Source organism: Pungitius pungitius, chromosome 4, assembly GCF_949316345.1.
Source record: "Pungitius pungitius chromosome 4, fPunPun2.1, whole genome shotgun sequence".
Taxonomy (NCBI): domain Eukaryota; kingdom Metazoa; phylum Chordata; class Actinopteri; order Perciformes; family Gasterosteidae; genus Pungitius; species Pungitius pungitius.
The window spans coordinates 16,912,337-16,973,284 of record NC_084903.1 but is presented as its reverse complement, the minus strand read 5'-3'; the positions used below and the strand labels follow the sequence as shown (position 1 = coordinate 16,973,284).

General features: G+C 42.4%; 2 protein-coding genes across 7 annotated transcripts; both read right to left on the bottom strand.

The window, feature by feature from the left end:
- Window positions 1-232: 232 nt before the first annotated feature.
- lpin1a (lipin 1a) lies at window positions 233-17,633 on the bottom strand. 4 transcript variants are annotated; one of them, XM_037487222.2, is made up of 24 exons: window positions 17,453-17,633; window positions 10,509-10,709; window positions 9,866-9,961; window positions 8,411-8,507; window positions 8,094-8,322; window positions 7,776-7,835; window positions 7,481-7,573; window positions 7,192-7,306; window positions 6,403-6,631; window positions 6,142-6,294; window positions 5,776-5,869; window positions 5,295-5,497; window positions 5,069-5,162; window positions 4,685-4,754; window positions 3,954-4,040; window positions 3,495-3,587; window positions 3,215-3,288; window positions 2,971-3,100; window positions 2,749-2,897; window positions 2,514-2,600; window positions 2,190-2,342; window positions 1,958-2,072; window positions 1,748-1,851; window positions 233-1,618 (listed from the first exon to the last, which is right to left on the bottom strand). In XM_037487222.2, exons 1-24 carry the CDS (start codon window positions 17,534-17,536, stop codon window positions 1,462-1,464), a joined length of 2,967 nt encoding a protein of 988 aa, XP_037343119.2. In that variant the 5' UTR covers window positions 17,537-17,633; the 3' UTR covers window positions 233-1,461. The 4 variants fall into 4 exon arrangements, with proteins under 4 accessions (XP_037343119.2, XP_037343134.2, XP_037343127.2 ...); XM_037487237.2 differs by lacking the exon at window positions 17,453-17,633 and adding an exon at window positions 13,172-14,721; XM_037487230.2 differs by lacking the exon at window positions 3,954-4,040 and having other exon boundaries at window positions 17,453-17,632.
- Window positions 17,634-18,090: 457 nt separating this feature from the next.
- On the bottom strand, window positions 18,091-33,400 carry greb1 (growth regulating estrogen receptor binding 1). Of its 3 annotated transcripts, XM_037456458.2 has the most exons (33): window positions 33,244-33,400; window positions 33,031-33,138; window positions 32,359-32,535; window positions 31,863-32,045; window positions 30,831-30,944; window positions 30,514-30,651; window positions 29,360-29,521; window positions 29,087-29,212; window positions 28,154-28,339; window positions 27,760-27,896; window positions 27,213-27,489; window positions 26,970-27,095; window positions 26,658-26,870; window positions 26,330-26,527; window positions 25,989-26,172; window positions 25,698-25,881; window positions 25,449-25,585; window positions 24,973-25,324; window positions 24,739-24,854; window positions 24,286-24,491; window positions 23,565-24,177; window positions 22,866-23,022; window positions 22,671-22,773; window positions 22,346-22,501; window positions 22,051-22,187; window positions 21,794-21,955; window positions 20,939-21,143; window positions 20,664-20,826; window positions 20,425-20,543; window positions 19,776-20,008; window positions 19,444-19,644; window positions 19,182-19,320; window positions 18,091-18,942 (listed from the first exon to the last, which is right to left on the bottom strand). In XM_037456458.2, exons 1-33 carry the CDS (start codon window positions 33,395-33,397, stop codon window positions 18,779-18,781), a joined length of 6,030 nt encoding a protein of 2,009 aa, XP_037312355.2. In that variant the 5' UTR covers window positions 33,398-33,400; the 3' UTR covers window positions 18,091-18,778. The 3 variants fall into 3 exon arrangements, with proteins under 3 accessions (XP_037312355.2, XP_062417796.1, XP_062417797.1); XM_062561812.1 differs by having other exon boundaries at window positions 33,031-33,400; XM_062561813.1 differs by having other exon boundaries at window positions 30,514-30,648; window positions 33,031-33,400.
- Between the last annotated feature and the right edge of the window lie 27,548 nt (window positions 33,401-60,948).

Sequence of the window (60,948 nt, the reverse complement as noted above, 5' to 3'; positions counted from 1 at the left end):
AACAGGACAGAAAAACTGGATCAAGATCCATATCAACACAAACACACTCTGCATAACTGGTCAAGAGTTTCTATACATCTTTCACAGAAAGAATAAAATAACAGATGATTTAATTTAAATGTTTGGGAATCCTTGGGTCCCTTAACAGACAATACCAAAGCGATGCGCTTCACTACAAAGATCAGGTGACAGTGATCTTTACATCTAAATCATTTTGCATCGTATTTTTACATCAGCATGCGCCCTACACATCTCTTCTGTTAAAACAATTCACACAGGTCTACCCAACGGCATATGAACATCAACAGTTCAAAAGGTTAATTCCCCATTAGTTTTCTTTTAGCTTCTATAGTAATTTCATTGATTGATTTACGTTATAAATAATTAAATGTAATAACATACATGCTAAGTCAATTATATTCTACATTGCAGGGTTTTCACTGGTAGTCATTTGCATTCATCTTGTGCTTCTTCACTGAGCATCTTTCCCCTTTCACAGCACAGTCAGCAGGCCACGCACATTTAGCTGGACCTGCAAAGTAGTTTGCCTTAGAAATATTAATGGATACAGTAGCTGTGCTCTTTTTTGCATGTTCTGGATGGCTTAATGTTATGTTATGTTGTCAAATGTTATGTTATAGGGTGTTTAAGTAGCAACTTGTTGTGCTGTATTGTACTAGAGGTCAGAAAAGATTACAACAGCTACATACCTGGGCCAGGTGTAACCAAGGCTATCTATCTCTTCTTACTATTTGGTGTATATATTGCATATGATAAGTAAAATGTATAATTTGCTTCCTTAAAATGAACGATGCACCAACAGGTTAGAGGTTCTAAAAGCTGAACGGTACATGTCTTTAATGTTTTATTATGGATTGTTGAAGCTTGTCCGGCGTAGAATCTGCGAATCGGTAAATATCGTAAATATCTGTGTTGTTATCTAATTTGTAAGGTGGGTCCTTACATTTCAGTAAGATTATTAGTTACTATTTAAAGAGCTTTTTCAGGGTGATACAAGAAAGAAGGGATGGCCAGGGATCCCAGGTTCAGTGCAGTGTGAGTCTGTGCACGTTAAAATGAATGTCATGTGACTGTTTGACAGCATTGAGCAATTTGTCACTTAGCCCTCTCACAAGCAAGTGTCAAAATTCAGCCACGATTTCTTTTCTTTATAAAAAGAAATCCGTAGTCTTATTTTCAATGAACCCTGAAATCTGCTTGTATGCTGCCTGTTCACTGGTGGCAAGGTGGTTGGTCCAAGTGGCATATTGAATATCAGTAGTCGCAGTAACTTATCTGAAATCCTTAATCCTTGAGTGAGCTGGCGGTTCAGTAGTTTATCAGAAAAGGTTCTTTGATTTTAAAATAACCAACACCTTCACTCGGAAACTGGGCTGTCGACTTTACGTTGAATTAAGAAACCAACGCCGCCCCCAGCCCCGCACTCAAGGACCTATTTTCTCAGCGTGTCTCAAGGGTCTGCGGGTCTTCTTCTTGCTCGTTGGTGGCGTCAGGAATTTGTTCACGCCAGTAGTTGACCTGGTCGAAAGTGTCAGCTTCCCCTTCCAGAGCCAGGACCGGGAAGTCATGGTCAACCATCTCGCACAGACGCTCGAAGCTGAGGGGGACACACCGGAAATGATTTCATGAGTTCAAGCATAATTTAGACGTCAAACATCTGCAAACACGTGGGTCCAGAGTCAGATCACATGGATGTGAATCCAGCGAAAGAGACGATATATCTTACGAAGAGATATTGGTTTTGGCGTGCTCCTGTATCAGCTCTCCCTTGGGATTGACAGTGAATATCCGGTTCAGCGGAACGCCCACCTCCTTGTAGGAATACACATCCTGAAATCATACATCAAACAATTAGTATCACTACCAAAAAGGAAGAAGTACCAACCAAATGATTAGGAAATACATGCATGTACATGTTCACGTGCAGCCGTCTCACCGTCGCTCTGTTGCCGAAAGCAGCGTAGAAAGGCTCAGTGTTGGGTAAGAACAGATGCTTTATGTCTCCGAGACATTCAATCTTAAACTTCTCTGGTTTCTTCTCAATCACCTCCCTGAACAACACAAAATATAACAAATATAACATCTACTGGAAAAAAGGGTTTTCCTTGATTAATACCAAATTCTTACTACTTGAGAGTAGCATTTTGTATTGGGAGTGTGTACCTGACCTGTGTAAGGCAGAAAAAAGGCTGCTGGGACTGAGCAGCACGGGGCCTATTGGCAGCATGGTACCCCTCTCGTTGACCCAGTGCAGATATCCGCGTGTCATGTCAGCCATGCCGATGGCCCTCGCTGAGCAGTACATGAATTTATATCCATTCCTATGACACAAAAGACAGTGCTTATACTAAGACGTGCACCCATATTTCAATTAGGAATGATTAGACTTCCATTTGTAGTGAAAAACTAAATGATTCAACTTTGTTATCATTTTTTTATTGATTGCTTTAAATTGACAAATTACACCGCACAAATGAAAAAGTAGCACTCACAGGCTGACTTTGTGGTAGAGCCGTGCAATGCCCTGGTGGGTCCAGTCTTTACCTAGTGTGGGGAGGATGTGACCAAGGGTGTCTGACCTAAAGTGTGACAAACGAAAGGCAACATCGCACAATAAATACAGGTACACTTAAAGAGGCAAAGCACCCACGAGTTGAACAACCTTCTGTTGTATTGGGTTTGTAGATCTCTTACAGCTGGACTATCTCTATGAACGGCCCTCCTCACCTGGTAATGGTACCATCAATATCCGAGATGACTATCTTGTCATCCCAGCTCCAAAGATAGATCGTGCCGCGGCAACGGCAGGTGCCCTGATACTGAGTGGTCACGCTGAACACCACGTCATTAGGACCTTCCTTCAGCTGCAGGCCTGCCTGTAAACACACGACCATCCTTCATTCCAGTGTCCGTTCCAGCGCAGCGGAATAAAACAGCAGTGACACATACCAGTTGCTCCGAGGTTAGCCGAAGAGTCTTCTTAAAACAGACGCTGCCAGGGAGCTCCGATTGGCAGGATCCTGACGCCTGGATGGACAATGCGTGGTCCTCATCACTGGAGGACGACTCGTCCTTCATCCTGAAAAAGACAAACAACTTGGTGGAACTTGGTTGAAGAACGGTAGCAATGAGAAAGAAATATTTTGTTTTAAAGAGAAAAAAGAAAAGAAGCAAAAACGTGGTCTGAAGTTACCTGTTTCCTGCGGGCAGAGCGAGTGAGCCCTCTCCACCTTCTCCACCTTCTCCACCTGCTTCAGTCACGGATTCCTGAAGTGCACAAATGTTCCAAAAGTTCCAAACTGGTTCAATCAACCGAAAACCTTGTTTGGCGTGTTATTGTGAGTCTAGCAACCTTTGGCTTTCTCATTTGTCCTATTTGACACTCTTTACAGTGTAAATAGTAAAAAGGCTTAACACGAATCACATTTCATTTTTTAGGAGCTCACTTATAATACGTGTACATCTGCACTTACTGATTTGGAGTCGCTATTCCGGCTCCTCCACGAGAACCACCAGCGTCCTCCTTTCTTTGGCATCTTCTCCTTCATGATGTTCTCCACTGACGCCTGAAGACAACCATGCACAACTCAAAACTGACTGAAAATTCAACACAAAACTGGTATAGAAATAACTCAAAACAAAGTGATGCACAAAACACAGGCACACCCATGATCAAATGACGAGAAATCACAAAAAAGTATGATAGTAAAACAAAGATCCTGGAGAAAATCCACACAAAACTCCAACTAAATCCGCAAAATGAAGAGGTGTACAGGTGGATTTTCAATGATACAAACAAAAAGAAGGCAGTGACTGGAGCAGCGGGGAAAGCAAACAAAGACACACCACAAGAAAGGAGAGAGAGACATGGTGGCCAGGGGTGAACACACATGCTGTGACCAACACTTGAGCAAAGCAAGAAAACGGCGTACAGGCCGGGAGGCGCCAGAGCCAAACAGGCCGGGGAGGCAGTACGAGAAGAGCCCGAAAGCAGAAAACACGTAGCTCAGACACGAACACTTGGTACACACAAAGATGGCAGGGATGTTGGGACACAGAAAAATAAGGCGGGGGATAAAGACATGACATTATTAGTATCAGTAACAATACTGTCAGCTTTGTCCATTGCAGTTGGTGCCGCAGATAAAATACAATTTTTACAATAACTAAAAAGTTTGAATTTGGATTATTTTGAGAGCCAGAAACAAATGTGCACACATCACCTAGTAGAATCGGGTTGGCTTTTTGATGAAATTATCAGAGGACACTGGCAGTTGACAAAACTGCAGTGACACGTCAGACTAGAGAGAATTACTACTAATTAATGATTGCAAAATGCTGGCAGTATACAGGAGAAAGTGTTGGGGGAGGTTGTGCAATACTACAAAAAATACGACACAAAGCACCACACACAAATTAATTATAGTATAATCAAATTAAAGTAATCAGATAACATAATAATTGTAATTTATTATGGGTAGTCCAAGCATTCATTCTATACTGTGCAGATTTACCTGTAAGGACAGGAATGTGTAGCCCCACGTGTTTTATTTATTTTTCTCAAGTTAAATAAATACTGAATCCATAATATCATGTCATAAAACATACAGTGAACTGGGAACAAATGAATGTGAATATTGAGGTATTGCTGTGGCGGTCTTACCTGTGGCAGCGGTTTCTGATAGACCTGCATGGCCAACATGACAGGAGCTGCTGTGCTCCAGTTGTAGTACCTACAAAAGATGAGAGAGGGAGCTAGAAGCACTTTTTTACACCTCAGTTCTATTTGACGAAAGACAACTGTCATACATACACATAAATATATATGTCCTCTCCAGTCTTTCTGCTAACAATTCTCCTCGGCTGCTTTGGCTAACTTCACGTTTAAAGTAAACACAAGACAGTTGTATTCATCTTTTTATCTTCCATCAGGCAAATAAGCAGATTTCCCCGTATGAGTAACTATTCTGTTTAGCTCAATAGGCATTACCATGTCTAGTGTGAACAGCACTTAGGTAGTGTGTAGCTTCGGTGTAGCTGTACATACTTGCTTCCTATCTTGACCACCAGGTTTGGATCGTCGATTATAGAAGGATTTTCAGAGAACTTCTGGAAGGAAATTGCCCTCTCCTGGAACTGCTCTGTGGCGTTAAATACACAGAAACACGGTACATATGGAGGCAAGAACATTCACACGTAGACAGACTTTAATCTTTAATCACAGGGGTTGAGCAAAAATGTAACCTTATTTTTTGCACATTCCTTTTTCCTACCTCTTGTGATCTCGCTGTTGTCAGTGAGTCCTCCGCACAGAGATATGGCCACGTGAGGCAGGTCCCCGACTTGGTCGGACAAACTGTCCACGCCGCTGTCCACCCCACTGCTGCCCACTGACTGTGGGGACTGATTTGCACTCCGCACTCCCATCGCCATCATCAGCTCGGAGTCCCCTCTCATTGAGCTGCCGCCTGCGTCACTGAGGAAAGGGTTTGTTAGTAAAGTAGCTTTAAACAGCTTACCCGGTTATTTAACTGTAATAATAAATGTTCAGAATACAACTTGGCCCATATCTCTGATTATTTCAAAATGAGCATATTTGTTTCATGGATCCTGCACTTTTTTTCTCGTATGTAAAATAGATGCAATGTACAAGCACATGAAAGATCTTTATGAAGTAGGTACGTGTATTTGAATGGAATATATTTAGTAAAAAGCATGCAAACATTTTGCACATGTAAATGTAGCTTACAGAACCTTTTGGGGAAGTACAGAGCAGCTACTTCAGGCTCCAGCTCTGTAATATCGTCCAGGTAAACGCCATCAGAACCGAGGTGTTGGCTTCTCTTTTCTAATAAAGGACAACATTACACATAGTCAGTATCAGTAGCATGATAATGCTAAGGAGTTTTTAAGCAGTTCTTGCAGCACTATGGATGGCATTGACCCAAAATGAAATCTCCAATTCATGCAAACCATGTTTTCCCTTTTTCTGTGGGTTAGTGTGTTTTACATTGGCAGAATTTGTGCAATAAAATAACATTATAAACAGACTTTTGGCTTCATAATTTCTGATTCCATGAGCACACTGTTGTTGTTTAGTGCCTGAGATGGAGCACATACCTTTCCTCTTGGATGGAGAATCTGTACTTCTAATGGGACTTCTTCTATTCTCAAATTCATCAAGACGATCAAGGAGAATCCTGGGAGACACTGAACAGGCCGTGAAGCCCTCCAGCTCCGGACATAATGGACCGACACATTCCACCTCTCTCGCTACAGCAAGAAAACAGAGTTTAGAATGAATCGATGCATTAAAACCAGCTCATGGGTCAACAAAATATACTGGATCATTTTTCTCTCCTATAAAGCTAGAGTGCTCACCTTCAGCCGTGCCCTCAGTCTTGGTGGGCAGTTCCACCACGGCTCCATCGTTGCTCTCCTCGGTGTCCTTGGCCCCATCGTGAGCAGCGGTCTCCCCTGGCCGGGGAGCCTGGAGAGCAAAGGAGGGCGACTCCGTGTCACTGACGGCTCTGAAATGAGTGGCGGCTGACACTGGGATGGAGAGCGCTCCGGCCGGGTTCTTCTTCTGGAGGGAAGTCAAGAAGGGTGGCTGTGAAGGAGAAAGAGATCCAACTTGTTACACAATATGTTTGTCTTCTGTTCAAATATACCTCATCTCCATGTAGCTTTTCTAATAAAAAAAAATGCACTTAATTGCATCTTTTAGAAGATCACTACCAGTGAATGTTTCTAGAGCCAGCGACCTGTTAGCTTAGCTTAGCATAAAGAAATAGGAAATTCTGTCCCTCGTTAACAGTTTCCACTCAAATGAAACTCTAAATCTCACTTATAAACACATTATATTTAATTTCTTTAATTCGTACAAGCAGCACGGCATAATAACTTGCAGATAGACACATCCCTTTTTCACTTAATGTTTGGTGACTTTCTTAAATCATTGTTTGCCTGGCAACTGCTGAACTGTTAAACAATGAGCTTCATAGGGTCAAGAAGGCTGGCAAGCTGTTCCTTGTTTTCGTGCTAAGCTAATTCACTAAGACATGTCAAACTTCTCTTTTAATGAAAACCAATACAAGTCACATATGGTTTTGAAACGTGAATACAATATGTAAGTGTGATGAGGTGCTGAATGCGTGTGTGAGTAAATACCTGAGCCGCTTGTGGAAGTTCCCCCCAAGTCCACAACATCTCAGGGTTGTCTTTGCTCCCATTGGTCAGCTCTGAGTCGCTCTTTGGTGTTGAAGACCTAGAATTGCCGGGGCTGCTGGGAAAGTGAAAGATACTTAATTATATCTATTTTTACAGATAAAGTACCTTTGACATACATGATCAAGTTCAAAATATAAATAAATATAAATAATTCCAAAATGTCAGATCCAAATTTTTCCTTCATCAACTCATTTCCAGCATTTAGTGAGGGACAAATTGTAGATGATACCTAAGAGGGGTGGAAAAGTGAGAAGTCGTCTGCGGACAAGAGATGGACAGACCACAGGTTGGAGGGATTGAGAGATTTTCCTTAATCGTCTGACTAAAGAAAGATAGAAAGACACAGAAAAAATGAGTAGACAGAAAGAGTGAGTGAGAAACAGTAAATAATCTTTACTTAAAATAAATGGAAAATGCTCTGTACAAGATAAATGGAATTAGAAAAGCAATAGGGGATAGTAAGAGTACATGAAACAGTTAACAGTTAAGTGTAAGACTTCAGATGATTAGTTTGAAAGGAATACCTCTTTGAACACATCCAATCGCTGCTGTGCTTTGTCGCCCCCTGATCTCCATACGCAGGTCTGAACACAGACACACACATGCAGGGACATGTCACTTACATGCATACACACATTACTTTACAGCGTGCGCACATCATAGTATTTAAATACTGTTGAAGTACACATTACAGTAATTCTCATCCACATGAATTGTTAATAATCATTTAATTTGAGCCATCAAAATGATCATTATAATATCTTACACACCATCAACAACAACAACAACAATAACAGCATATCAACAATGTGAATCTGTCACTTGCACGCACACATACACACCTGTTGTCTCCGTCTCTCTCCTCATCCGAGCTCAAGTCAATAGTAAACATGTCCTGGTCCTCAGAGAACTCTCCCCCGCTCTCCTCTCTCCTCCCTCCTCCTCCTCCTCCTCCCCCGCCTGCCTCTGGCCGTGTCTTCTTCCTCCTCTTCCTCCTCTTCTTGATGATCCCTCCATCACTTTGCTGCTGTCCTAGGCTCTGGATAGCAAGTGAGCTGCAGAGGATGGCGTCTATGTGGCGTGATAAGGTAAACTGTTAGGAAAGCACACACACACGTTTTCACAAGTTCCTACATTCATTATTTTTAACAGGGGTTACCATGGTGACGAGAACTGCGCCTTCCAAAATGGGACTCCATTAACTCTGCCCCGGTTGACATGATGGGCGATGTTGCTAGGTAGGACGGAACGATTTCCTGTCAACATAGAGAGGACACATCATTTCAGCAAGTTGACATACACATTGTTGATCTTTTTCCATTCCAAACGGAGCTGTTTGCCTGTTTCAGCCCAGTCTGTGTGCAGCTCAATGTAGGGAAAGGGAATTTGGCAAACCTATAAATAGCCCCCTGCTAATTTTCCACTGCGGAGGAAACGTTAGGAGAAGGGTTTTGACCGAGGGCCCAGACAGTGAGACGGACGCGGTTTAGAGAATTTATAAATAATTCTCTGTGTTTGTTTGAGTTTGATAAACTTTGATAAACTGATTAAATGTTTTCCCATTCATTGAGAACTGAGTCTTTATAATATTCTTGCAGGACACACTCAAAAGAGAAGCCACGGAACGACTGTTGGAGAAACTCTCCCAATCAGACAGTAAGTCATCAAAGGAGGATTAGTGCAATGTATTTCTTCAGATTACAAATTAGATCCTTCAGATTAAGAAATATTCCTCTTAACTCCTAACTGTGAATCGTAGCCAACTCGATTCCTGCTCCCCACTGATCCTTCTTTCCTTCCTTGCCCATCGTGCCCCTGACCCCCCAGCTTCCCATGAAGCCTTTGCCTAGCATTTTACAAATGATTCTACTACTAACTCCTACTCTGATAAATTGGAGTAAAAAGTGTCCAAAGACATCCATCTTGCTGCCAGTATCTGTTTCTCTATGTGATCACATCATTTGATCTGCTTCTTGATGATTCCGATTTTTTTATTTGTTGACTTTCTCTCTTTTCTTTCTCTCTTTTCCATCCTTACACCTCCTCCCCATCGTTTACTTGTCCCACTGTACTGCGTTGCTTACAGTAGAATGAATTTGTTGCTCCTAACCTGCAGTGCCTCTGCAGGTTTTTAAAGGATCAAGCTTATTTGTTTATGGAATACAAGGAAACATGTTTGTGGCATCCTGATGAATTCAATTATTAGTGCTGCAAGGCAGTATAAATGACTGTGTGGTGTTAGTATTTTATATTTCAAACTAGATTTGCCCGTTCATTCATATAATTTTTTACCTTTCAAAGTATAAACCTTATTAAATCAAACCAGGCCATTGGAAATTGTCCAGGCTGCTGTTGACTAAGATTATGACTTCCTTTTAATCACAAGAGAAGCTCTCATTTACTTAACATCTTTAAATGGTTCCATTAAGGTGATGTTGATTTACAAGAGAAATAAATAAACTCTAACTTTATTTTGTAAAATGTGTAACGATGTGTATTTGTAGCAATCCAATCAAGCACTTTCTAGTTTATTTTTGCAGCACATCAGATCTATGTGTTGCTGAGCTATGATCCAACCTGTGTGTGTTTGGGTTTACTGAGAGTGATGACTTACCATTGTGTTCTCAGCCTCTTCAACGAAGAAGGCCTCTCCGTTCTCCCCCAGCTTCATGTGCAAACTCACTGGCTCTCCGTTAATTTCTATGTCCACCTGCGGGAGAGGATAGCAGTTCTTAAAATATATACGTGTTCTCAACCTCAATGACACTGTCGATTTTGGATTTTGAGTCAACATAGTTGATGTTATGATAAAGTTATGTTACAGTCAAAAAATGTGTATAGTCTGTCTTATCATAGAAATGACTGTAGTTATGTGCGTGCCACTTTTAAAATGAAGAAAAATGCTTACATACAGAGTTGATGTGCTGTCATCCACTTGTATTGTAATTCCACATGTAATGAATTGCTGTTGGATTTTCAGCTATTACAACATGGTTTCTGGCTTGTTAAAATACTATACTACACATACAAGCTAATCTGGATTTTCCTGTTAAGTGTAAATTTGAAATGATAGGTATGTCCACATATTTGAATGCCAAATATTTTGTTTGTAAAACTTTTCTTTTCATTTGCTTTTCCTTTCATGCTGTTGTTACATTAGAAGTGCGAGCAACAGCAAAACTACACTGTACGTGCAGATTAAATAGAAAAAAGAGGATGAGTCAAAGTGCGAGGGAGGCAGCGAACCGTCATCTCACCACTTTCTCGCGGGAGCGCAGCACTCCCATCTTGCCGAAGCGTACGTGGAAGGGGGAGCAATGCAGGGAGCCGTCGGGCTGCCGGACCACGATGACGTCTATGCATCCAGACAGCGTCGCAGGGTTGAGCCCCCTGTAAAGCTCCTTGACCTGCACAAATACCTGGCCCGCCAACTGACCCACGTAGTTCATGGTCTCTAGCTGGAGACAGATTGGGAAAGAAAGAGGAAAGGTAGAGTTTTGCTTTACCTGATAAGCACCCCACTCAGGCAGGACAAATGCCCCTCAGTGGACCTGTTAACTGTCGGGGGGTCAAACTCTGGACGGATGAGATGTTTGTGTAAGGCCTTCTAGCCACATTGAAACACATTATTGATCCACTGAGTCCAATCACTGCCCACACGTGCCAGCCCGAGCACCATAAACAATGACTTTATTCTTCTGGCGTTGCTCAGCGTGTTGTCTTTTGATTGGTGTGTGGTTGCGTTGGTGTGAAAACATCCAGCTTTTTCGGAAAAAAAGAAGAAGAAGATGGTTTATTTATTTTTGGAAGGCAGATACACTCCATCTGGGACTAAAGTAATCACATGTTGCTGTGCCAGTCCCTGATCCAGAGCCTCTAAGGCTCTCTTTCTAGAATGCCAAACACGGCCCTGCAGAGAGGCACAGGCAGGGAGCCGCATTCACTGGGCTGTGAGATGAGAGGTTGTTGATTTGGTGTTCAGAGAAACACTGAGAATAATAAGAAAATATATTTAGAAGAGAAGTTAAAATAAATGAATAAATAAGTAGATATTTCATTATTTCATACAAATGTGTAATTATTTACAATACACATGTCAGACTACATTCTACACCAGCCAATAGGATTACTGCAGTTAGGACATCGATCAGCGTATTGGTCAAACTGATTTATTTTTTGTACATTGCAAAATTTCAAAAGATACTTTAAAGTCTTTCGCAATGCAAAAATAATTAATTATGTGCTTCAAACAGGTAGGTAAGGCATTGCTAGGCTGACACCTCAGAATCTGCTAAATGAGTTGGACGGAACCCACTCATAAGAAAAGGAAACAAAACCCTATGATTAAGAACAAAAGAATAAAGACAGAGGCAGATACAAAGGCAGAAAGAGAGGCCTGAAAAGGTAAGAGAAAAAGATTGCATTGACCGCCCCTTTTTATCTCCACCTGCCAACTGTTTGGGTCTCAGATACTATTCTCAGATACAACCCCCCCCCACATACTCACTTATCCTCACAGCGTGCCTATGGGACAGATGGCTCTATATTTTGGCAGACCATGTGAGAACATTAATATGAAGAGAGTGATTTGTTAACACCCATCAATTATTGTTAATCTCACAACAAGCCTCTTTCGCTCTAATGACCCAGCATTTTGAGGGAGGGTAAACTTAATCTTAACATCAGACTAGTTCAGACCTGTTCGCTATAGCTGCACAAGACACTACCACACTGTGTTCAGACTGAGCTTCCTGCCTCCTCTGCTAATATATTATATAAATGTATATTTAAATGTATTTACTGTGCACATAAATGTGAATCGATCGCATGTCCTTAAAAATAAACAGCAGTGCCGCTTCGATTTGTGAGACTTGAAGGTGAGACAATCCAAATCAGGGTTTCTAATCCAAATCACATTTGTCTAATTGAAGTGATACATAGCTTTGCATTTGCCTTGCTTGGCATTTAAAATGTTTTATGTTTTATGAATGAAAAACTCTGCAGTTCCCACCGTTTGCTGTTTTGACATTTGGACCCGTTCTTTCCTTATTCACTTTGACTTATTGCTTAATAACTGGGAGTGGGACTTTTAACATACAATTGCATAACCTTTTGACCCCTTCAGTCTTTTTCTAAATGTGTCTCACAAACACACATGCACGTGAACACATTAGTAGACATGCCACAAATCTGATATCACTGTCAACATCGACCATGTGCAAACCGACGGGTCTCTTAACACACACACACACACACATGCGCGCACACACACATTTCGGCAGAGCCTTGCCCAGTCGTCCAGCCAATCACGATGCTACTCCGTTATGTAATAGCCAATGACGGGACAATGCACAGGCTCATTCAATGTAATGCAGTACCATTTCAGTACTGCATTACAACAATAAAAGGCACCTTATAACGGCTGTTATTTCTGAGGCAAGAAAGCAACAACCCATGTGATGCCATCACATAAACAGCGAGGCGGACAGAGGGGACAGAATAGCTAAGAGATTTACAGACAGATCATGTGAACATGTATCCAATTACATCTATGAAATGAGTCTGTAGCCGCAGTTGGACTGACACCACAACCAAAAAGCTTCAAGGACAATCGAAGATCTTTGTTACTATGTATTTAGGTTTGACCGTACCCTCAATAAATAGGCAACGCACTTAGAAGGACGTGTGTTTTTGTGGACATGAAGCTGAATGGTAGATGAGAGGGCTCTGAGGTTGTGATTGTAGGTTCATGTAAACATCTGCACGCGGGGTGAGGCTCTGCAGTCTGCAGCCGAGCGTCACTCAAACAGCCGCAACCGACGTCCAAGCCAATGCTTACAAATACCGAATATATAGACTATTACGATGTTTAATATGCAACTAACGGCCGGAATCTCCACGATCCCACAAGACTACTTACATTAATTATCGATCTCGCGTTTCGCTCGGAAATCCTTGCGCCAGTCGAACGCTCCAACACACGTCCTCCCGTGGGTTAGTCCGTCACGTCTTCAGATGCAAACATGGTGCGTGACGCTTTTCTCGCATCTAATGTTGACATCTCCCCTCGAGCCTGCTTCGCTATTTAAACCACCGATAGAATATTCCTCCCACACTGCCTCCGACTACGAGCACCGAGCGATCTGGTTGGCTGAGGCGGCGATGACGTAACGCAATGTTGACAAAAAGATGTTGTCTTTTTTTTCTATTTATCAAGCAACTTTGATTCTAAGTGAAGATCTACTATTTCCGTATTTCCTAAACCTTGGGTGCAATTATTAACTTATGAAATCTATTATTGTCTATTAAGGTTTTGTACAGGATTTACATGTTGTAATTATGGCTTTATTAATGGATAGTAAATCAATTATTTATATGTTTTGGATCAGCTCTAACCCCTTTTACAGGACTAGTGTAGGGTTGCCATGTTGTGGCAGTGTTCATTCCTCAGTCAGTTTGCCACCTGGTTTGTTGTTTAAGCTTTAACCAACCCGACCCCTCGTGGGAATATTTGACCTCTACCTTTCTGGAAAAAAGCTGCAGAATATTTCGACCAAAGGTTCATATTAACGTTCTAACATTTACACCTGTAGATCTGACCATTAAAACTACCTTTATATGCGTTATCTGTAGTTGTGAGATGAATCGACTGTGTCTCAGTTTTCAAAATATAAATCTGTACTGTTGTCCTGACACATTGAAGCTATGTGAATATATTGTCCAACATATAGGGTTTTATTCTAAAATAGCATAGAATTAATTTACGCAAATTAATAATGGTCAAATTAAGCTGTTGAAATGGTCATGAAACTGTTTTAATGTGGAAATCTAATTCATCACAGAATACTGCAACATTTTACCCAATCTTTGTGTAATACGGTAATTATTCAAGAAGCTCCACTTAAGCCACAATTAAAAGATCTTAGGGAATCAACTTGTTTGATGATGTTGGAAGAGAAGATTGATTAGACACTGATTTTAAATTGGCATTGATCATATCATCTGACACTCAAGCTCAAACTATCAAACTATCAAAATATCAAACAGATTTAAGGAAAATTGAAAATTACAGTGTGTTTTTTTTCTGCAGCTGTTACTTCTGTATCTCTTTCCAGGAGGCAGCAGGGAGAACAGTCTGTTGTAGAGGTGGTTACTGTCTTTAAATATCTCCTTATCTATTCAGAGGCTCCTCAGCGTTGCTCTTTACACGGGTGCCAACAATGTTCTGAGCGGTTTAATCACAACCCTCTCGTCTCATTCCTCCTGTGCCCGTTTCTAATGTTTACAGTCAGTCTTTCTTCTCTGTAAAAGGTGACGAGAGCTTCTCTGTGTTCGATTTATCACTCCGTTTCATTGGGAAGGTTCTTTTGAAGGCTGAGCAACAATCAACAAACAACATGAAGCACCCCATCAGAATGTGGGCGAATGCCACAGGGAGGTCGTTTAAGGTAGTAGAACGACGTTGGCTAACTCAACGAATGTGAGCACACTACACTGGGACAGTGATACTTTAAAAACATCAGTGTTGACATCAGTTAGCACATGTTCTTAGTACATTATGTTATGAGGGCCAGCACTTTTCTTTATTCACTTTTATCAGGGTTCTTCGTACATGTACATATTTGAATATGCTCTTTAGAAAAATACAATAAGGCTGCAGACTGATACCAATGCATGTCCTAGTAAATAAAAGAAGACGATGCAAATGTGTTTCTGTAGAAAAAATAGATTGACGCAGAGAGGGAAGTTGCAGCAGAGAGCAATCACAAATATGAGGGCAAAATCAATAATAGAATCATTTCTACCGTGTCAATGACACTTTCGATCTGCATAAATAGGCATGCAAATGTTCTATTCTTATTCAACAGCGACGATGCTGCCAGACCAAAATATACTCCTGAGAATAGTCTGAGCAGTTAAGCCTGCCATATGTGTTTTGCTGTTATGTAAAGCTTTAATGCATGACAGAAAATAGAAATTCCTTCAGCAAAACAAAAACATTACAGTTAAAAAGATGCTGCACAAACACACACAACTGAATCAGTTCTACTGGACATGATATCTAATCCTGAAAAGGTTTAGTTTTCTTTTTATCTTCTAATGTACGTTGCTGACTTCTGTAATCAGATCATAGGGCGATTATGTAAGGTGCTATTCCCTGACCTCAGAGTCGAGTCCGAACGCATAGTTCCAACTTTAGAGGAATAAAAAAGAACCCCTGGCTGGGTCTCATTGCTTTTGTTGTTGTTGTTGTTGATGTTGCGCAATGATTGTGAGAAGCAGCGACCCCACCTTTACACTCCCAACATGGTAATGTGATACACACAGCACACACGGTTACTCACACAGTAAAAGAGAAAAAGTTGGGAGTTTCAAGCAATGTAATGTTTATGACTCGTTAAAGGCATTTCCGCTGCCAATCCATATTTGTATATACGTTTGCAGTGTAACAGTTAAACATTAAACATGAAACACACACACAGACACACACACACAATCAGCAGCAGGCAGCTGGAGTGGGAACAAGGAAACACGTGTTGGGTTTTCTAAGAACTGAGCTATTCAACAGGGAGCAACCAGTGGCCAACTAGAGGGGGAAAGGGGGGGTGGGGGGGGGTCTGCACAGAGAGAATATGGAGATAGGACAGAAGCAGAGAGAGATAATTTGCAGAATGTTCTTGTTGGTGGGAATGTGTGAACAACAAAGTTATAGAGCTGTGAGAGTAAAGAAAACTAGTTTATTTACTCACACTGTGGAGAACTACTGTATGCCTAAGTAAAAACAGTTTTATCTATAATTAAAATATTTCCTTGATTACAGTTTATGTACTTCTTTATTTATGTGAGTATATATGAATTCAATAAAGGATTATCTTATATTAAGCATGGAACTGTATGTGTCCATATATGTGCATGTTAGCGTGTGTGTCTGTTTCAGTTAGTGCATGTGTGTGTTGTGAGATATATGTGTTCCTGGTACCGCCATGCGGGGTCGACTAATGCCAGACACGTGACAGGGAGAGAGAGAGAGAGAGAGAGAGAGAGAGAGAGGGAGAGAGAGAGAGAGAGAGAGAGAGAGGGGGAGAAAAGGTGGTTTGCTGTTTCAGGGGTTGTCGGATCTCTAGTGTGAGGAATGCAGTCTTGTCATTGGCACACAAGGGGGGAGTTAATGGAGGTGGGGGAGAGGGGAGGATGGGGCAGGGGGAATGGCTGTATGAGCCAATCAGAAGGCTGCCTGGGCCCCACTTCACAACTAAACAACTGCACCCACTCCTAGAAGAAGAAGAAGTCCCAACAGACATGCAAAAAAACCCGACTTACCAGTGTTTCCTGTCTTTCCTCACTGAGCCACTCACTACCTCCGCATTTTGGGACTGTTATGTAATAACCTCGTTGTGGTGTCATATGCCTTTATAGGAACCAGTGTGGGCTTGAGGTCATGCGGGGAGAAATGAGATGTTGATCTAGCACATGGTTATGTTGTAAACACACGCAAATGGTCGGATGTTGACGTGTTGTTTGATAACAGTCTTTAAAAGGAGGTTCGCTTTAAGATGTTTATCTTGATCTGCCACGTCAGTAAGTGCTCACAAAAGCACAATTCCACTGTTTTCGCTGAAGTAGAAATTCTAAATCAGAACTTCCAAGTGAAGGACTCAGCCTCGCTTTCTAGGAAAGCAAGTGAAGGACCTCTGACCAGGAGGCAGGGGGGGCGGGGGGGGCTCCCTCATGTCCCTCACGTCTTTCTCCATTTCATACTGGCCTTTCAGTCACATTAGTACGACGAATGGTTGTTTTTCTTTTACGTTTCAATCAATGTTCTTAACTGGTCGTAAATCTCTGTGCTTTTTGTTTGGATGTTTTTAATGGTTTTATGTGAAGAACGTTGAATTGCCTTGTTGTTGAAATAGTGCTTAACAAATAAAATTGCCTTGCCTTGACTTACTACAGTTTGTGCTGCACTTTATGGAACAAATCTCCTTTACATATGAAAGCGATTGCATCTCTTCTTTCAAACTTTCTATATAGTTGTTATCAAGCTCAACTTAGCTCAAGATCCCTCCCCCCCCCCCATACACCTTGCTTTGAGATTGTCTTTCACCATTTCTATAGCCTTTCAAGAAACTCTTTCTTAAAATGAACAAATTGTAGCATATCATCATAGATGCTGATTAAAGAAATAAGGCTTGAGGATTGTTACCAGGGACCAGCTGTTGAAGGGGCTGCCATCCTCTCGGTGTCTGCTGAAGTCCAGCTCTTTTTCTTCCATGGCCCATCGCTCCATATCTCTTAATTTTTTTTTTATCGTCCAGGTGGTACGAAAGCTCCTCCGGGTGGTCCTGGATGGGTCCTTTGACTAAATGTGAGTAGTTGATGCTTGTGGGACATACTGGCTGTGTTTAAGACTAAATTTATCTGCGAGTGTGTTCTGAGAAGGGAGTGCTTGGAGGAAATCCGAGAGGGTTTAGAGCTGCTGGGACATCTTCTGCTTACAGTGTCCTCTGATGTGTCCAACCAACACCTGCATCTGTGCCAAAGGAAATATCACTGCAGCATTCTGAATTACACTACATTAGCATATATTATGTCTTTATAAGTCCTTTCAGTTCAACATACCCTTATCATTAACCCTAACCAGGGAGGCAGCGCTATCATTTCAGAGGGATGGAATAGTAATAGTGTGGAAGAAACTGACTTCAGCCCAACTCCTGCTACACCCTCTCATATGCAGTGAATGTGCTCACCTTTGTGGTCACACCGGATCCTAGTCGAAGACATTTAGAAGACACAAAGTCCTCAGCTTTCACAACCCAGACACCTAACTGCGTGTTGTCTGAACTACGGTTTATTAAGTAATGTGGAGGGTAACTGAAATCTCTGAACACATATGGGCAATCTCATATTCAGAATGGTACGGTACTTTTCTGGTCACGCTTTATGCTTGTTTATTATCTCTGGAACCTGAAAATTCCACCATTTCGAAAGCACAGAATGAAGATGATGCATGCCAAAACATGTCAATTGTTCCACCAACAACAGAGTTACTACAAGGGAATACAAGGCACAAACAAACACACAAAGGAAATTTAAAATATCTGTACATTTATACAATGAAGCCATACAAAACTGTACATGACATGCTTAAAACACATGGTGGATTTGTGTCTTCAGTTACAAATAAAATCACCACACAGTCTATTGAGCATTAAGCAAAACAAAAGTTCTACATCTAAACACAAAACTATTTAATGTACACACTGGATAAGTACTTTTTTTTACAAAATACAAATTTGACAAAATATATTTAAAATATACAGTAATATCCAAAATAGCACGCTAAAAATGTCTGTTGCCAAAGGTAGGCCACCAATTCACACAAATGATTGTGTCCTCATTCTTTCTTTGGCCATAACACGATTTCTCTTCGATGCAGAACCTTTGTCAGTGCTCGCTGTCATGCTGTCAACTCCACTACATTTCTTCCCCTCAGCAAATAAAGTGGAAATCTGGACCATTTGTGTTTCACTCATATGTGTTTTCCAGTCAGGAAGAAGAGCGGGCGGTCCTCCTTGGCGTTGGCAGTCTGGAATTCATCGCTGAGCCTGAACCTCCACTCCTCCTCCAGCTCCAGCCTGCCCACTGTCTGCCTCAAAGAGCTACGATCGGCACTGATGACACACAGAGTCGCACCTACATGGAAGCACACACAAGAGAGGGGATAGATCAGTTAAATGTAAAATGGATACAATCACCTTTTCTGACTTTATATAGTGGATAGTAGGGGGGGGGGGGGGCAGGGTTATGATCTACGCAGAGGTCCTTGGCTGCCATTGAACCGGTGGTATTGCAGATATGTGGATTGTTTTATATGTGTTTTATTGTGACTAAAATGCTAAAAGTAGCACATTCAGGTATTCAGAAAGACTAACCTTTCAGGAAGGTGAACTTCTTGAGGAAGCCGGGTGTCACAAACGAGTCGGCGAAACAGAGGAGAAGGCCACTGAACAGCATCCCTGTGGTGCTGATGTTGACAGAGTGAGGTCTGGAACTCACAAAACACACCGTCACCTGCAGAAAGAAAGAATGGTGTGAGCTTTAAACAATGTGTGGGGAAATGTATGGGTGACGGGACCTATCCATCTGTTCAGAAGTCGATATTTTACCCCAAAGAAGGAGGCTGCGTTTCTATACCTCAGGTCCCAGGTTGAGGTAACAGTCCACAGACAGTACGGGGTGTGTGTAGTTCTTGGTACTCAGTGGAAACAGCTTCTGCCTGGTGTGTTGAAGGTATTTTTCCAGGAGCAGCTGAGCTGGTGTAGCCAGAAAAAGGTGCTTGCTGTCTGGGGCACAGATGTACTGCGAGGGCCCCACTGCGGTGGGAACATCTGTCGTCTGGGGAAATGTGAAACTTGTTTGATGACCTTTGATGCGGTTGTTTGATGGTTAAGATCAACAATGCTCGAATTAAACATTTAGAATTTTGTGGACGTGTAGATGTGTTGTCACGTGTCTCCAGCATCTACCTTGGTCTTGATAATAAATGTCCTGTATCCTCCAATGGCGATCTGCTTCTTCATGACGCTGAAGCTGTTGAACCGGCAGACGAGCAGTCCGGCACTGTGTAGCCTCAGGGTGAAGTCCACATCGTGACAGGTGAAGCGGTTCTGGTTGTACTGGACATTCTGGCTCCGGTCGACATTGAGGAGAAGGAAGTCATGAAGGTGACCTCTGGAGAAGGGCTCCCTCTGTTTATTACCTGGAGGAAACAAAATAAATGCAACCTGAAATTGATCATAGTCAAAAAGCACAAAAGTTGTTGTTATATATGTTATACGTTCGACTATTATTTATTTCGTAAAGTAGCTAAGACAGTCATACACTTTTGTGACCACTTCAAATGTAATATTTTAAAAGACAATGCCTAAGCATTACATCTTGAGGCTCTATGTGGCAGGTTATCTGAAGATGCACACTGGCTAATAGGAGTTTGTTAAAAAGATCTGAGGTAAAGTTTGGATACAGACATTCAACACACCTGCAATAATTAGTTAGCGAGCTAAGTTACACTTTGTGAATGTGGACATAAGTTAATTTGTGTAGTATTTAAAAAGACTGAGATGCTGTTTTTATACTTTAAATTAGTATGATCTTTTCTAAATCATGAACCCTGACCTGTTAATCCACGGCTGCTCCACTTCCTGATCCCGCACAGTCCGTAGTGGGCCAGCTCCGGACAGGCCTCCATGTGCTGTAAGATCTGCTTCAGTGACACAGCGTGCTCCACTGAACCACTAACCTCCGCAGAAGTGAGAAATGAGTCATAACATGATCAGCATATTCTTTTTTCCAAAGCAAGCAGCCGCTATTTTGTCCAACATTGTAATTCTTATCAATAATGTGCTCGCATATACCTGTGTGCGTCGAGGTCCACTGCGTTCCACATAACGCAGGAGTCATCGGCCAGGATGATGAAGGGCCAGACGTCATCTGTTGGGCCCCCTCCCTCCAAACGCCGACTGCGCTCAAGCTCCAAGTTGTGATACGAGAGCTCTTTAATCAGGAAGTGAGCTGCACCTGCAGGAGAATAGAAGTACTATATGAAGATTGAGTAGTGTATCTGCGCCTGCCATGGATGCCTTAAGTATCTAGAGATGTTCATTATAATACTGTAGTAGAAATAAGATACCTATTCCAGCTCCGTTGAAGACAGTGGGCAGTACCAGCATTATGTGGTTGGGCCAGTATTTCTTATACACTGCCATCTCATACTCTTTGACCACCAGTATATGTAGATGTGAAGCTCCATCCATAGCATGGTACAGGTTAAACAGACCGTGCTCGTGGCGACCTGTGGTTGGGGTGAAGATTGGACTTTTGATGCAGTCTGGGCTCTGCGGGAGAAGAAAATAATACAGATCAAACTATCATATCGATGTGATGTGATCAACAATATTATCTAGCGTTCCTCTTAATCTACATAATCCTCTTAAACAGAAAACCACTCTGTACTTAGGGATATAATAGGGAATAAATAGGGAATAAATAAAATAGGAACTACTGGGATACAGTGATCGATTTTCCCATGAGGACGGTTGTTGTCGTGGTTTAGTCTGGCCTGTACCACCACCTAGTGGAGCCCAAGGGTGTTGCACTATGCTCAACCAACAGTGTTTTGGTACGCGTGTATTAAGATATATCAATGCAAAGGCTGGCCGCTAATGTTTCTAAACAGAAATATGAATGAATAAAATCACAAAGAAGAGACCGGCATCAGACATTAGGTCTGTATCATAATAGGTCCTTCCTTATACACCCCAAACACAGTAATTCACAGTAAAAGTAGATCAACAGGGAGGGTGACTCTAACCCTCCCAATCTACTGATATCATAACTAATAGCTGTTATCTCTAGTCGAAGATAGCATCAGTGTGCTAAACAATTGAACAACTTCAGGCGTTACTCAGCTGCTTTATAGTGGTAGCCAGAAAAAGGAAATGCAAGTATTTTAGATTGAGTTTCTCTGGTTTCCCCGAGGACTCACCCAATCAGAGGTGAGAGGCAGACGCATGCTCTCCAGCTGGCCACCTGGCTGGCTGAAGCTAAAGTAGTGCTCTTTAGACTTTGGGATGATGAAGTAGAGCTGGATCTCTTCCCCAAGCAGTAGATGGGTGAATGTGAAGGCACGAAGTGATGACTCATACATCTAATTGCACGATTAGAGAGGACAAACATTATCAGTGGGGAAAAAAAGGCATCAGAGTGTCAGTTATTATATAGTGCTGTTTGTGTTCTGCTGACCTGGTATCTGGGGTTGAAGCCCAAGTACTGATGACACTGTTCACAGTGGTGGTATGTGTTGTACGCTGCATATTTAGACAGCTTGATCCTAGACGTCCGCCTCCGTAGGTACACATCCTCCTGCCGCACGGGGTGTCCTTGACAATTTAACAGGGGCAAAGACAGATTAGGACAATGGAACATATAACAACTTCTTGGGAATTACAAGCAACAAACACTAGAGAAGATCTTTTTTTGTGAATATAGTTTTGGTTGTGTGTAAACATGTTGACTAGTGTTTTTTGACTGTGCCTACCCTCAAAGCTGGGTGTGAATCCAGGGCAATAGACAGAGCTGATGTCATCATATTTAGGGTCGTGGATGGTGTAGTCAAAGGGCATCGTCTTCATGATGCCGGGGTTTGGCCAGGATGAATTGGACGGGTGGTACAACACGCCCTGCTCCTTTTCATCTGAATAAACACAAACAGCATGATGAATATTGAAGATCGGGAGCTATTTTTTGCACATACTGAAATAAATATTTGTGATAATAGGATTTTAGCAGCAAGGCTAGCAAAAAAAATGAAACAGTAGAACAGTTTTGATGTTGATGGTTCCTACTGCATCAAATGTACTGACTGTAGTAGATGTCTTCTTCATCATAGATATCCACCTCCATCAACCTGATCAGCATCCGAGACAGAATACCCAGGAAGTGCAGGTACGCTCCTGTCTTACCCACCTAAGGGTGGAAGGAAAATAGGCAAATAATATAAGTATACAGCCAAGCATGAGCTAGACACGAACAACAGAAAAAATGAAGAGAAAAATAACCTGTGGGGGGCCGCTGAGCAGCAGTCTGCGAGGGTGAAAGTTGTCACTTCGTCCTTCAGTGCGATTGCTGCTGTCCATGTGGTAGGACCGGGGGACCGTCCACTGTCGATAGTACAGTGACTGTTCTGTACATGTCATCATCTTACTCAGCAAGGGCCTGAACATGAGCAACTGAGTTAATTGTCCATTCTGGTTATACTGGAACAAGGCAAGATCAACTAATACAGCAAAGACCCCTCAAGCCTGAGTGACTTGATTTGTATGATATGATATTTATTGAAGCCTCTTTTAGAGCTTTTTATTTCTAAACAGCTAATGCACTTTTAAACCTTTAGCTAGATTAGCCTTGTGGGATCTACCTAAATTGAAACAAATCAACTATCTATTCATATCTTAACCATTGCATCAAATATGATCAGAAAGTTTCTAAGTATTTATAACATTGTTGGACTTCTAGATTGCTTAAAAGGTGCAGTAGAAAGAAACTGCACCTACATTTTTACAAATTGATTACCAAACCACTAAAAAAATCTTTTTAATATGCTGTGTATAGACTGTGTATTTAGTACAATACTAACTTGGCATCAAGCAGTCAATGAAACATAGCATATCATTAGTGTCCTAAGAGCAGAAGAGTGGCTGATAAAATGTTTAGCCAGCTTTTACACCTCTTATATGATCCGATATTGCTTGTTTTACCTGAAGCTGCTTGCCCATGCAACAGACATGTGAGGCAGGAATGACGTACATCGTGGCAGCCCGCTGCTGTCGCTGGCTGTGATGATGTCATAGAGGGCACGAGGGAGGAGCACAGAAGGCGGACGACTCACTCCCCTCGCCCAGGAGCAGGTGTGATTGGGAGAGGAGGCTCGCGGGGACAAGGAGCCAGGGGAGGTGGATTTGGAGTGTTGGAGGCGAGACTGGGCCGCGGGGAGCGGTTGGGACTGCGGTTGGGGTATTGGCATCTGAGAGAGGGACTGTTGCTGGGGAAGCGTTTGAGCGCAAGGTTGGGAATTTGTTTGAGATAATGGCTGGTTTTGAATCTGAAATTGGGGCTGCGGCTGAAGCTGGGAGATGGGTAGAGCCGGAGAATGACTCTGCACTTGAGTTTGGTGTATTGTAGCTTGAGTATTCTGCAAAGACTGGGTCAGGGGTTGAAGTTGAGACTGTGAATGCAAGGGAGGCTGAATGGTATCCACGGTCCCTTTTTTTGGGACATTTGGAGAGGTGGTGCTTTGGGTGGAGAAGGGATCAGAAGCTCCACCGTCTGGACACGACTGGAGCTGCTGGCTGAATGACAGAGGGGATTCTCCTTAAAGGGTTAGGGGAAAAGAAGAGAGTAAAACAAAATGTATCTTCAAAAAAGCAAGTTAGCATTTCACACACCTAAAATATCAAAGAACAGTGCAAGCCTTCTCACCGTTCTCTTGTCCTTCCTCCTCCTCATTGTCAGTGCTGCTGAGCTTCTCTGCATCGCTCTCCAGCAGGTCACTTCCAGGTCCGAGGTTGTTCGGGGGTCGAGCCTCTGCTCTCACAAGATAAGCAGCTAGTCCCAGCTCTTGTTCGAGTGTGGTTCGCTGAAGGTAGGAGTAGCTTATCACTCGAAGATCACAATACTTCAATGACCTGTGGGCAGAGGGAATTCCCTGATTAACAATGGCCTTAATAACAATAACAGATTTAGATGTAGAAAATATGGTACAACACTTAAGTAGTGGGAACGTGATCATTTTGGTCTACACATGAAACCTCTTCTCGCTTTCATAAAGTTAACCTTTGGTGATAGAACTACAGTGGGTGGAGCCTTGGGCACAAAGCGGTACGTTTTTAGGCCATAGATTGGGGTGTTTTTTAATCAAAGCACTCCGTGTACCTTGGCAGTGATTCTCCCAGCGGCTCAGCTCCTGACAGGATCAGGATGCAGGGCAGGGCCTCCAGCTCCAAATAGGTCCGAGGAACCCAGTCTGCATCCTGGATCTTCAGCCATGTCTGCAGGACACAGACAAGTACAGTCATTCAGTGTCTTTTTTTATTTGACTACCTTTAAGATAATTTATGCATGAAATAATTCATCCTGTATTACATGATATTATAGCCTGCTAACAACCTTGATCTGATCAGTGAAGCTTTGTCCAATATTCAGAGCTTGGTTTGGATTCCCCAGTATGATTTCAAAACTCTCCTCCAGACCCAGCTGCCTCCTGACTCTGGACAGCCGTCGGTGGGCCCATGCTGCCAGAGCCAAAGAGGGGATCCGCAGGAGGACCATGTGACCATGGTGGGCGGGACATTGCTGGGAAGCGGTGAGCAGGGATTGCACAATCTCCAGGGTTTCCACGGAGGTGTGTTTGTGGAGATTGTGGGCGCTGCCAACTCTGCCGGATGCAGCCATCAGAGCTATGCAGTACTGTTGGATCAAAACTGTCGTCCGGATCACAGCGCTGTGCAGCTTGGGGAACCTAGGGATTAGAGAGAGATTGTAAAAGGGTTCTTGCTTTGCTTTTGTGTAGGCCTTCATGTAATTCAACCCGGCTAGTGAGGAATACGGTATTTGTGTGGATGAAGCGTGTGTGTTTGTGCTACCTTTCTTCCAGGGCAGACGCCATGCTTTCAAAGGAGGAATCATGACGCATCAGAGGCAGGCTGCTCCCTGAACGGGTCGACTCTAAGAGCTCCGACACACCAAAGTAGCGTGTCTTCTCATGATACAGGTCCACATCCTACACACACACAAACACAAAATGTCATGGGTGTAAAATCAACCTCCAGATATGTGCCACAAGTGCATGTTGAGTACAGTGTGTGTATATCACACACAGACTTCCATCTTACGTTACTGAATGCAGAGGGCCAGTGGATCTCATTGTAGGGGCTGATGCGGGTATACTGTGTCTGCAGGGCGAAGGGGAAGGAGGTGACGTGAAGAATCAAGATGTTCGGAGTATCTGTGACCTGACGGGAGTTTAACAGCTGGTCCACCAGACCCAAACCACTGTCCGAGCTACTGTGGGATGCACTGAATAGGAGACAGAGACAAATACTCACAGAAGGAGAAAACACACGTCACTCTGAATCGTCTCTGGTCTCTTTCTCATTTCTCAAGCACAGACACCCAACACACACCTTTTAACGTCACAGTGGGCATGGTCATGGACAAGGATGTAGAGTGTGTAGGAGTTGCTTTGTGCTTCCTGTGTGAGGCTGTCAATTCGTGCCCGAGCGCTCTGGTCCAACTTGACCACGTAACGCTCAGCCTCCCGTTGAGACACACATTCCTGGTCTGAACCCCCAAGCTCCTGAAGGACACCTTCGAGATGCAGACAAAGAGAACGACGGCCATTGAAAACACATCTTGTCAAAGCCACACACGCCAATTACAATAATTCTTCTTGTCACTCCTTTTTAAAGATGTGAACGAATAAACCCAACTGGGGAGAGGAAAACATAATGTATCATTTCCATACCAGAATTCCAGAGGTGAAGAACGGTCTGCTGGAACGTGACCTCTGAGGACGGCACCAGGATGAGGAAGCTGACCCTGTCGAAGGAGCCGAGATCCAGGTTCTGTGTGCTGGAGTCTGCTATGGCACAAACGTGGGACAGCAGCTTCCTGGCCACTGCCAGCTGAATGGGACGAACCTCACGCCACTCCACAGAGTATTCTGCACACATATAAAGACGAATAAATACATCTCTGCCTACTTCAAATGAATCCAAAGGAAAAGTCGCCAAACGGCAAATTAGAGAAAAATACAACACTTTCCACAGACAGTGTATGCTACAACCTCTCACCTGAACAAGTGTCTTTGGGACTTGACGCTCTCTCTTGAGGGCTTGGTAAGTCTTTTGAACTCTGTGCGTGTGAACCCGTGGGACTGTTTGTGTCTTTGGGACTGTGTGTGGTCTTAAGACACCTTTCCTCAGTTGATTCTTGACTGCTGGATAAGGGAGATGGCTCACTGTTGTCCACAGTGGCACCATCAAGCAGGGAATCTAAGTCACCATCTGGAAAACAAAACAAAAGTCACACATGATGTTGGTAACTCAAACACGCATTGATATGTCTGCACTACACACACATGTGCATGTAAAAAAAACACGCACCTTCTTGGGAATTGCAGTATTGGATGAGTTCCTGGGAGACACCAGTGGAGAGCTGGTGGTTGATTTCTGTCAGACCCTCTTTGGGGGAGAACATACTCTCTGCCAAGGCCCGACACTGATGTCTACCTGCAAATCACACACACACACACACACACACAAAACATCTCAATTAAAATCTGTTTATTTCTCAGAACAAAAAAACATCAAGTACACTATAGACACACATTAAAAAGCGATTCCCACCTGTGACGACCACACAGGACTGTGTTTCCTGTCCCGCTGCAGTGACAATTATCACCACATAGTTGGTGTTTTCAAGCCGTCCCTCCATTAATCTGCTAAACATTTGCTGGAGGCCATGTGCCAAAGATCCAATATTTTCCTCTAACACCACAACGCTCTCTCCACAGGAGGATGCAGCCAGCTGGGCAAGCCAAGGGAGCTGGCTGGGGGTCAGAGGTTGTTGGCTCTGGGGAGGTAAGGAGAGATGTAGGGGGAGCCCAGGCAGCGTGGATGTAGTCTGCAGACAGAGCAGAAAAAAGAAGGGCCGTTTGTTCATTTATTGAGTCTTACCCGGCTGACTTGTCATCAATATTTTGGTTGCGCAATATCCTGCATGACAAGGACAGCATGATAAGCTTGAGAGGCGGAGAAAGAGGTACTAAATGGCAGAAATCTGGGAATGTGTACATCCGTAGATGAGTCACTTTTGTAAATGGGTTTACATTCATTTCAAAAGGTCTGCCTTTAGTTATTTTTTCTCAAACTTTACTTTTTAACAAAAAGTCACCTCTATGCCATAGTGCCTCCCTTGGCTGCCTGGTGTCTGAGGCTGCTGGTACTGTCTGATCTCGCTGAGATGAGACTCCCTCCATGACCTCATGAATATCTGTTCCAAGTCTTCTACCAGTGGCACCTGGTCAGGTCCTTGGATGAATAAAGGTGAGAGACAAAGAAAAGATTACGTGTGGTAATGAATAACTCAAAATATCGTGGACTTCGTAGAGAACTAACAAAAAGCAGGCAGAATACTTCAACTTAATTTGGTTATAGCTGCCTGCCTCCTAGTGGGCATTATGAAACACAGCAGCCACATCATCAAGGGTCAACTACTTTCCTCCTTTGAGTCGCACTGAACTCTGTATGATTCCAGATTTTGTTCTGTAAGAAGGCTTAACACTGACCGAGCTGAACGAGGTAGTAGACTGTGAGTAGAATCTGCATCTCAGCTGACAGTGGCTGAATGGGTGATGGTCCATAGTGCTGGTAGACCCTGGGGAGGTTCTGAGAGCTCAGATAACAACTCTGAAGCAGAGAACTGAGGAGCACTTCGTCTGCATTTCCAGTCAGCTGAGGGAGTGAACCATGACCTGCATTAGGGAGAGTTAGACAGATCAGAAAAACTGGACTTGGGGCTGTGGGTTTGGTCATTAACGGCAGGATCCTTCATTGTGTCCACCCCCCTCTCCTCATTGATCAAATTGCACATTCTTGTTTCTTGTTCTTCTGGGTTTGTATTCTTATGGTTAAAATGCACTTATAGCAAGTTGCTTTGGATAAAAACATCAGCTAAATGACATGTAATCTAATTATGTAATTCCACATATTGACATATTGAAATGTCTATGGGCAATATGTAAAACCCGCAATTGCTCCAAATGTACATAGAAGGGAAAGTTCTTTCGGACAAAGGAATATGCCAAATGAATGTGGTTATACGTTATCTTGTGTCAATTAAAACGAACAGACAAGTTTTGTGTGAAGAAACCCAATTTCAAATGCAGCATATTTGAAAACGGAAATAAAATAACAGAATGAAAGCGAACACACCAGATACCAGAAGCAGATGAAGGCAGAAAGGAGGGCGGCGGTGAATGAGTTGATAGGTGATACTAAAGGGTGAAAAGGTTGAAAGGGGAGGGGGGAAAGGCTTCAGGAGGTGGATGACCTCTAATCTGAGGTCGAGGGCGAGCTAAACTGGCCATCTGTTGGGTGGTTACCACGAAACCTCAACCGATCACCTGCTTGAGCAGGTCCAGTACTGATCACCACACCAAATCGTATGTCTACTTTTATATCACTCATCATAAACCACTGATGTAGTTGATGTATCGCACCTTTAAAGATGACAGGTCGCAGTCTGCAGGTGTGTAGCAGTTGATCGGGGATTGTCACAGACAACCCTGGTGGAGAAAGTGATGTCAGGGAGGATCCTTGCAGCAAACTCAACGGGGCTGCGTTCTCTGGAGAAAGCAGAGAAATATAAACGGAATTTACACAACAGACAACTACTGCAACTCACAACACAAATACATAACCACATAATGGTCCCATATGTCCCTTTGTTTAGGATTTTATTTATCTACAAATGTAGCTTGTCCCCTTTTTACCTGATCTGGCTCCATTTGTAAGGACAGAAGACACTGGCACTGTGGATAAGGCTGATGACGAGGTCGGTGTCTTCGCTGTGCTCTCCGACTGACCGTTGGCAGACGACTCGGGCGACCAGCCCTTGTGTCTCTTCTTTGGAGGTCCTGCATTGGCAAGGGAGCCTGCAGAAAGAAGGATGAAATCACAAAGCATTTAAAAAGATAACTGTTCACACATTTGAATACATTTCCAACACATTGTTGTTAGTCCCATGACATTGTATTTTTCGGCTTTGTAGATATTTTGTTGTTGCAAATTCATTCACTGAGATATTTTTTACGCTTTATTCTGCTTCAGGAATTACAAAAATACAAAAATGTATCTTTTGCTTGGATACAAATCAACATTTATTATGTTTAAGAAGGAACGTGCATTATTAAAGTAATGTAAAACAGTACTTCAGTCATATATTAACCTGTCTCATCCTCTTCCTCTCAACCTCTGTTGAAATGCAACAACAGGGAGACATATAAAAGGTCTGCTTGTTAAAAGGGCCATGAAAAAAACATTGACAGGAAGGAAGCTTTTCTTTCAGCACCAAAAAAAACAGAGACAGAGAGAATTTTACAACTTTGTTAAATAGAGGTGACAGACACAGGGAGAGAGACAGAAAGACAAAGGACAACCCCCGACACACAATGCCCTGCTCCTGTAAGGCAGGGGTGTTACAACACACACACACACACACACACACATAAAGATACAGACAGTTAGGGCGGCTGGAGGTAGGAGAGAAGGAGAGAGAGCTCCTATTCAGAGGTGTGAAGAAAACTCTGGTTTAATTACAAAAGACACAAACTGACAAGAAGCCAGATGGTGGTGAAAAATCAGAAAAATATATTTGACATTAGATAACTTATCATGTCCTGATAACTAGTTGGTGAGTTATCAGATATCAGATATTTAATGACCATATTAGTTTGGCCATATTTCTGTAATATATACGCGTATATATATATATATATATATATATATATATATATATATATATATATATATATTGTTAATGTTTTAAATCTTTGCGTTGCGCTATTTATGTTAATCAAATATAATTCTCTCTGTGTATGAGGAGTGATACTGATATTATCATTTGATTGGTTTGCCCAGTCTGTACCTTTAGCTGAGGGTCTTCCAGGTCTTGACTGGTTTAAAACGGGCTGGGCGTTGGGGGGAACCACGTGGTTGCCATTTGTCTGCGAGTGTGGGACGCCAGCTATTTGTGGCAGACCATTCGGGTCCACATTTGATCCTGCTGTTACCAAAGAGAAAAAAAATTAATTTCTGTCATTATTACATACTATATATCTATATTAACGCTAGTTTGAAAGGGACATCTGTGTCTGTCAACGACTTTTAGAGAACCTTAGTTTCCACGAATCATTCTTGGATTTGATGTTCACATTTCTGTGTGTTTGCGTCCGGATGTGTCACCTGTGTAGCTGGCAGGTGTGTGTGGTGGGTGTGTCAGTGCCATGTTTGGTAGCTGTTGATCGGATGTCATGTGGGCTTCTGAGAGACTGGACCCCGTCTGTCTCATCCTGCCATCTGAAAAACACACACAAATGCACACAAAGGAGTCATCTGACATCCAGGGAGACAGAACCGCTCCAGTAGCTAATGTCAGAGCGTGTTTGTCTGAGCACATAACAGGAGCCGTTTTATGACGATTTGAAAAAGATAGAGGACTTTTCTGATTAAAGCCAGGAACACACAGATTTACAATCATGACCCCGATGTAAAAGGACCCATTTATCCATATTAAATGTGATGGCCGCGCAGCACAGGAGAATAAACTTAATGATTGGAGGATATTTCAAAATTAAAGCATGTGGTAGATAGACACTGGCTGTTTTAATCTGCAGGAAATAACAATATATGCTCTGCACTTCCATCTTTTAGACGCCTTTCAACGGTCCAGGAAAGTTTTCCTATTCCTATGTTTTCCTATTGCGAGGAGTGAGTCAAACCTATTGCCCTGATGGTTAAGCTGCACTATATTCCACCCAGGTCTGACGCTGCTCAGCTATGGTATCGAAAACAGTTCGCCATCGCTGCGTAGCAACGGACTTCTTCCAGGAAAAGGGCCTAATCAGTAAGTATGTTGCATAATCCGGGCTCCTCAATATCAGAGCTTTTGCACGTTTTGATCGCTTGTAGAATAATTCCTATTTATTGTAACCACCCAAACACGCAGAAGCTAAAACAAAGACCTTTTAACTCTTAACTAAGCTTTCTTTCCTTGGGATATTTCTCACAGAAGGCTTCAGGAGGTGATGTCCTTTACGACCCTTTTAATGTGATGGGTTAGCTCCAGGCTGTCTCCTCTGTGTACACGCTTCATTTTCTGCTTCACTTTGTCCACTTCTACATTGAACCCCCTCCACTGGTGAGCCATCAGTGTGTCTTTTGATAAACATTCATGGAAAAATCCCAAATCCCGAAAAAAGGACCCTCCTTTTTTACCGTGTCCCCTCCAGCAGATGGGAGCTCCTTTGACCAGCACGTTCTGGTTGTTCCGACACAGATGGTACTTCAGGTGCTTCTGTTTTTTGGGCTGGGTGCTGAGCTTCAGGTTAATGTGGTTCGAGAACTCTGTGAAATAACGAAAGCCCTTCTCTCCACAGCCAATACAGTTCCCTAAAAAGCCTGGAGGGAGCATACGTACATCAGGATTACAACAGGCTGCATTCACACATGTTACCATTGCAATCTTGTCCCGAACTTAAAAGGAATAGGAGTAATACCATTGGTTTAGTAATGTTTTTGGTTTAGGGTTAGGATGTTTACCTTTGTCTACAGTGTAGATGCTAAAATAGGCTGAACACATCTTTGTATATCTGTATATCTGTAAGCTTCATTTTCTCCTCTCGGTCAAATGCAAACTAAGGTTTTCCTAAAACGGTGAAATGTCCTAGTCATTGACATTTTGAGACATTTTTCCTGTGTCTTTGTGCCTCACCCAGCAGTGCGTCGTGCCCCCGTTCATCTGGCAGGAAGCGACGGTCCACAGCACACACCAGCAGGGTCTCAGGGAGGGAGGGGCACTTCACCCCAACCAACATGAACCCAGCCGGCACGTCCAAGGGATCTGATCCCACCGAGGACAGACGCAGGTCTTTGGCTGCCTGGCAGAAGCCTGTGGAGAGAAAAACACTAAATCTGGAAGCTTTTCTTTGATTTATATATTGCTCTGTTGAATGAGAAATGATACACACTATGCAAATAGCATGCCTGTGCGCTTTCTGATGCTAATTCGCCTTTTACTTAATGTCGGTTGAGATTTCTAGTACAGCAAATTACTTTTTTTTTCTGTCTCACTAAGCCATGACCAACCACACCCACAAAACAGACTCTCTCACACTGTGCGACTTTACATCCAACAGAACACACCAGCCTAACTAACTAATTATATCTCCCGTTCACCATTTGCATGATTTCTGTGATAACGTGAACATTTAATAAATGCAAGGTGTGGCAATACTATATTAAAGGGAAACTGCAAATCTGGGTCTAGCTTTTTGTATGAAAATGCAAATTGACTGGTGCCAATTGTGACTTTAATGCAGTTGACGTTCGCAGTAGGCCCTGAGTGTGATTTCTTTTTTAAATGAGTACATATAGATGTACAAACCAGTTACTGTGCAGCATCCCTCAGGTGGGGGCTTCATCTGATAGGGTATTGGGGGGCTGTTAGACTCTGAGCCAACTTCCTCATCTTCATCATCATTTTCAGTACGGCCTGTTGGAGACACGCACACCAAAAAAACACAACATTTTAAAAAAAAGGAGAGGAAATATACTCTTTGGCTTATCACACCTTCTCCTTTGCATCCATGCAACCCACCATCATGTGCCAGCGGCTGCTCCGTCTCAAGGAATAGCTGTGAGAAGACAGGTCGAGGCACTACCGTGTTTGACCTCAGCGACGCCTCAATGGAGTTATGGAGGACCTCCTCAAAGCGTGTGGTCCGCAGCTGGCCTGCATAGGAGTTCCCCATCGGTGTCCTGCAGAAAGAAAGTGACCTTGTGTTGGATACTCAAGAGATATTCGGAAGCTGAGAGTAAAAAAAATCTGTTTGAATTTTGTGTTTTTGTACTGAGAGTCAAGGTTTGCTACTTTCAGGTCCTGTGAGAACAGACGTACCAGTCGTTTCAATATAGTGTAGGATTTACTATTACAGTAGTGTCATTTGTAGCTTTAGAAGGAAACAAGAAAAACTGAATGAATCTTAGTGATATTTGAGCAACGTGGTCCTTTAGAGAAAAGAGAGGGAAAGAAAGTAGTATGACAAAAAAAAGACTTGTATATCCTACATATCCTTGTATCCATGTATATAGACACACACACATACACACATTGTCCAACGATGAACAGACACAAGCACTCCACACACAGAAACACACACTGACCCATACAAGCATAAACAGTGGATGGCATCCGTCCAGATAGCATGCCATAAAATCAGCTGCTCTGACAGAGTCAGGACACCCTGACCTAGACGCTGCACACTGCTTTATGCTTTCTCTCTTTCTCTCTCTGGTTTTCTCTACGGCTTGCCTCTCTCATCTGCTCTCCAACAGATGGAAAACACTCACAAAAAAAGATACCATAAGCCAATCTTTGCATGTGCTTTTCCAAAATGCCCGCAGAATACGGTTGCTCTAGTTCAACAAATCACCATGAAAACATTTACCTTGAATGATTTGGTCCTATTTAATTTCCACGCTAAAAGAATGTAAGACTCTTTAAAGCTGGCTTATTGTATAAATTATTATATTAGTTCATCTAAATGCAATGTTCTTATTGTTCTTAAAACATCCTCAAAAGCGATGGCAATACGAGAAGAACTGACGCATCTTCAAACATTTTGAACGAAAAAGAGTGATATGTCATTTGTAAATGTTTAAAGACACCTAAATCACAGCTTGTGAGATTTTTAGAATGGTATAAAGTGTGGTATCACTTTGATTAATGACATGTACCACATGTGCGCACACACACACACACATACACACACTACATATAACCGACAGATATACCCCGTAGCATGAGACTCACTGACGAGTGAGCAACCTGCAGGTCATCTGGATGAAAAGACCAGCCTATCAGATTACAGAACTAAAGCCAATTGTGTCCTAAGCTAAGGTTAACAGGACTGCAGCTTCCTGTCAGATGGAGGGTGTCGTCCCCTTCGAGACCACCAGTGAGCGTGAAAGACCAGATTAGTCAAACCACGGCCCTGTGATTTAAATATAAATGCATTTGGAGTCTCCAAAGGGACACAACTATGTATCTCTTCCCAGAATGAAAAGGACACTGATTCTTTATGTAGTCTGGAACACATCGTTCAGTAAGAAGTGTATAAAAACACCCGGATGCACTAACTAAGAGTTTCTATAGACATCTGCATTTTATAAAATAACAATGCACATGATGATGCCATCAGATCCAAGTTGTGTGTTTCATATTCTCTGCCTGAGGAAATGAACACACACACACACACGCACACACACACACACACACACACACACACACACACACACACACACACACACACACACACACACACTCATTCTCTGTCTCTCTCTTTCATGCACGACCCACACACACCATACCAGCCTCCTTCTGCTACCACACTTTCATATGTAAAGAGGCAATGAGACTTTAATGCCTTGCACCACTTTGTAGAGAGAGACAGAGGACGGGAGACAAAAAGCCCCGACAGAACACAGCCGGCAGTGAGAGGAAGTAATCACACCTTCTACCAAAGAGCAGACGGATCTTTTTACAACCAGAGGAAGAGGAGACAGGGCGGGAAACGTGGGGGATGGAAGCAGGGAGGTGTATTCCACTATTTTATCAAATTCTGAGCAAAATACAATTATATTTAATCCATAAACCAAAATTTTGCAGCCTTCCTGCTGCATGGTTAATATTGATCATTCTAATGAGATAGGCAGTTAAAACAGTTGTCTCATGGTGTCTTGGAATTACTCATAGAGAAAACAGCTTTCTGTCAAATATAAATTAGAATCAATATTGTTTATTATCAAAGAAACAATTTTTCTCCAAGAATTGATGAATACATAAGATGCAAATTTCCATGAATGTTGAGCGATGTGCTTTATAATTGAAGATGCTGCACATAGAAAGAGAGAGCTTTGATTTTAAACTGGCTGCATGAATAATCAAAGCAGCATTTATTCTTATGGGATGTTCCAAACCAAAAACCCACAAGTCGCGAGCAAGAAAAAGAAGACACGTAGCATAGATGACAGAAATGAGCTGAATTAGAAAGTTTTAATGAAGCTTTGTGTTATCTCTGCCCATGCCCCCCCTCCTTCCTCTCCCTGACATGGAAGTGGGAGATCCTTTCATCTCCCCCCTCCTCTTCTTCTCTGCCTGTCTTTCTTTCACCCCGGGAGGAGAGACACTATTGTGGTGTTTTATGACCCCCTGGAACCCCTTCCCACCACCAGCACACAACCTCACACTTACAAACCTGAAGTTAGGATCCTCAGAGCCCCATGCAATCCACAGGTGATACGCATTTACAAGCATTCAGCCCTTTTAAGGAGCTCTTACATACATATCCTTTTCAGGATATTACTGAGTTTGCTGGTTAACAAAACTTTAGTAAGACATCTATTCGTCCTAGCTTTCTAGAAATCACTGTAATTCTGGACACGATGAAGTAAAATAATAAAGTTATTTGTGCTTTCAAAAATACTTTGTAATGCAGAGAGTGCAGAGAAACTAGCATCTAAGCTATCGGCTGTAAGGGCGTGGGTGCATTAGTTTGAGGGATGTCTCATGACCGCAAGGTCAAAGGTGAGTCCAAATAACAATGCTTTAGTAAGATGTGGCCTATACTTCTATTACACACGCACACCAATATATGCAGATACACACACACCCCCACACAAACACACCCCCACACATACCCTCCCACACACACGCTCTCCCATGGGCTCAGGCTCAGTGGACACAAAAGGCTTGTCTTGTGGGGTGAAAGGTCATCCTGTGAGAGGTCAGATAAGAACCCCAGGCTCTTTCTCTGTTGGCCTGGCCCACATACCAGTCGTTTACACACACACACACACACACACACACACACACACACATTTAGCATCCCTGCTATTCTTTCTTTCTGTTCACACCTTGACAACCTCAACTCTTGGTCCTTCAATGGCTGATCATATTACAGTCACACACACAACAGCACACATAGACATGTGCAAACAAGCAATGAGTGAATGCATGCACACAATTATGCATAATATGTGTGTGTGTGTGTGTGTGTGTGTGTGTGTGTGTGTGTGTGTGTATGAGAGAGAGAGAGAGAGAGACACGGCAAGGTGAAGGAACTTAGAGAAGTGTCAGCTGGTCAGTGCCACATCTATTTCACCTCTGAACACTATAATTAGATAAAAGAGAAAAACCTCCAGCTCTGTGGATGCTCTGTGATCACAACAGGCAAACACATATGGAAAGGGGTGTCAGTTGCACACACACACACACACACACACACACACACGCATACACACACACAGACAAGCGAACAATCAGATGGGCTCATCACTGACCAGTGACCCTCATCAAATGCTCTCATTCACAAGTTGCCCAAACAGACAGTGGATCGATGACCAGCTAGCCAACTGGCAAACTGTTCCTCCCGCCATTCAGCTACACAAACACACACACACACACACACACACACACACACACACACACACTGAACTCGTGGGCTACTCGGCTATCCTGTCAACTCTGCAAAAACCTGGGATTTCCAATCACTGGCCGAAACACCCCCCTCATACTAATGTATTATTTATAACATATTCTCCCTATACATATATAGACTATACAGCGCAGATAAAGAGTGGTGCAGTATGTGTGTCTTTTGCAGCACACTGGCAGTGTGTGTGACATGATGTACAGGATCCGTTCTGCTGTAGTTAGTGTCAAGAAATAGCTCGAAGGTACCCCAATGCTCCAACTTCCTGAATATTTAGTCCCTGCTCTGCCTGTATTCTTTTTTTTTGTTTTGTTATCTTGCTCCCCGTCCTTGAGTAGTTCTTTTGCCGCTCTCTTAATCTTGCATAACTCCAGAACAAAATGTGTTGTCTACAGGCATGCACATTTACTGTAGGTCTATCTTAGTGTGGTGTTGAACATTTGAGCTGCAAAAGATAGATCACAGACTTAAATAAACTGGATTAAGAAGAGAAATGCTCAAGCATTCAGCTCAGCATCAAATGCACCAAAACTCATATGTTAATAAAACAATATTAAGGGATCTATTAGAGAAACGTATGACACATTTGGTATTTCAACTCATTTCCATAAACGCTATTTGTCATTGATTTTACAATTTCAATATGGAAAAGCCATCTGATTTAAGGATGCATTCTCTTTGCCTTTTGGACACCAGATCATCGAATCTTTAGGAAAAACATTACAAAGGTATAAATGTATCTTTAAGTACTCACCCATTGGGGTGAGCAACATATTGTAAAGTGTAAATTGCTTCATTTTGGCACAAGTTAATTCAAGATCTGCATTAGGAACATTATTACAGCCTGGCTTAACATTAAAACACTTATAATAGGGTTAAAATACAGACCAGGCCAATTTAAAAAGAGCAGGTAGTCCCAGTACCTTTATGACGTGATGGAATCATATTCTGTTGCTGCAAAAGTCCCACATTGGGCCAATGGGCCCGTTTACAACAAGTCAAACTGAGTGTGGTGAAAGGCAAAATAACGCGTCCGTTAAATACGGAGCATTTAGTGAAAGAAACAAATGAACTGTTACATCCCCGAACGGCCGTTTTAAAACGCAACGACGAAGAAGATGAACACCAACTAAGTGCGAACAAACGCTTTCACCTCAAAGCTTCCAGCAAAGCAGCCCCAATACACACCTTCACAGCTCCTTCTGAAACAGCTCGTTATTATTCCATAAGAGCATCAGCCACAACTCGACCGGCGAAGGTCAGCGTCTCATCATCATCATCATGAAGAAGAGAGGGAACGTAACGTGCACGTAAAAGTAAAGACAGAAAAACAGGGCGAAGAGGACTGACCTGCACAGCCTGCGGGGGGGGGGGGGGGGGGGGGCAGAGGCACAGAACGGGTGGTTCACGGGGAGCCCGGACGTTGATCCAGCGCGCTGCCTGTCACCACGTCTCCGGCGGGACTGGGTGTCGCGCGTGTCATCACCTCTGATCCTGCGCGAGGAGAAGGTTCCGCCCCTGTTACGCAACACAAGTGGTACGGTCCGAGGGGTGGAGGACTCCACTCCACGCCGCTTCGTTTGAAAAGGTGAGGTCGCGTCTCGAGTTATGGCAAGCTTTTGTATAAATAATAATAATAAGAAGACATACAGGATTTATTTCCATGTTAATGAGTGGGAAACAATCATTGAATGAGCATGTGATAGGACATTTGTCCTCCTATTTTTAGTGGTTGTTGGTCCCTCTGTGACCAAGTGATCCCAGCATAACAACAAGACCCAGGGAACATGTTTGTCCATCGGGGCGTTCACTGCCCAAAATAAACAATAATTCTCATTTAGAGCGGATATGAATCAGAATAATTCAGAACTCAACAAGCCTACAATTATTGGGCTTTCCCAGAATGTATTTTTGTGGTGAGAACATCAGAGTAACTTGTATTGGGAAGAAATGTTCTTCTGAGTTTGTGGAAATGCACTTACTGTAAGTCGCTTTGGATAAAAGCGTCAGCTATATGACATAATGTAATGTAATTAGTTATTTGCTAAAAGTCATAATGTATCTGGTTGAATAAAAGAAATTCATTTTTTATTTACTGTCATTTATTTAATAGGGGCGTTATTTCGATAAGCAAACACTATACAGCACACCATACCCTCACACAAAACACTTTTAGGTTAAAGTAACAAAAACTTTTTAATGTGTGAGTTTCCAATAACCGGTTTGTGGTTACTTTTGGACTTTTGTTGCCCTCTGCTGGACATGAATTGGAATAACAGCGTGCAAATAGCAGAGAGAAGACCGAAAACTTTTCATGTGACTGATTTATTTACAAAAGTTTAGTTTAGACTCCCAAAACAGAATGTTTTCTCTACTGAAATTAAATCAATTTCTCTCTACTCAAAGCTGAAATGGTTTATACAACAACAATCATGAAGTCCTCTTATTTGTTAAAAAAAAATCAAGTCTAGTCAAGACTCCGCCCTTTATATTAACTGATATCTAAATCATGAAATGCAGGGGGATTGATAAAAGGCACAACCACTTCCCACGGTGGTCCTCCCTCCTCCTAATTGCTCTTACATTTTGTCACCAGGAATCTCATACTTCATCCTTTCCGCTGCCCCAACTGGGCAGTGCCAATCTGTACAGTGGCATAGCCACGCCACGCCAACACAACATCCCCTGATGGGAGAACAGGTGTTGGACAGGGTCCAGTGGAGCAGAGCGGAGCGGGCTGCCATGATGAACTGGGCAGCGCCGTCTCCTCCGGCCCGAGGGAGGGGGACCCCGCCATTGATTAAGTGTGCTGTGTGTGTTGTGTTGGATGTGTGCGTTCTGCGAGGTCAGCAGCAGTACAACAATGAGCCACAGCAGAACTGATCGGGACCCAAAGGCCCAAAAGGGAGAGAGAAGCTAAACGGTGTAATTTTGCTTAAAGCAATTCAAAATTGTACAAACCAGAAAGAACATATTGGCTTGACGTTATGTCAAGGTTTTTGCTTAGGCCATTTTATATTGAAGATTAATAAATTATTACATTTTTTCCAGCCCAACAGAGAACCTATTCCTCCATTCCTATATATAAATGGTTAACTTTTTTATTTTTGTATTACATCAAAACATATATTTAAATTTTAGGTGGGCTTAAAACAGTCCCCTAGGCCCACTATTGTTTCCTCACTCAGGCCTTAAGAAACTGGTTTATTGGGTTTTTGGGATCAGATTCTTGAGTCCCTTTACTGCTAATTTTACAGCCAATATGACACTGGATATGATGATTTCCCAGTCGCTGTGGAGCCATATTGGCCCAGGCATGCTTGTAGTTCCTCTTAATGGGTTGAATATAATATTTTATGTCCCGTTGCTATAGCCACGGTGCTTAACTTGTGATGTAAAAATAGTCAGGCCCATTCATTTTAGTATAAATACTTCACATCGCTTCAAGACCCAGCCTGAGCTGTATGTAAAACATGTCTATTTGAATGTGCCCCGGCAGAGGGAAAAGGTATTGCTACTTTACACATAATGACGGCCCAGGTCGTTTGGCTGAGAATAATGGTGGTTTCGCTGTAAAGCATATCACTCTCATTAGGTTTTTACACACTGGTCGTGCATAACTGGAGATGCACTTGTCTGGACACACACACACATGCATACATTCACATGCAAAGTGCACCCACACACATGCACACAAACACTGACACACACCCACACACACACACACACACACACACACACACACACACACACGTATCCATCTCCAAAGTCATTAAATCCCTTTGAAAAGAGGCCTCATTTGAGGGAAGCAATAAAATTTTTAATCATTTTATTACCAAAAGAGTATTTAACAAGTGGGTAATGAAACGCCAAAGGCAGGTTAGCTGAGTTTAACCTTCATAGAGGAAGCCATGTATCACATGCTGCCCCGAGGCATGGTGGGACAGAAATGTCATCCTCCATTATCCACCATACCTGAAGTGTGGCGTTGCGCGGCTGGCAGGCAGGCGTCTCGCTCTGCAAGGCCAGGCTGACGGGAAATTAGGGGGAATTCAATTAATGGACGTTTTTTACGCACCAGGGAGAGGGCACAGCTGCACACACACACACACACACACACACACACACACACACACACCTTAATGCGTGATGCACACCCAATGTAACAAATATAACACACTTGTAACTGCATGCAGTCCGACCTCAAAGCTGTGAGGGGGTACCGGTGGGACAGGAGGGCAGCACATGTTCTTTCCCGGTCGCTTTGCCCCAGAACGCAGTCTTTATCCGGGGAAACGTCATGTCTAGGAGACAGGGTTGCTCTCTTTCTTTGGCTTACTTTCCAAACCTCCGCTTTATGTAACTTTCTGTCTACCTCGCTGTGCTAGTCCAGTTGGTTCTGTTGAATCTCTGTCTCTGCTTCTCTCCTTAAGGTGATGGTACAGCAGGGCCGCTGCACTGGTGTCCCTCAGCAGGTCAATTAAGGGGAAAATGAGGCAGAAGGGGACGCTCTCAGTCTGTCACCATAAAAGAACCTTACCGATTACCTACTTACCTGCTTGTCGATTGCTCATATTGTGTACCTCAAACCGCTCTGCGCTGCGAGTGCGAGTTTGACTGCGTGTGGACGTGAGAGGAGACAGAGCCAGGTAGAAAAGCAGAGGGGGAGGGGTTAAATCTTGTGCAAGTTAAAAATAAATGAATGAAAAAGTGGTATTTCCAGAAAAGCAATCGCCAAGTCCTTTGACACACAGGAATAATTTATGGTTGATAACAAAAAAACTCTTTTTTTCAATAACAAGCTTCTGTGGTACTTAGAGGGACTGGCCCCCAAAGTTAATTGAAAAGTGTCCTGGCTCTCATTTGCATAAGAAACACATTTAAAGGTGGAAAATTATAAATAAATATGTAGCCACCTGTGAAATATGGCTTTTGGCCTGCTGGTCATTTATAACTTTGCCTTTAATTACGTGACAGGCTGGGGTTCTGCAGCTGTAATGAGAGGCTGGAGTGATGGAGAGGAGTGTGTGAGAGACAGAGGCTAAAGGTCATTTAGTGTATGAACGGACAGACATACATGCAGACGCACACAGATGGACAGACACACACACACAGGTATGAAATGTACAGACTCACGCACATTGATGCACACAAACATAGAGATGATTTGGCCTCTATGTCACATCAATCGAAATTAGTGGACAATTTGGTGACAACGCATTTGTCACCCAGACATTTCTCCCTTTCTTTCTTTACTCAATTGAATATCAGTAAGAAATAGGTTCAACGTCAAAGGTAAAAAACATTTTGACACCCTGTCAATTCCGCTCTGCAATCCTAGGAAGTGAACCTTGTTCAGTATTTTGAATACATTAAGTTATCACAGATCATTATATATTGCAATATATCTATATATATATCATCACTTTCCCTGTTTATTAAACTTACTGTTAGGGCTTCCTTCTTTTTTTCGAAAATCTTGCAACACCTGCCTCATCTACTGCATTTTAAATTCACTTAAGAAAGCATCAAACTTGGATATGTTATTTGCAGACACAGTTTCCCGACAGACATCTGTAACGACATGATAAAATGACCCAAAGAGGAAGACGGGTATAAGCACCACACGATCATCAGACAGTTAGACAAAAGCCTGGGTGGTGGATATGCAGCGTGTGGCACTTGTGTCTCCTCCTCCCTCCCTCCCTCCTTCCCTCCCTCCTTCCCTCCCTCCTTCCCTCCCTTCGTCTCTTTTATGCATAAAGAAAACAGCTTGCATTGCCCTGCAGGTACGAGCAGAGCGCTGAGCGCTTTCACTTTCACCTTCACACCTTCTCTGCGGTCACTCCCCCGGTAGAGCTTGCGTTGCAGCAGCGGCCCTTCCTGGGCTGCTCTCTCTCTCTCTCTCTCTCTCTCTTTCCTCATCTCCCTTTTTTTTCAACCCCCTTTCTCCCCCTCTGAATAGCAGTAGGGATGGAGGGGAGGGGGAGGCCGGACCGTCTCTCTAAGTCCTATTATAAGTAGAAGAAGGCGATATTTCACCATTTCACCCCCCAGAAATATTACAAGATAGACAAGCAAGCGGGGGCTAATCCCTGGGATGAAATTAGCAGTGGAGGGGTTAGCGGCAGGATGGAGGGATGATAGAAAGGGGGTTGGGGGGGCGGGGGTAGCTGAGCCCAGCTAGAGGCAACTCGTCCACAGGGATAATTACAAGATGCTCCCGGGATCCGTCTGTCTGTCCGTCGGCTATGCCGGGCCGGCCTTCATTTTTGATGGCTCTATTTTCAACAACTGGGACGAGTTTTCTCCCTCGCTCAGAATGGGAGTGTCTGTGTGTGTGTGTGTGTCTATGTGTGTGTATGTGTGTGTGTGTGTGTGTGTGTGTGTGTGTGTGAGTGTTGCCCTTTCTTATTGTGTCTCGAATACATAGTAAAAGCTATTAAAATTGAAATTGTTCTAGGGGCTTGTGGGGAGCGACACGACACACTCAAACCTCACGACAGACTGTTTAATAATGTGCGGGCTACGCGGGCGCGTGTGTGTGTGTGCGCGTGGACCTGGTGTGAATGTTTCTTCTTATTTCAAGCTGCACCTGGCTTTGTAGAAATATTACAATTTTTATATCATATACCTCCAAAATCGTCATTAGTTTCTTTTTACAATTAGAGACTTCAACATGATGTCTTCTCTTTAAAAAAACTTCAGAATCAGTTTGCAGAGGTGCCACGCAGAAACACGTGGTTTCTGAGTCAAGTGTACCTTTTTTTCAAATCAAATATAATTAAGAATAATAGCAGAAAGAGTGAAAGATCATTTAATTGTAATTTGCCTAAATACATAAGTGAGTGAGTCCCCGCTCTCTCTCCGCATGGTCAGTGGTGGGAGGTGAGCATGGCAGCAGAAAGCTTTGACCAGCACACTGACCCCTCCCTAGGGAAACAATGACTTTGAGAGGAATGGAACACACACACACACATAACACACCCAGCGCACACACACACACACACACCCGCATGCACACAAAATGAAGAACGGAATGGACAAACTCATTCATCACTTTAACAAATATAACATGCTATTGTGGGAGCTTGCAAAATAGAAGACAAAAGCTAAAGCAGGTGCATTCATGTATGCGTGCACTGGCAATACACACACACACACACATATTCTCTTACATTTCAGCGCATTTGAAACAACACAACTTAATTTTGTAACTTTTATCAAGTTTGTAATAAATATGAACTCATTCAAAATACATTTGATAAATGCACAGTATTTAAATGTACCTGATTTGTTCTAACTGCAACATTACATTACAGCCAATAGTATAATTGACTAAAAATTAACAGATTTTGACTCGTGAGCGCAAAGCCTGAGATGTTTTCCGAGCTGATATATATTCTAGTAGCATCATGTGGATTTACCTCTAACGCAACATTCAGTGACATTATATAGTCATTCTCTTGTAAGGCATACTTCATTTTTCTTCTTTTAGCCGCCCGACTTCACAATGTTTTATATTAAATATGCTTCTAAGAGAATATGGCCCTTTTAATGCAACATCTTTTTTTTTCATATTGAGGGCATATGAGTTGGCACGAATCAAACATCGCAAACATTAATCACTATGCATCTTTCCTTGAGGTGCTGTTCGTCTTGCTCAAAAATGATCAAATGGGAGAATTTTTAAGAAGAGATTAAGAAGAGTTGAAGAGATTTTTAGTTGCAGGTGAGGTAGACCTCACAGGACCTGTAGATGGCGCTCCATACCACGAGATGACACTGGACTTTGATGGAATGCGGACCAGAGCGCAGAAAAAATGTGTCTCTGTGTGAGAGGGACCGAGAGGGAGAGATAAGAAAATAGAGCAGAAAGATGGAGCGTGTGTGTGTGTTAGAGAGAAACAGAATGAAAGAAAGAGGGAGAAATGGGGAGCCAGAAAAAGGTGTACAGTACCTGATGTTACAGAATAGTCTAATGACCGTCCTTCTTTGTCATTGAGCCGGCCGACAGAGTCATCCAGCACATTCAGCACCAGAATAGCTACTGAACAACCAGGCATAAAGTGAAGTTATAAACAAAAAGAGAGCACACTAGATCATTGAGACAGCAGAGCCGAGGCACAACGTTTTCCTTCTGATAGCCACAACCTCTCAAATAATACACAAATTCATCCAAATTCTTGGTCTGGAAGTTTTAATTTTGAAAAGTATGTTTTGCTCCTAAACTTCTAAACTTCTCTAAGTGAAGATGAAAGACTATAGCGTGTTTTTCCCTCTAAATGACGTAAAACAGGCCACAGGTGAAAACACAGGCAGGATTAAGTAGTGAAAATAAAGCTCAGGGTAAAACTGCAATTGACACTATTTGATATTTTCCCTGATAACTTCCTCTTTATTGAAACCTTATAAGCATATCATCCCCATAATGTTGATCACTATTTCCTCCACTCTTTAACTATGGAGTAATTAAAGAGTAGTGAGTGAATTGTTTTACAGTAACTACTAACGCAGGACAGGTGGCGTGTTGGTCTTATGGTGTCATCCCGTGTAGCCGTGTGATTAGCACATCCAGTCATAGTCAGGTGAGTAATTGGCCTCTTGGTTGCAAACAGCTGCGTCGAATTTTGTTAAACATAGTAACATTGTAATTACATTGTAATTATATGGAAAAAGACAGCGGTAAAAATAATTGCAGTGTTACTCATCCTAAAAGCAATGTGATGTCCATAGTTATTTAATTCTTAGTCATGTCTAATGGAATGATAATGCATTTCATGCCTCGACAATCATTGCATTTTTATCAAGAGCAATTACACATCAAATGGAAAATTTCCGCTTTATAATAATGGACGTATTGTGGATGAACATTTGACATAAACATGTGACTGCCGCTGTCTACTTATGGGAGTCACACAAATATTAGTATCATTTTCATCCTGCTTGTGAATGAGTATTTCTCAGAATACAATCGCTTTATTATTGTGGCAATGACATTCATTTGACTCGGATTGAAGACTAAAAATAGAGTTACAGATGTGACCAACCATCATGCACAGCGCTGCACTTTTGGCGACGACCTGCGTGTTTCAGAAGCAAACGTAGCCCGGATTCAGAGAATAAAAAACATCTGAAAATAGATAGAAAAAAACAGAGCCACATTTTTTCTTACCATGTCTGAATATTCATAGACAATAACATAAATAAAGTTAATCTCTATATTTTTATTTTGCTGACAGTGTCTTTAGTGAATCTAAATCGGATGATCAAACGTCTGATAATCCATACGGATGGTGAGAAAAGGCATTCATATGCTGGAACGTATCTCCATCAAACTCGCTTACTTTCAAAATTTGCTTTGAATGAAATATACGTCTACTGGAAGGAAAGACTTGAGATACTTTGTCTTTCAAGAAGTTAGTCACTGACTCAAATTTTCCAGACCTTTTTGGACCACATGGAGTCTTCTGGCCGACAGTGCAGTGGTTATTTAAAAGCGTCCGCAGATGCATGATTGCCTGAATATATCAAAACGGTAACCTTGACAATGACTCAGCCTTACTGCAATGATGCTTTCTACACTTATTTAAATGAACATTTCTGAGATTTAGTCTTTGTTCTGTACCAATTTAGAAGAGGGAGAAGCAGGTGGGGTGTCATATATACAGGATGGTAAAATACAGTCTGTGTTTCCCTTCTCACTCTCTGCACAAATTGTGTGATTAAAATCAAGCTCTTGCCAACAAGAGCAATATCCGCATTATATTCCCAATAATTATAGAAAACCAATTTACACTGTTTGTCATGACACTTTATTTAGTATTGATAATATAACAATTTCAGCTGCTGTTATGTTGTGTGTTTCCACTAAATACACTCTGAAAAGGTATTAGGAAAATTTTGCATTTTAATCTTTCATTCTTGTAGAGTACCTTATTTCATTTGCTGCCTCCAGTGAGGTCAGAAGGAAAGGTTAACTATAAAATAGCACCCATGGGAACCTGAGAGACTACAGCTTCTTGCTCAAGGACACTACAGCAGGGAAATTGCTTGCTTAAAAAATTAATACTAACCGCTATGACACAAATGTGAAAACAGGTGAAAAAAACCCCACAAAGGCAATTGCTGAATATGCAGTAAGTTTGAATTCATTATTTATTTTGGTAAAATATGTTAAGTGCTAAAAAATTGGCCCGTCTTTTCTGTTCCAGAATGAGTGTTACTTTGAATGGTCAAAAAGGTATTTATCTCATTCAATTAAAAAAGTGTGATTCCATATTTTAAATGAAATAATTAAATATGTTTGGATGTGAACCAAAAATATATATTTTTAATCTCTGTTTATTCCCCTTTTCTTGTTTATAGTTCAAACAGCCTTCTACTTGATCATCATCCCCTTCGTACCCCCTCAAGGTGTCTCTCATAAGGACGCACACAGACACACACACACACACACACGCACGCACACACACACACATGCACAAACATAGCACTGGCTTTTTAGCACTCACCATTATACTATTCAGCATGTCCCACTCAGCAGTGTATGAAAATAAAGAAAGCGCCCTTGAGAAAGACGCTCCAGTGTTGCGAGTCCACAGTTTTCTGATTAAATTCTTTGCTCAGCGCTGATTTGGTAAAACGACAGAGCGGTTCACAGGCTGCTTTTCTGGACATTTATACATCGCTCTTATTTTTATTGTAAAGATCTTTATTCATTTTAAATAGTATAACATATGTTTATTATGAACTCTGCAATTTACTGTCAAATTACATTCTGGTTATTAATACAGTCATTTAAAAATAAGTCTGCTTGATGACTTTTGTTGTTGTGCTTATTAATACATCATATTTCAGGATTAATACCTAATTAACGTTACAGAAAATAAGACATAATTACATAATAACAAATAAGATATTAAACTAATAAGAGAATACCATTTGAGAAATTAATTTGTAAAAGTTTTTTTTTGTACTGTAATGTAAATGTTTTCATGATGAAGTGTCTTGGTATCTAGGACCCGTCTAAGAAATGAATACAGGCTTGCGGCCGCACGCACTCTTCCTCCATCTTACCGCTCTGACTTTGTTGTATGGGTAATAGTTCCTAATGGTTACAACTAATGAATTGACCAGCTTCAGGGAGGTATATATAAACCTATTAGCTTTAATAAAGTCGGAAGGCATAAAATTACTCTCTGAGGTATTTTACTATACACTTAGTACCTTCCCCGACCTAATAACACCAGCTTCTTTTCCAAGTACATTGTCGCACACTTTGATCGCATTCTGGTGTCTGTCTGCACAATTATTTTCAATTTAACCACTTAGAGGACAGAAGAGAGAGAGAGAGTGATAAGAAGAAGAAGAAAAGAGAGGCGGGGTGTGTCTCCCTGCTTTGAGATCCATGTAACCTCAGAGTCAACTAGGAAATGGAGAGAGACGGAGGCAGGACGAGATTGGGAACAAGAGGAATTAAACAAATGGAGGAAAATGGAGAATAACAAAGAATGAAGAGCAAACATGACAAAGGAGAGATAGACAGAAAGTGAGAGAAGGAGGGCATATGAATTCCCTCCAGTTAGCTGAGTATGCGTGAGTGTGTGCTCATTTGGCTTCCTCCTAATCCCTGATTTAATTTTCAGCCTTTAAACATGACGAATTACAATCCTGTCCTCACCTAATGCTTTTAACACATCCCTATAAGAGGCCTTAATCAGGTGAGATGGGCACCAATGCTGCTGGCTATACACACACACACACACACACACACAGGCTGATTAGCCTAGCCACGGTGTTAGCCACCATGGATAAGCCACCAGGTGGATAATGTGCTGCTTTAGCGCCTTAATTATGCCATAATCTGTTCAGCGCCTCAACCCCCTGCACAGAGAGAGAGGGAGCGGGGCGGTGGAGGTGTGGGCTGGTGGGAGGTAAGGGGTGGGTTGAGTGGGTTGAGGGAGAGAGGGAGTCGAGAGTAAAGGAGAGCCTGGGGGGCACTCTACTTCTCGACCTATACACCCCCCCCCCCCCCCCCCAACCCCCCCTTCGTCTCATCACTAAACTATCTCTGTTCCAAATGTATTCCACCTGCTTCTTTTTCCTTTCCCTCCATGTTTCCTTTCTTCCTAAATCACATCACACACCCCCCAGACACTCCTTTGAGCTTGTTTAGTCGCTTAACACACCTCGACTTTCAAGTCTCGGGCCGCTCTCCTTCTCCTTCTGTTTCCTCTGCGTCTTGAAGCCCTGCTGTATCTCATGTCCCCCCCCCCCCTCTCCCACCTCTCCCCTCTCTTTTCATCCCTCCGGTGGCTCACCTCCACCTGCCGTCCACCTCTCCTTTAGTTGCCGTGTGTCTCGGGTCCTCCTGTACCGTGTATACCTGTCACTGCGCGCGGCCCTTTGACAAATCACGCGAAGGGCAGACTGAGTTTTGTAGGACGAGACAAAGCTTAAACATATGGCTGCCGTGTCCCCAGGTGCTCCGCTGTGTGCGATAGCACAGTCCCCCGGAGTCCTTATATAAAACATTAGCTAGCTGTCTGTCTACCAGGCTGGCAGCCTCTTTCTCTACCAGCATTACAACTGTTTATGTCGACCCTTATTTCCCGGTGACCAAGTGCGGCGTTTGGTCCGGGGCTCTCGCCGCCTCATGCTGGTGAACAGCGATGATCAGTGGAACAACGCGGCAAAAAGGGCCACCGGAGCTAACAATAATGAGCTGGAACCGAGGAGCGGTGTGCCGCGGATCCTTGTGAAGTGCAGCGCAGCGAGCCAGTGGGGCACGCTCACGTGGCCCGGGTATGTTAACAAAGTACAGAGACAATCAGATTAGAACACATTTTGAGAGGGAGCTCATTCTCACTAAAATACTACACTATCTATTTGGAGGCTTTTTTCCGCTACAGTAATGTTCACGTGTATTGCATCTTTAATGGTGGTAAATGGTTTAAATAACTGACTGCATGGTTACTGTTCCTTTTTGAAGCTCACACACACACACACAAACATATCACATCAGTGGCTCCTGCTAATGAAGATTGAATGAGAGAGGAGTGTTTGCTCAATGTGCTTAATGCCAATAAAGGGCTCCACCTGATGACAATTAGCCACTGCGCCTCAATTTCTCAAATGTTTTTCTTTTCACGGAGAACATCAGTTGAAAATCTTTTCATCGTTGAAATACAAAGTTAAGTAACATCTACAGGTTCTGGTAAATCTAAACTTAACTTGCCGACTTAAATACATGCTCCAAAGCTCTGATGTTCAAACAAAGAGACACAAATCTTGGTAAAACAGGTGTAAAACAACTGCGATTTGCTTATTGTATTGTCATGTTTGTTGTATGTATTAGAGACTAAATTAAAGTCATATAATAACAAGTGACTAGATAAACACTTATAATTACACTGTCGAGTACGATAAGACAACAAGTTACATTTTCTTGTGACTCTCCATAAGAACATTGTTAAAACTGACAGATAGATAAACAGATGGGGCAATGAAGACATCATGAGAGCTGGGCAGCAGAAGAAGGACAGATTGAGAGAGAGACAGTATGTCCTACAAAGTTTAAGAAGTTCTTTGCTGTTTGCAACTTTACCTGTATTTGCTGTCATGCAGAATCATTTTGGGCTTTGCTCGTCTCCGGGGCAATGGCCTCAGGGGCAGACCCCCACGGGGGACAGGTGCCAGGCAGGTATGTATGTGGGTGTGAGAGAGAATGTTTTTGTGTGTCAGTGAGTAATGGCGCTATCAACTGGCCTCCACGATCCATCATGCGCGTCCCTGGCCTCGCACCTCTAGGGCCGCGGCACATGGACACACGCAGATTTAAAAGAGAGCACACACACACACACACACACACACACACTCAAATACTGTGTGCACATGAAGACACACCTACACGAGCAGATGTATTTAAGGATTCAAAAAACACCAAACTAACCTCAAAAATGAGATCTTGCAGCCATCAGTTAACACTAAATGTGACACCAGAGTTGAGAGAAGGTTTCCAAATTGTTTTTGAAAAGTTTTTGTTGAAAACTTTATGCTTTTCCCTGCAGCATATATAGCTGATTCAAAAAGACTGCATCAACATCAACACGGGGCAAACATTTCAAAGGGTGGTCAGAGAATTTCAATCAGAGAATCTGAGACACTGCTTCAAAGAACGTGCTAATACAGATGGAAGCAACACTAATCTCTACACGGTTGTATCGTTTAATTAGTTTAGTCAGTTTGAAAAAGGCTGTTTTATATTCTTACTTTATTTTACTACTATACATCACCCTCCGCTTCCTGCTATTCCTCAGCTCATTTATTTTTGTGTCTTTTTTGTCTTCCTTCTCTTTTTCTCTCATTGTACGACGTCCTCCTTCATTTAGCAGAAAATCTTTCTGAACAAATTGCTCTGCTCAGTTATTATCTCAATGGGGGAGGGTGGTATTATAATTAACAAAACAATAAAAGTTTATTAATGAACATTAAAATGCATAATGGCAGGAAGAGAAGACGGTGGGTGCTATCAATCAAAAAGAAGTAACTCCCTCGCTTTTTGAGTCTCAATTAGCCGTCCGCTCATTAACGGCATGAGTGTGTTTGTGTGTGTGTGGGTGCGGGGGCAGGTTACAAAAGGACTTTAATTGATCAGTGGCCCCCTCAATGGGCTACTAGGAAGTCGGACACAGAGAAAAATAATTTATAGAACCGTATCAGTTTTATTTCCGCACGTGCTAATTATGAATGCCGAGGAGTTCAGGTCTTCACTTGGTTGAAGGCTCTGATCTGATCGGCAGTAAGAGCATCAACCTACAGACAGCAAGTCACCATAGCAGCAATACTAGCATTAGGTGTCTTGCTCAAATTTGATCTAAGTATATGGTTAAGGCTTAAACAAGTAAAAATAATTAAATAAAATAGCACTCTCTTGTTAGATTTTACACAATAATACAACACATTTTTGAGCTGCAATATTGCTTGCATAATGAGACCCTAAAAAAGGGGTCTTTGGGTCATTCTCAACATCTCAAGACAGATCTCAAATGCAACATTTGTCACAAGCATGTCATGCACCCAAACCAGTAAAACAACAGGTTGAACCACTTAAAAGTTGCCTCCTTCTTTCCTGCACACACACACACATTCACACATTATTAGACGAACACAAACTCAGCTATAAATATACACAACCCAGCTCCATTTATAACTGTTAGCATGAACCTGTGCCCCCTCTAAGGGAGGAACTAAGAGAGTTCAAACTGTGGCCTGATTTCGCTCCCTCCGCTCTGCGCTCTCAGAAAGTAGAGCGCGATGCTGCGGCGCACACATGAGCACCAAGAGGCGCGCACACACACACACACACACACACGCTCTGCTTTCAGAACAGACTGCCTGCTTCAGTACATCACATTGAAGCTGCTTATCAGAGTATAGAATAGCTTCAGAAATGTGCCCGTCCATGTATTGGATAATCTAACGCTGGATGCTGCTTGAAAAACCTTACTCAGCAGCCTTCACACTACTGTAAATGAACTAAATGAACTATTCAACTATTAAGAGTTTTGCAGCTGAAAGTTTTAAGGCTGAATACGTCTCCAGTGCTCCTTGAAAGCTTACTGACAAGAAGCGATTTCCAGGAAACAAAAACAAAATCCCGTTTCTGATTAATGTTCTTAAGCATCACAATGTAGTTGAAGGAAGGGGGAAAAAATGGAATCACTGGAGGCGTAAAACGTTCCAGACCTCTCAATGTCACAACTTTCCAGACACAAAGCTTTGGTTTAGAGCCCGACTGTGTTTGAGGATTTGCAAGCTTAAAGTTGTAAAAATCTCCCTGCAGAACTTCAATTTTTCATTCCCCATGAAACACGCACACAGTCACACACTCACACAGTCACAGACGCACACACACACACACACACACAGGTAATCTCTGTCAGTGTGTGAGAGGAGAGCAGACCCGGTGGAAGAGAACAGGAGTAAATTGGACGCTGAGTGTTTGATAACTCAATTTTTACCTCTTGTATTTCTGCCATGTGCCCCCCCCCCCCCCCCCCCCCCGCCCCCCTGCACCCCCCCCCTCCCCTCCAAGAGATTCTGTGACATTCTGCACTTCTTTCCAGATGTCCCTTGGTTCAAAGAACGATTACTTTTAAACAACATCAAAATAAAGAGTGAAACAGAAGGGGGAATGCGGGGAACAGAAAACCAAAGCAGAGCCGGAGATATGCAGTGTGTGTGAATATAGTGCGTGTATGTGGGGGGGGGGGGGCTCTATCGATGGCTCTATTCTATTTTTGCCCTCTTTTTTTTTTTTACCAGACCCACAGGCTTTTCCCACAGAGCTGCCACTATACATACAGTACTACCTACTCTGTACATGTGTGTCCGTGCCTGTGTGTGCACGACTTTGACCTGTCCTTGAGAAGATGTGGCCTTCATTGAAACTGCCGGGAGAAAAAGAAACAGAAAAAAAGAGAGAGAAAGAGAAATAGAGAAAGAGGAAGAAAGAAAGAAAGAAAGAAACTTGGCACCCCTTCCTTTTCCTTATTAATTTTTCAGACTAATAAAGAGGTAATTGCAGACGTCTTAGTGAAAAAATATATATTTTTTAAAATGTGTAGAAATTGTCTACTGCAGAGCAACTGCAAGGTGAATACCTAGTCCCGATTAACAGTGTCTGTGATAGTGGCCACAGATATACATACAAATATACCAACAAGCATATTGGATGCTGAAACTGATAGGAGCGACAGGTCTGATGTATCTATAAACTTACTTCACAATGAAATAGAAAACACAAATAATGCTTTTGTCCCTGTGATGCCAAAGTTAAATCCTAATCCAGTCGATGACAACGATGTTGGAATGAAGGAGTGACATCGTGTTTGCGTGCTGAGCCTCACAGCGTTTTATATCTGCTTCGTCATTTCAACTCATTTAAATTCACCGAGAAATTTCTCAACTTCTAGGGAAATTATATGTTTTTGATCATAACCTTTAATCCTCAGAAACATTTATTTAAACCAATTCTTAAAAGCACAGTTATTAAAACAATTACACTGCATCAAACATTAAGTTCTAAAACTCTTTAACTCACTTAACAATTAAATTAGGCTAGTTGATTTCAACTAGCCTAATTTATGTTGGCACTCGCAAGTCAGTAATTCAGATTTTCCCTCCACTTCCTTTTATCAGTGCCGAGTTAATAAGAGCCTGCAGTGTAATATGTCCCTGTCTCATTTCACTGCACGACTGCATGGTAATATAATTGTTTCATGGACACATGCTTGCAAACAGTCACATACTGTAAATACAAAGCCATGTACACATATACGACAGGCCTTAACACAAACGCACAGTCACAGCCGGCCCCTTTGATGAGAATGTGACAGGACACATGAATGTGATTAGATTCCTTCTACAAGCCTGCTTGTGATGACAAACGCCAAATACCGACTGCAAGGGGAGCTGATGACACGGCACGTTGCTCTGCATGAGAGCATTTTTGCTCTGTGTTGACATCTTACTTCAAAAAGCATAGTCAGAGAGATTGAGATTAGAGAATGCAAAAGGAAAGAGCGAGAACAGGTAAGAAGGGAAAGATCCGGAGCAACGGGGAAAAAGAGGAGAAAATAAATCAGTTCATAAAGAAAAAAAAGAGTGGAAGATCTGAATGAAAATGTGATGCATCATGTGCAACAGCATGAGTTTGTGTATGTGCAGTCTGCTCCTTTTCATATACCTTTTCACGTGTGTGCACGTGTGTGTGCTTGTATCTGCTAACAAACCAACAGGTCCGTTTTTAACAAGTAAAATAACTAAAATAACCAATTATTCATATTGGATAGCACTCTACTGGGGGGACAACATTAAATGTGTGTGTGCATTTCTTTCAGCGCTGACACACACGCATATGTATTTGTGTGTGAATGGATTCTTTTAGTAATTTGGCAGCCGTTACAAATGCACTGCAAATGTCTTTTTAAGCTGTTGGGGGTAATTACTGTTTGTATGAGCGTGTGTCAACCCCCAATGGCAGCATGCTCTGTGAGCTTCTGTGTGTGTGTGTGTGTGTGTGTGTGTGTGTGCGCTCCAAGCCTAAGGGATTTTTTTCTCAATTGAAAATCAACGGTCTGTCTTTATAGCTGGCTACCAATACTTCAGCCTGCTGTGTAATTCGTTATTTATTTAATAAACTCGTATCTGTGTGTGTGTGTGTGTGTGGAAAAGAAACTCATCTAATTCAGGTATTGATGTGTTTCAACCTTGACGCCTTCCTCACACACACACACACACACACACACACACACACCCACGCAGACACTCACATATACATGCTTACAGTATAGCTGACTGGAGCTAAGCTACGTGTAATGGAACTCAATTCATTGGGTAAGAAGACTGAGAATAGACCACTCATTCCTGGTCCTGAGGTCACTACACACACACACACACACACACACACTCAACACCTGCCTGCTGCAGGTGGCAGCTGGCATACATCGTGTCTTCCTTCATTCTGGATCATGGCAGCAGATGCTTTTCCGTGGGCGGTGTGTGGCACCATAAGAGCAGCATGACGCTGACACTGCTGGGCTGGGGGCTCAATTTCCAGTCGTTCCACCTGCGGTAAACCTTATTATGTCTTGATAACGATTCATATCAACGCTTCTTACCCCAGCATTAATATCAGATTTGACTGTCTCTATGCACTAAATACCATTGATGTATCAGTGTGGTTGTAGATAAGCAACATGTTGTCACATGACAGTTGAAAAAGGTGTCTATAATAAAATAGACAATGGCTGATTTGATTTATTTATTACAATTTAGTTGCTTCAGTTTCAGTTTAGTGGGTGTATGCGTGTTGGCTCACGTCACAATTACAGGCCAGAATAGAGCAAGTCAACCTTAAGTAGTAGTATTATTAGTAACACATGTCATTTACCCACAGTGACAAGTCAAAATACTATGAGAAAGGCCTGCTCACGGCCTCTGCACATGGAAAATATGTGATACAGAATATGTTTTTTCCATTTGTACAGGGCCTGGGCCATTTTGAGGAATAAAACGATTGAATTTGCGGACACAACTAAATTTTTCCCCATGGATTGACAACATTTTTGCATACTCAAAGTAGTTTATTGATTCATTCCTTCACGTAAATTAGTTCTCACAGATTAATTATTAATCATTCAGATTAATCATTCTGAAGAACATGTTAATGTTACTTTAAACGACCTACACACCCATTATCCACCTACACATGTTCTATATTTGTTTTGCCTGATTCAACTTCATTTGAAGACAATGCATATACTGTATATTTGTGTATTTACTTTGTTTACACTTTGTCATTATTACTGGCTCCTCATGTTTTGTTACGTCATGCAATTCCTGTAGATTTCTGCAAAAATGTACATAAGTCCCATCAGACACTGGAAGTGAATATACCTTAGATAGAATTTAAAAAAGGTAATTACATTACAAGGATTCTCACAAAATACTTTTTAAATCATATGTTGCAAACAAATCATCCACTGCTGGCAATTAGTGGGATTTGCCATAAATTGCTACAATGTAGAAAATAAGTAATAATAAAATAATATAATTTTAAAAAGAGCAAACTTAAGGTGATAGGAGAAGCTTTGTATGTGTGTGTGTCTGTGCTGCTAGTCAGAGGCAACATCTCTGATCTCATTTGCAACAAAAGTGTTGCATAGTGTGTATGTGAGCGCAGTGCCAGGGTGAGGACCGTCATCATACTCTTCACTGATGACCTGTCTACTCCAGTCGGACCTTGTAGGTGTGTGTGTGTGTGTGTGTGTGTCTGTAAAGTGGGGTGGGGAGAGTCCTAAAATGTCACGTGGCACTTTGCCCTGCAGCTCAATCATTGACCTGATGGTAACCTCACACACACACACGCGCGCACACACACACACACACACACACACACACACACACACACACACGTCTATACTAAAGGGGCTTTTCAGTAAATGCTGTACACAAATGTACATAGTAAATAACTTTCCCACATTAAATACGTTGATACACTGATGCCATTTGACTGACAGGTGAGTGAGGAGTTCAGTTGGTGATGTGTGATTACCAGTGATTTAGCGGTTAATGTTACATCATCGACACAGGTTTAAACGAGTATTGACGTTGTGAGGGTAGCAGTGGGCTAATTGATCAACCACTTGCTTAATGCTGACAGCATTAACAACATGTTGGAACTCCATCAGAAGGCTCTTAACAGCAACACACACAGAACACACATACACAACAAGCAAGCAGAAATATATTTTGGCGGAACTTTTTCAATACATTTTGCAATATGTTTGCCACCTTATTTTTTCAATCACTTTCTAAGATGCCAGCCGTTACGGCAGTGCCAGGCAAGTGACGGTGATGCCAAGCTGGAATGACACGCACTCACTTACACACACACAGACACACACACACACACACACACACGCATACACACACGCATCCCTACGGACACTCTTAATTAGACTCCACCCGTCCCCCATGGTCCTTGTGGCAGGCGAGACAAAGGCAGGCTCACTCGTTTGGACGTGTGTGTGTGTGTGTGTGTGTTGTGTGGTTGTGTCTGAGGGGCCTATCTTTAGCAGATGCTCATACCTCTCCCGTCTCTCTGTGTGCGGAGCAGTGGTGCTATCATTAAAGTGTCATTGGGAAGTGGCACCACTTAATTTTAGCTTCTCTCACTGGGGGCACTGAGGGAGGCGCTGGAGACTGAGTAGATTGAGGGGAAGGTGGGGGCAGAAATGGAGACGGAGAGCGACGCTATCGGAAGACACAAAGGTATATAGCATGGAAGGGATTTTGAGGAACGCTGATAGGTTTTAAAAGAACCCTTAGTACCGAAACTTAGCGTAATCACCTTGCCCTGCATCTTGACCAGGACAAAAATAAAAAAATAAATAACACCCAATGTTCGTTTTGCTTTTCTTAAGAAGTTGAAAAAAGTCCACTGTCTTTAATGAAGCAACACGTCACCTTGGCCACCCATTGGAGACCATTCTGCAGCTGCTTCACAGTTAAATGTCTTCCTAAAAATCCAAAAGAGCTGCCAATCCTGCAAAGATACAAGACGCACACTACTGATTCCAGTTTCTTACAATTCAAAGAAGAACATAATTAAGCAGAATATGAAGTACAAACACAAAAGTGCAAAAAAGTACAGTAAAGAAAGAGGAAAGAATAAAAACTACAGTGAGCAAGGGACTACATTACACCTCTCTCAGCAATTTCCCAAACAACTGATTGCCCTGAGATGAATTACATGAGACACACACACACACACACACACACACACACACACACACACAGCATCCTGGTGGCGTCAGGCTCAGTAATGAATCCATGTCTCAGGGACGTCAGGTGAGAAGCAACACTTCCTATGGAGAACCCAAAATAACCGGGTGGTCGAGTCTTTGAAAAAGAGAAGACAGAGAGAAAGTCAGAGAGAGTGTTTACCTGTAGAGTGAAAGATAGGGCAGCTCTTTTTAATCCAAAAAGAACTGCCCTATCTTAAAAAAAATATTCTAAATGCAGAAGCACTTTATATATTAATATGCAAATGCCATTTTTATTGGGTCTTTCTGACTTTGGTCTTTGATTAATTGACCTTGACTTCCACCCCGCCCTCCCCTCTGTCTTCCCAATTCGCCAGTGAAATGTTCACACATTGTCGTTGTGTTGAGAAGCAGGTATAGAATGCTGCCCCCATCCACCCTCCGCCGCGATCTGCTATTTAGATTTTGTCCGGGAGGCGGATGTGTTTTCATAAGGCAGTTGCCAACACATACAGAACATTCCTCCACAGCTTCCACAAACTGTTGTTTGACTGGAGGGACTTTGAAAGGTCTTTCTTTTGACTCCCTATTGTCACACAATCTTCTCCTTCTCACCCTGCCATTCTCAGTCTGCCATCACGTTCACCCTCCCAACCACCTTCAAGGTCTTTCTGTTTTCTTATTGTTATTTGATTGTTTTGTGAAGCTTTAGAAATGAATCTGAACGAATGGTTGCATTTAGCTACGGAAGCGACTGGAAGAGAAGCTCGCCCGGATACATCATGACTTCGCCTCCCAGCAGTAATAAAGTGAGCATGAACTTTGGAAAGTCCTCACAAGTTAGTTTGATATACTGAAGTTGGGAGAACAAATGAAGACCCGGATGTATCATTAGAAAAAATATTGTAATGAAATGGTACCTAAGCAGGAATTAGCTGGAACAATTCATTTTTTTGACTGCTACAAAAGAAATTTCACTAGGCTCCAAAAGCAACATCTGCATTTGCTACGCTGTTATGAATACAATGAATGTGTTTTAGCCCTTTTCCCGGCTACAATGCCCTTCCTTCTTATTTTACTATGCAGCGACCCACTGCTCCATCCACCTCCATCCTCTCCTTGTTTGACACTCACTGTCGTACCGTTTTGGCATCTGCTCCCTGAACCACCTCCCGCATGTCTCCTTACCTTCTTCCACCCATTACAACTCCATATAGTCGCGTACTCACTTTACATCTCTGCCCTTCTCCCTTTTTTAAATCTCTGTCTGCACGCTGTGTCTGCGTCTCGTCTCATACCATGTGGTGTACTCGATAGGGCAGCTGACTCCAAAGTCCTCGCATGAATCTCGGTGGGTTGTTGGCTGGGATTTTGAATGGAGCCCTTTCAGTTCTTGGGACCCCTGGTGTCTTTTAGCCCTTTCTTCTCTGAGAATATGATCCTCCTTTAACGCTCTCTGCTATCTCGTCTGTCTCTGCAATACGGATGTGTCTGCTATTGTCTGTGGGTACTATAAAAGTAGTCCTATAATCATACATTAAATCCCACAGACAGATAATAAATGTGTATCTTTATAAGTTTTGCAGCGTCATGACAATTGGCATCTTGTTTTTTCGTCCCCAGAAGGGACATGAGTGGATTATGGTCTATTTTACTTTAAATCAGCAGAGTTGAAAACTAGAAACTAGCGACTGAGACCGTCACATTATTTAGAATATCAACCGAGGGAGCAAACAAAATGAGAGGTCATGTCATGTCTTTCTAGAAAATAAATCAGACTTTTTGTTGTAGCCATGGGAGTCAGCCCCTGCAGGCCGTTTGAACCAATACAAGTTTGCCAAACTTTTTAGACCCGGAGCTTTCCGCTTGTTTCTTGTTAACTCACTGTTTGCTTACTTGTTTCTTACTGGCATTTTGTGCTGGGTATTATTTAGTATAGTATACTAAGTTGGTTTGAAAGACTACTTTTCATAAAGGGCGGGTTTCAGAATAGTGACCATAACATACCATAATGACTTAAAGGAAGTGTAATGTAATGAGTTTTTAGTTGGTGTTTGCCTGGCATATGTGTGCATTTGGACCATTAATTAATTCATTGTGCTCAAAGCGAACCAGCCTTTAATCACAGCCGGTGATTTGTCATGGCTGCAACATCTGTCCCATTCCAGTGAACTGCGCTCTACGTCCTGTGTGTGAGTGTATGTGCATGATAGTGATTTACAAAGGAGTTTACACTTATATGCTGCGCTTTATGACTGGATGACAATAGTCGGCCATGAGAAGAGATGAAGGAGAATACGTTGTTGGGAAGAAAAAAAAACTGAACATAAAAGCAGATGATTAAACGCTGAAGAAAAAGAGGAGAATAACAAGTAAAGGTGAAAAGGACTAAGGAATATCCAAATTAAATGAATTGGAAATGGAAAAGTAGAACAGTGGTGACACAAAAAACTGAAGCCAAACAGAGGGGTGACA

Coding starts and splice junctions, on each gene's coding strand:
- lpin1a (XM_037487222.2), bottom strand. CDS start 17,536: ATGGAGCGATGGGCCATGGAAGAAAAAGAGCTGGACTTCAGCAGACAC. Junction 9,962..10,508: donor TGCGCTCCCGCGAGAAAGTG/GTGAGATGACGG, acceptor CCTCTCCCGCAG/GTGGACATAGAAATTAACGG. Junction 1,852..1,957: donor CTTTCGGCAACAGAGCGACG/GTGAGACGGCTG, acceptor GTATGATTTCAG/GATGTGTATTCCTACAAGGA.
- greb1 (XM_062561812.1), bottom strand. CDS start 33,397: ATGGGGAACTCCTATGCAGGCCAGCTGCGGACCACACGCTTTGAGGAG. Junction 30,652..30,830: donor CACACCTGCCAGCTACACAG/GTGACACATCCG, acceptor CTTTGGTAACAG/CAGGATCAAATGTGGACCCG. Junction 22,502..22,670: donor TGAAGAAGACATCTACTACA/GTCAGTACATTT, acceptor GTGTTTATTCAG/ATGAAAAGGAGCAGGGCGTG.